At 39.8% G+C, this 72,089-nt stretch overlaps 1 pseudogene; it reads right to left on the bottom strand.

The window, feature by feature from the left end:
* Window positions 1–26,048: 26,048 nt before the first annotated feature.
* Window positions 26,049–70,064, bottom strand: LOC120854159 (annotated as a pseudogene).
* Window positions 70,065–72,089: the final 2,025 nt, after the last annotated feature.

Below are 72,089 nucleotides of genomic sequence, written 5' to 3'. Positions count from 1 at the left end.
GTTAATCACTTGAACAGTAAACCTCAACGTTCTAATAAGTGACATTTGTTTTTCTGTCATTCAGTTTATTATGGTATAGGCCAGGGTAAAGATGCTCTTTTTCTTACTGGTCAAATTCCCATTTGCCAGCAACATCACTCCTAAATAAGGGCTCACCATGTAGAGGAATGAAGCTGGGTTTGTGGGTGAGTACAAGATGGAGAGAGAACCTGTATCACCCCAAATTTGCCTTTCTGACTTTAAGGACACTGCTTGGTGCCATCTTTACCTCAGTTTACACATCTGTAGAATGGAATGAATGACCCTTGGCTCATTAACACAAATATCTTGACACCAAACATCCACCAAGAAATTGAGAACAGGGTGTTGCTCATTAACCAAGTATTAATTAGTTGAATCCCTACACAGTTATAAGGCTGAGTAGGAAAACATAAGTCACCAGAATATGAATGTATTCACTGAAGAACTGACTTCTTTGAAAAATACGTGCCCTTTCAACATTAGCCTAGAACTGCTCAAATTTTGAAGAAAAGCCATTCACAAATGACAGTTTGGCAAAGTTAGACCAGCTAAGACAACAGCAGACATTTCAAAAGACAATGATGTAAGTATCCAAGGATAAAATGAGGACATTGGGAAGTTGGATGAAACCCTAGACTATTTTTTTTGTAAACTAAACAATTTTGCATTTACACTGAAAAGGTCAAAATGCCATAAAGGACACTGAGTCATGTCTTTTACAGTAAGATCAGAAAAATTATACCAAAAAACTCCCCCAAACTAGCTATTGATTAATTGGTCCTTTGTTTTTAGAAGTGGCACATAGTTGCAAGCATGAGGTGGTCAAACTTAAGAGAAAACCATTTTGTATAACTTTTGTTTTATTTTTAAGCTAGAGTTTCCCATGTGTGTGTTACTTGCTCAGTAGTGTTCAACTCTTTGCAATCCCATGAACTGTAGCCTGCCAGGCTCTTCTTTCCATGGATTTCTCCAGGCAAGAGTACTGGAGTGGATTGCCATTCCCATCTTCAGAGGATCTTCTCAACCCAGGGATCAAACCTGGGTCCCCTACACTGCAGGCAGATTCTTTACTATCTGAGCTACCAGGGAAGCTCCAGAGATTCTCATATTTGATAAAATATTGTATAATTTGATTCCTCATTTTATGTAAATTTATTTCAAGTGCCCTTTTTCCATTAGCAGTTATCCTTAAATACCAAGAGCTTCCTGTATTTTTTTAAATTCAATTTCAGGGATCATCATTATTAATAAGAGTATTTCTTTTATAAGCTCCTAAGAACATGAATGAAATGAGATCCCTTGACTATATAGGTATAGGTCCTATAATATCACATGGAGATGACAGTAAGAATAAATACTAAATAGATACATAATGTCATAAATGAGAGGTGGCCTCCTAAATAGGAGTGGATGTCTGCCTGCCAATGAGGTATAATGTCAGGGCATTTGGATAGGTTTTTTTGTTCACCTCTCCAGGGGATATCCCAACCACATACTTGACTGTTCATCCTTTGACTTACCAAAACAGAGGTTTAGTCCCTAAGGAAATTGGAATTAATGTCGTATCAGTCATGACATAAATGGATTTATTGGATCCTTTCCTTGAACAAGATTCATGACTTTATAACCTAAAATACACTGAGTGCTTTGGGAAAGAAAAAGAAAATGGGTTTATGATGACAGAAAAGAGAACATAAAAAGGAGCCTTAAGACAAAAATTCCACTTTACAATTTTGGCAAGAAATATCCATGAGCTAGATGGCATTTGGGGAGGAAACACCAGTAAATCCTGACATTTCCCAACATCTCTCCAATCACTTGTCATTGTGCTTGAAGTTGCCATTTAAGATTCATCTCATTCTTTGACTCAGTAATTCCACTTTTATGAAATTATATTAAGGAATAATCGTGGGTATGACAAAGATTTAGCTCTTCGTGACAACATAGTTTATAATAACAAAACACTGAATGAAACTTGAATGCTCAAGAACTATAGTTTATACAGTGGAACACACTCTGTATAGCCACTAAAATATTGTAGAGGAATGTTTAATATGTGAAAATATGCCTGTGATATTTTGTTAATTGAAAACATCCATTTATGGTACAGTAACTTCCTGTGGTCCCATCTTACGGAGAAGAAGAAATAGACATATTGTGAAAGAGAAAAATAGACATCACTGAATGATTAACAGGATGAAACTAATACATCTCACAAAAGCCAAATCTGAACTGTTTGTAAACCAAGAGAGTGAGGAAGGAACACTGGGTCCTCTCTTTAGAGCCACAGAGGTGGGCAATGTGGCTCTCCTGATACTATCAATCAATTCTGAGACTAAATATTTGCTTCACAAAATAATGGTGCATCTGCTTTCCAAAAGGTACATGCCCAAGTGCATATTACCTCTGCAAGAGAGAGTTCTTTTGGCGGTGCTATAGTAGGTAACTTAGTGCTCAAAAATTACTTTTCTGGAATCTTATATCATTTCATTTATCCATTGATTAATCCACTGAAGTGTTATTAAGCACGAGTGTATATGAGATGCTCTACTAGGCCCTCCCATATTCACCTACCTTTTCCCATCTCCACTGGTGCCTCTTTCTCTCTCTCTTTTTCTCTTTCTCTTCCTCCTTCCCTCCCTCCTTGCTTCCTTTCTTTCTTTCTTCTTTCTTCTCTCTCTCTCTCTCTGCCTGCCTTCCTTCCTTTTCTTTATTTTTGGATCATTTACCTGGAAGAACTTATGGCAGCAGGTAGCAGTGTTTAAGGTATTCTTGTGGCAAGGGAAAGTGAAATGGTATGGATTCCAATGGAATTACAATGTATTAGAATTGATCTTTAACTTAATGTTGCCTGTAAGTAAACTAAAAAGTCTTCTCATCACTGTGTTTAGAGAAAATTTTATAATTACTTATAACACCAACAAAAGAAGATTCCAAGATCTAACGCTAGGAATATACTTATATATTCCAGAGCATAGAGAAAGAGAAAGTCAGTATAAAAGAAATTAATGGGATAAATTTGAAAAGACTTTAAGCCAAGAAGGGAAATACAGACTCCTCCTTAAAGACACTTTGTTATCCAGCAGTACCATATTGCTGACCGTCCCAATTTCTGCCTCATTTGAAATTGGCCAGAATTTCCATCCAGATGGATAGCATTGCTTGCTAACAGCTCCTGTGGTCATTCTTTTCCATTGCTCACTATATAGTTGATCTTGCTGCTTAATTGTATGTTTTAATCAAAGCATCTGTTTTCTAAATTGTCTCTTACTTTAAGAAGAAATATTCTATTTTTTCAAACACTGATGAACTACCAAATTACTCTCAAAGTTAAGTAGCAAAATAACTTATCAGATATGTATTAGATCTAATTATCCAGTCCAGCAAAGCTACCATCTCCAAATGAATGTCACTAGAGCTCTCTCTAAGAGTTGCCTTTTTAACTTCCAGACAGCTATCTGGTTCCTTCTTCCTGCTTCTCACAGTGTTTTACAGACCTGCAGTTTCCTCCACTTGTAGCAGCCCTGACACTATCATGAAAATCACTAGTGATATTCTGTAAATGCCAGCCAAAATCTATCTGCAAGAACATCTGCTCAACAGTGCAAAACTGATGTAATTACCAACCATCATCTTTTCTCCTCCTGCTGGGGTAACTGCTCTAAAGCATGACTTTTTGCCCTAAGCTAACAAGATCCAGAAACTCCCTGTTATGTACAAAACCTGCCACTAAAAACCCATGTAGCTTCAGCACAAATTATAACCCAGTCTCTCAATTACAAGAGTCAGCAACACCCTTGTGCCACAGGGTCTCGGAGAATCTTGCTCAATACACTGTGAGTCCAAGACCTCACTCTCCGCCTCCTACCTGTTTTTGTCTAATACAAACAGTCTTATAAAGGATGTGATAGGGGAAGAGAGGATACATCTACAGTTCCAGTAACATTGTTTTAAAAGTAAAACTACTGAGATGAACAATTAAATGTCAAATATCTGAATTGGAGTTTAGACAAAAGGAATTTTAAAAAAATCTTTATTGAGCATCTACTATTTTCAAAGTTCTATCTGGAATACTTTGTATATCATTTAATTGAGGTTTTAAAAATTCTAGTAATCAAGACATTCCCGGTTTGAATCCATCAAGTATAAGAAGCACTTAAGTTTAGCTCTGCATCCTGTGGGTATAGAGAAGTTTAACCAATGATGATGAAAAAGAATAAATTCTAAATATTTATTTCCAATTGTGTTAAGAGAATGAAGGTGAAGAGATCATGTAGTTCAGATTATGACCCCAACAAACTACAGAGTATCCAACAGGCTTCTTCATTTCAGTTTCAGTTTCCGCATTTACAAAATCAGGGAGTTGAATTAGATGACTTCTGAGGTATTAAGCAGTCCTGGAACATCATGATTCATTGATTCTACAAACCAAATTTCATTTCTAAATTTTTCTGAACTACACACTCATTTTTCTCATTTTTGGTTCCTCTTAAATTTGTGGTGAAGCTGAGAACAAACTAGACTGCTATCAGAAGACTAGGAATTAATAGTCTTAACAAATTATTTTGTTGGATTATATGATATTATATGATATTATTGTCTGTTAAGAAAAGATTGGTCATGTGAACTTCCAAAATAAATGTATTCAATCAGGCTAAAGTGAGATAGGAAATTACTCTTATTTCCCAGTGGAATTGTGACCACTGTACACACAAAATATTTATAGATGAAGAACAAAACCCGAAGAATACATCCTCTGATCATCTTAGAGTAAATTTTATTTCTACTTTGCTAAATGAAAATAACGTTAAACATATATGTGCATTAGGAATATAAGATATCAATAGAAGGAATGTTGCCTTTTCATTGTGAGTCATCATGAAAGAAATCTCTGTCACTCCACCTTAGATGTATGAGACCACTTTCCAGCTCTTAACCCAAGCAACAACAGCTTAGTTGCTCGGTCATGTCCAGACTTTGCAACCGCATGGACTATAGCCCACCAGGCTGATCTGTCCATGGGATTCTCCAGGCAAGAATACTGGAGTGGATTGCCATGCCCTCCTCCAGAGGATCTTCCCAACCCAGGGATTGAACCAAGTCTCCCAAGCAAGCCTCAAAAAAAAAAAAGAATCAATGAATAATTTATGAAATGTTTGCCAAGTTTACCCTTTGTGACCCATCACTGTGTCAGGCACTTGACTGACAAGCAAGACATCTCAAAGTGATGCAAACATTAACACACAAATGAAGCCTACTATGAGAATACAGAAGCAAACTAAATGTCGACAGAGCGGAAGGAGACACAGACGGGTCCAGGGCAGGCCATGCACCTCCGAAGCCGAATCTTCTGAAGATGCTAGCTGCTGCTGCTAAGTCACTTCAGTCGTGTCCGACTCTGTGCGACCCCATAGACGGGAGCCCACCAGGCTCCCATCCCTCGGATTCTCCAGGCAAGAACACTGGAGTGGGTTGCCATTTCCTTCTCCAATGCATGAAAGTGAAAAGTGAAAGTGAAGTCGCTCAGTCATGTTCGACTCTTCGCGACCCCATGGACTGCAGCCTACCAGGCTCCTCCGTCCATGGGATTTTCCAGGCAAGAGTCTAGGGAGAGGAGCAAAGGCCATATATAGATGATGTTTATGGTATTTCCACCCTAATGCACGAATAGTCGGAATCCCTAAATACATCAGGCACAGTAGATCTGCCACATTTGCAAATGTTCTCTAACACATGAAATGAGGTGTGTGGATTGTTTAGTAAATTCCACCTTTCTGTTATATGACTACTTTTAGTTCACTGGCCTCCATGGAGTTGTACTTTTCTAAAATAATAATAAGCTGATTTTAATTATTTATTTTTTATAACTATGTTAAATTCTAACATTTCCAATCACAGAAAGTCTCTATACACGAAACTTAAAATCATCCCCTATAGTAATGGTTCTAAATGATTATCAACCAGAAAAGGAAGAACACATACCCATAAGAAATACATTCCCAGGGTTCAAAGGAAAAGTTAGGTGAAAAATCAACAGCTGAGAACTATGGGGTTTCTTCAGAGCCTTGTACCTTCACTAAGTTCTAGTTATAACATTACCTGATATACCCTATTATACATTTAAAGCCTGAAGTGACCTTGACCCCAAGAGCAAAGGGGTCAAGGGCCTGAATATCATCCTCCCAAACAGAATGGGTACTTCAAGGACCCTCTTCTCCAGAATCCCTTTCTCCCTTTAATTGGACACCAGGACACTTCACAGTGTTTTATTAAGGTATTTATTCAGTTGCAGGCCAAGGAGTAGGAGATCGTGAACATCTTCCCTAACTCTTGTGATGATAAAGAAATCTCAAATACCCACTCTGTGCCAGGCAGTATGCCAGGTATCTCTTGAGTGCCTGGTAGAGCCTGAGATTCCTTCTCACAGCAACCAGGCTTGAGGATCACTGATGTAGAACAAAGATGACAACATAGTTGACTCCATGCCAAATTCTATTAACTACTAATAGCTTCTGAGAACCAGTATTAAGAAGGATTCTGAGATCATGACAGAACTCAGTAGGGTAAGTGTTAGAATCCGCTAATGGTGTCTGCTCTGGACCCAAGAAGAGACAGTTGCAGTCCACTTGCCTCACCTCTGCCTTCCCTAAGCTAGAGTAAGTTCGCACACAGCTACATGCAAAGCTAAGTCCTGAGAATGAATGGTTTGTAGGCAGAAAAATACTAAATGCATGTGGCTAGATTTAAGGATTCATATCATACAGTGCTTCTCACAGCAAAGACAGTGGACCATCTGCTGCACAACCCTAGGAGGTAGGGCCAGAAAGCTGCATTTTTAAAAGGCTCCCCAGATGATTTTTATGAGCATAAGTATTTAGAAAGAGCATAAATTTCCTTCAGAGTTTTGTATAGAAATATTGCTTGGCTTAAAGGTATGTCGTCTTCCAGGCCCAAGAGTTTGTCTTGAGGTCAGCATTTTCACTTTCATAAGTATTATTTTCTTACCTCTTTTTAGGTAAATCAGTCTGCAAGTGCTCAACACATGCGGATCTGGACCCTCCTCCTAACTCTAACCCTTCCCCTCTGAGTGCGCCCGCTCACCTGGAGTGCCTTACGCACAAAGCAGGTTTTTCTTCCACAGGTCAGCCACGTGTAGCTTCAACCAAAAATCGATAAGTTGGTTCCTAGCTTGTAACAAGTCTCTTATGAATGTATTTAGCATAAAGTCATGTAGTATACTCAGAATGAGAGCACAGGGAACTGAATGTCTTTGACAGATATTTCTACCATGTACCAAACCACATTACTCTACCCTAGACTCTAATAATGTATCAGATTAAGCATATATAATAACCTTGCAGAATCAGGACATCTGGGACAGAATTCACTGACCATCTTTTGTATGAAGTGCCTCTTTTCCAAGTTACCAATATGTCATGTGTTTGTCTCATGTTACACTGTGAGTGAATCTTATTTTATCTTTATTCAATTTTAGATTTGAATGTTTGGGAGTAATGCTCCAATCTTACCAGTAATGTATTTGCAAGTCTCCTAATAAGGTGGGTTGCTCCAGGATGATTTCTAAAAACTGCTAAACATAGTTTATGTGACTTTTTCATTCTAGTTATCATGATTCTTCATGATCTTACTTCCTAATTCTGAAAGTGCATCTTATTTAGGGTACAAATAAGACAACTAGAAATAATACCTAGTAATTAAATTTAAAAAGGATGAAATACTTACAGTTAATTTACCAAAGGCAATAAAGGAGTTATCTTAGAAAAGTGGCATAATAAAAATCATGCTTGAAGTTGAGATTGGGGTAAATACAGAGCTCTAGGGACCAGAAGCAGTTACCACTGACCAATCACCATTATAGTCATTTCTGGACAGGATAATCATGATGGGGAAAGTGAACAGGAAGGGCTGAATTAAAGAAATGAAATCTCAATAGGAATTAGAGATGGATTGATTGAAATTAGGAGCTAAAGGAAACAGAGTTGAAAATGACTCAAAATTCACTCTCAGAGAACAGCAGGTCTTGATGTCAGGAGAGAATTTGGGAAGCAGAGGTCTTCTATACACTTCAGAAGACACTTTTTCAATAAGTAACCTTTTGTTGAATTTTCCACGTTTTGTTTTTACTAAGGAATTAAAACTGAATACAACATTTCCGTAAAGGTCTGTCAGTATGGAAAGGAGGGGAGGAAACTAAAAGGAGAGGAAGATAAGAAGGAAAGGAGGAGAAACAGAAAAAAGGAGGCGGGAGGGACAAAAATGCAGAAGAAGCTTTCCCTCCCCCTCCTACTTCCTATCACTGACAAGTTACATATAATTAACTAGGAGAAAATCATGGCCTGACTAAATACACAAGTGAAAGTGAAACTCACTCAGCTGTGTCTGACTCTTTGTGACCCCATGGACTATACTGTACATAGGATTCTCCAGGCCAGGATATTGAAGCCATTCCCTTCTCCAGGGGATCTTCCCAACCCAGGGATCGAACCTAGGTCTCCCACATTGCAGGTGGATTCTTTACCAGCTAAGCCACAAAGGAAGCGACTATACACATTTACTCTGTAATTTATCCTGTCCTCCAGCTTCAGTTCCATCAACCCTGTTTGCCCTATTGTTGATGTCATCCTTTGGGGCAGCAACCACTTGGATTTATGCAACAGCAGAATGTCAAAAAAAAGAACAAAGCTGGGGTCTATTAGAGAGATAATCCAATAAAATAGGTTTCTAAAAGGAGAATTCTAAACCCAAAAGCTTCATATACATAATAACAATAGGGTCTGCTTAGCATTTGGGCTAATTTAGCTCACTCCGATTCCTAGAGCCGGCTCCTCCTATGAGGCTGTGCTGTGCCAGCATTCATTAGATAAAATATGCTGGCTAACGTCTTTGCAGTGCCTGGAAGACCTACTTAAGGGCTTCAGATTGAACATGCATAAGGAAGACTTTCCAAGAGGAAATGTTTCTTCCTGGAACTCTTAGTGGTTTGACCAAACGCTTTATGAAAAGGCAGCATCATTGCCTTACATTCTTCCTCACTGTCCATTGTCCGTTTCAGAGAGTCATTTTTACAACTCAGCTTCTCTGAGTAGGGTGAGCTGCATGAAGGAGGCCACATGTTTATCACCACGTTGAGGATTCTGCACTGCAGAGGCTGAGGTGGCGCAGGGTAAGAAAGGAGTTCAAAAGATGCTTAGCAAGAACCAAAGAACATCACTTTGGAAGACACTTTTCTACTGAGACACGTGTTATATCGCTCAGTCCTGTCTGACTCTTTGCAACCCCATGGACTGTAGCCTACCAGGATCCTCCATCTATGGGATTTTCCAGGCAAGAGTACTGGAGTGCGTTACCATTTCCTTCTCCAGGGGATCCTCTCGACCTAGGAATCGAACCCAGGTTTCCCATATTGTAGGCAGATGCTTTACTGTCTGAGACACCTGACACTTTATTAATAGTGACAGCCTCTTTATCTCATAATCTTTTTCTTTCTCAACTTCAGTTTGTGCATTGGCATTCAACGGCCTTTTTTTTTGTTTTTTTTGCTAACTTGAGCATAAGAGTCTTCCTGACAGAAGGCATGATTGCGTGGGACACACTGTTCAGGGTTTTTCAGTAACAGCAACAGAAACTTTCATCAATTCTAGATCACCACTATCTAATCCATGTACCAGCTGCCAAGTGACCTACATATGCAGAGTAATTCAAAGAGATTGGGTGGTGCTGACAAAATCGCCTCGAAATGACATAATAGTTCCTCTCATGTTTTCCACAGTACACTAAGTTTTTCCTCTTAAAAAAAACAGTATCTAATTCTCCTGCAGTTCTCTACTACTTGACTATTTATAAGCCAGAGGGGTTTGGTTAACAGTGAAAACCAACAATATGAGATATCTCAGAGATAGAAATTAAATGACACTATCCGTTTGGCAGAAGGGCTTCAAGCCAAAAACTTTGGATTTCCAAAACTCCTCGGCAGGGCCACCTCTATTGTAAGCTTTTGCATCAAATTTCATTAATCTGACACAGTTAAACATTTGATTCTTTGAACTCTTTGTTTTTCTTCAACACTCACTGAGTCAGCTTCTAATCACAATTTGATTGCCTAGAGGGAAAATGGAGTTTATCTCTGGACTGAGAATAGGTTCATTCCATGGACAGATACATTTTCACTATTAATAAAGCTGCTGCTGCTGCTAAGTCGCTTCAGTTGTGTCCAATTCTGTGCGACCCCATAGACGGCAGCCCACCAGGCTCCCCCGTCCCTGGGATTCTCCAGGCAAGAATACTGGAGTGGGTTGCCATTTCCTTCTCCAATGCATGAAAGTGAAAAGTGAAAGTGAAGTTGCTCAGTCGTGTCTGACTCTTAGCGACTCCATGGACTGTAGCCTACCAGGCTCCTCCATCCATGGGATTTTCCAGGCAAGAGTATTGGAGTGGGGTGCCATTGCCTTCTCCGATTAATAAAGGTAGTAAACTGTAAGTTATTGTTTTATACATCAGTCTCATGGACTTGGTTACCATGAAATCAGTCCTGAGAGATGAATTCACTCTTGATGAGCCAATAAAAATCCAATTTTAAGCTTGTAAAAGTGAGAAGCCATCCCTGGGACAGGCAAATCCACCAAGGTAATGAGTGCCATGCCGTGCTGTGTAAACAAACAAGCTAGCAATTTCCTATGCAGATGCATACTCTGCATGTATCATTTGTAGAGCTGCTAGGCCCTTTGCCCCTTTCAGTTCAGTTCAGTCGCTCAGTCATGTCCGACTCTTTGCAACCCCATGAATCACAGCATGCCAGGCCTCCCTGTCCATCACCCTTTTAAGTTGCTTCTTAAACTCAGTTGCTTTCTAAACCTCAGTTACCCATACAGGAACTTTGTACATTTGATATTCACATCTTTGCTGAATAAAATCTTTCCTGAAAGTACAGATCAATTACAGACAGGCATTCCTCAGCTATTATTGATTCAGCTTGGTTGTCCTAAGCATGTTTCACAACCCCAGACCAGTGACAGCGGTGTCCCAGTCTGCATTTGATCTGTGGCTCTCACAAATGACCGACTTCTGTCATACCTCCTCTTCTTCTAGTAAGCCACCATTAAATTCCTGATGCCACTACTTCAGTTCATTGACTAGGACAGGCTTGTCCATTTTTCAAAATAAATAATGTTGTGTATTTCTCAATACTGTGTATTTTTTGTCATGATGGAGAAAAAAGCCTGTAAAATTACTCCTAAGTGCTGCTACTGACACATGATTAACGATTTGACCAGTGACCCAACAGATCACATCTTGTGTGAAAACAGTACCTCTGACGGTCTCAAGATCACTCATGAAGCTCAAAGAATCCTCTCTACTAGAAAATATATTAGTCGGGATACTCTGAGCCAGCCATAGTCAATTTTGTCTGCTTCTGATAAGCATCATTTTCCTTCAAGGAGCTGAGGACAACAATACACTTTTATTTCCTGTCTTTTCATTTTTGAATCCCCCAGCCCTAGCAATGCCTGGCATTTAACAGGCATTTCACTCAATAAATACTTGTTGATTAAACTCACTGAATGATAAATCATTTTGAATTTATTTTTCTGTCTCCAATTTTATTTTTCTCCCTTATATTCATAATTCCTTTCCCTCTCTATCTTTAAAATGTTACCTTCATATCATATTTTTATGCTTTTCTCTTTCTCAAGAATGTATGATAGAAACAGTAAGAACCGGAAATGCATAAACCACCAAAACAATAAAAAGAATGAAAAGACCCCTTAGAGCCGTGAAGGATCAGTCTAAGATTCTAAATGGTGTGTGAGGACATTGGTTACAAAGTATTTTCTTTCTCATTCTAAAATATAGTAATATAAATAATTATGAATTTCTACAGTGCTGTATGGTTCATAAACACTCTAATAAATATTCTCTAATCTGGTGCTTTTAAGAACTGTATAGTTGTATTCATAGATACTGAACTTGGTTGTTGTAAAGATTCTGATGTTCTACAGCCTATTGTTTTATTCTTTAACCTATTTTGTCTGTCATTCCATGATCTCCACTTCAAATAACAAATCACAATTTCATCACTGCTTCTTCAGATACTACCGTCTTTCATTTCTTGGCTTTGAGGCCTCCATTTCTATAAGCCTCTATAATTGCAATTGTGTGATTGGTTTGTATTTATAGAATAAAGAACAAATGACTTAATAGGGAATAGAAATAGAGCTCGTCATGGTTTCATGTTATGAATAGATTTCAGAAGGTATATATGTCAATGTTTCATTACACTTAGGTATTCGCTTAAAATTACACATTTCCCAGCCCAACACTACACTAAACTATAGCTTTGCTGTATGCAGAGGTTATAAAATTCAGGGAAAATCCCGTTATTCTTAAACTTTATTTATTCTTATTGCTACTCTGAGTGACCTTATAAACTCATGTATATGAAAAGCATCAACTCCAAAGTCATTGTCTCTTGAAGGGGAACCAGAAAGGTTCTTGACATGGAATCCAGGGTTCTAGGATAAGTGGATCAAACCCAGTATTATTGTTTTCTAAAATCGTTGATATACATATACTGGGGGGGTGCTGGCTCTTCATGGCTCTGCGTGGGCTTTCTCTAGTTGCAGAGAGCTGGGGCTACTCTTTGTTGCAGTCCGGGCTTCTCAGTGTGGTGGCTTCTGTTGCTGCAAAGCATGGACTCTAAAGCACAGGCACAGTAGCTATGGCACATGGGCTTAGTTGCCCTGTGGCATGTGGAATCTTTCCTGGAACAGGAATCAATCCTGTGTCCCCTGCAGTGGCAGACAGCCTCTTAACCACTGGACCACCAGTAAAGTCCAAACCCAGTGTTATATTTGCAAACCAGTTGCATTAATATTCTGTACTTTCCCATCTGATTCCTCGGTTGAATAAAACTTCATTACCATTGTGCCCTGCACAAATTCTGTAGTTGGATAATTTCTCATCGCATGTATCTCTATATATCAGGCAACAAATTCTCTTCTCTGAGAACTAAAATTGGAATGTTTGAATGTTGGAAGGTGAAACATTTCTACCATTGAAATGGGGTTAAGATTGCAAGGCAAGTTCATCAAAGGCCTTTCCCTCCTTCCAGGCTCTGTGGCTACACCCAGCACACTGAGTTGGGTGGCTGGGTTAGAGTAGCACAGACGCCACCATGATGCTCACAGCTCTTCAGAAGGGCACATCTAGGTGCCACAGGATCCTCATCTGAGTGTTTTTTAAACAATGCTAGTTATTTATTTAGATAACTATACTAATATTTCTTAGTTTTGCTTCATTCCTGACAGAATACGGATTAAGAGAAAGTTTAACACCTAAATGCTAGTGCTCCACATCTGTAGATATGTTTATTTGCCCCTCTGAACTAAGGCCTCCTTCCTTCCTTTCAATTCTCTAATGCTGAGCTGTCTGTCTTACTTTCTAAAGCTTTTACATCAAACTTAATAGATGAAGAGAAGAAGACAGACTTGTCACAATTGTCCTGGTGGCTCCTTGGCTGTGTGGACAAGTTATCTGAAGGTCTCTGGCTCAGAGTCTCCATCTGTGACCATGACCTTAACAAGGGCCATAACTGCTTATTTGCAAAGAAAAATATACAAAGTTAAAATTCTGTTCTCTGTTCTTGGAAACATGTGCTCTAGGGGGGAAAAAAAGATGTTAAAATATTTTGGTTTATTTTATCCCACACCCAGAAACTAAAATATGTTGGTTTCAGAAATCCTACTAGATGACTACCTAACTAATTAGTAGAATAGTCCTTGCATTTGGTCATCAAATTGTCAATTCTCCTTCCTAAATGTCTCTCATTTAGTTGGAGCTTGCATTTTCTCTTACCCCGGCCTTCAGTAGATCCATATAACTGCTGTCCTTCACTGCAGTCTCCCAACAAAAGAATGTCTTTTCTAAGCCCCGGTTGTATCACTTCTTTGCTTGGAAACCTTTCATAGATTCTCAGACTATTAAATTCCAAACTGCTACAAGTGGCAAGCCAGTGTCTCAACAAATGTGGTTGAGCTCCCAATCTGTTCTGGTTTCCTGTCAACACTCTAAACTCTCCCCACACCAAATTGTTCCAACATCCTCCTCTCTAGGCTGTTGTATATGCTGCCTCCTCTGCCTAGAAAGTCCTCTCTCTCCTTCTCTGCCTGATCATTTCCTGCCTTCACTGAAGCACATTTTAATGTTTCTGAAGAAGGGGGAATCTTACAGTTGTGGTCAGAAGAAAACTGTTAGCTTCAAGGCAAGTAGTTTTGTTGCCTGAGTATATCTAAAAGTCAGGCTTGCTTAGGAAGTATCTGTTTTATCCTGATTATCATCTCAAATAAGTTATTTGCATTGGTAGCACCACGAGTAGATGGACTTTATTTAAAGGTATATACTTAATTGTCCTGAAAATACCTTCAGAAACATTACATTATGATGCAGCATTGAAAGAAAAAGTTATCAGAAACATAAAAGAATGCTTGTCATGTTCTTGGAACTAGAACCAAAGACAATAGAACTAGCAGATTACATTTTAGAATTACCAAAACTGAGAGAGACTGGTGTGATTGATTTGCACATCCTGAGGGATTATCTCTCAAGCATCTACATTTTAAGAAAAGCTATTTAACTTCTTTAGCTAAGGAGAAAAATGCCACACATTTAACCAAACAGGAAATGCAGGTGAAAATCTGGTTTTTCCCTATGCCGCAAAAGGTTTATTTTCAGTCTGAGAGATGCTAAAAAGATCAAGATCACAGGTGTCAGCTAAGGAAAGCCACATGTCACTGACTTGCTACATACACATAGCTGTTAATTACCCAAAGTGATTCAGCAGACTCTTTATCTCAATATGGAAAAAGCTAAACTGTAGACTTAGAGTATGATAACAAGAGAGTACATAAATATATATACTACCAACAGGTTTTATTTTAATGTTTGTGTTTAATCTAATGTTCTTTCTTCTCTCTCCAAAGTTCTTATTTGGCCAGTGGTGTAGTGTCCAGCTGATAACATCTTCAAGTCAAGGAAATCTAATATCTATGTCCTAGACATTCTCATACATCTCTCTTTTAATCGTTACAGCAGTTCTCTGACCTAGATACTGCATTTTACAGATAAGAAAACTGATTCAGGATGTTTAAGTCACCTGCCCAAAAGTATATAGCTAGGAGAATCACGAAGTGCTTGATCTTGATTCTAATTTGACAACTCCAATGCCAAGTTCTTGATCATTATGCTATATGTCTTCCCACTCTTTCCTACACAAAAGTTTCAGTGACTGTTGCACATGTGTTGGCTATGTTTTCTGGATGCTTAACTATTTGTTGTTGTTGTTCAGTTGCTAAGTCCTATTGGACTTTGCAACCCCATGGACTGCAGCACTCCAGACTTCCCTGTCCTTCACTGTCTCCCAGCGTTTGTTCAAACTCATGTCAGTTGAATCAGCGATGCCATCCCACCATCTCATCCTCTGTTGCCCATTTCTCCTCTTACCCTCAATATTTCTCAGCATCAGGGTCTTTTCCAGTGAGTTGGCTCTTCCCATCAGATGGCCAAAATATTGGAGCTTCAGCTTCAGCATCCATCCTTCCAGTGAATATTCCAGGTTGATTTCTTTTAGAGTTGACTGGTTTGATCTCCTTGCAGTCCAAAGGACTCTCAAGATCTTCTGTAGCACCGCAGTTAGAAACCATCAATTCTTTGGTGTGCAGTCTTCATGGACCAACTCTCACATCCGTACATGACTATTAGAAAAACTCTGGCTTTGATTTTATGGAGCTTTGTTGGCAAAGTGATATCTCTGCTTTTAATATGCTGTCTAGGTTTATCATGGCTTTTCTTCCAAGGAACAAGTATCTTTTAAGTTCATAGTTATAGTCACCATCTACAGTGATTTTGGAGCCCAAAGAAATAAAATCTGTCACTGTTTCCACTTTTTCCTATCTATTTGCCATGAAGTGATGGTACTGGATGCCATGATCTTAGTTTTTTGAATGTTGAGTTTTAAGCCAATTTTTCACTCTCCTCTTTCACCTTCATCAAGAGGCTCTTTAGTTCCTCTTTGCTTTGTGCCATTAGAGTGATATATCTACATATCTGAGATTGTTGATATTTCTCCTGGCAATCTAGATTCCAGGTTGTGAGTCACCCAGCCCCACATTTGACATTATGTACTCTGTGTATAAATTAAATAAGCAGGGTGACAATGTACAGCTTTGATGTACTCCTTTCTCAATTTTGAGCCAGTCCATTGTTCCATGTCTGGTTCTAACTGTTGCTTCTAGACCCACATACAGATTTCTCAGGAGACAGATAAAGATGGACTGGTATTCTCATCTCTTTAAGAATTTTGCCCAGTTTGTTGTGATCCACATAGTCAAAGGCTTTAGCATAGTCAGTGAAGCAGAAGCAGATGTTTTACTGGAATTCCTTTGCTTTTTCTGTGACCCAGCGGGTGTTAACAATTTGTCCTCTGGTTCCTCTGCCTTTTCTAAATCCAACTTGTACATCTGGAAGTTCTCAGTTCATGTACTGCTAAAATCTAGCTTGAAGGATTTTGATCATTATCTTGCTAGAATGTGAAATGAGCACAATTGTACACTAGTTTGAACATTCTTTGCCTTTCTTTAAAATAAAAATGAAAACTGACCTTTCCCAGTCCTGTGGTCACTGCTGAGTGTTCCAAATTTGCTGGCATATTGACTGCAGCACTTTAACAGCATCATCTTTTAGGATTTTAAATAGCTCAGCTGGAATTCCATCACCTCCACTAGCTTTGTTAGTAGTGATGCATTCTAAGGCCCACTTGACTTCACACACCAGGATGTTTGGCCCTAGGTGAGTGACCACACCATCATGGTTATCCAGGTCATTAAGACATTTTTTTGTATAGTTCTACTTTGTATTCTTGCCACTTCTTCTTAATCTCTTCTGCTTCTGTTAGGTACTTGCCACTTCTGTTCTTTATTGTGCCCATCTTTGCATGAAATGTTCCTCTGGTATCTCGAATTTTCTTGAAGAGATCTCTAGTCTTTCCCATTCTATTGTTTTCCTCTATTTGTTTGCGTTGTTCACTTAAGAAGGCTTTCTTATCTCTCCTTGTTTTTCTTTGGAACTCGGCATATTCAGTTGCATATATCTTTCCCTTTCTCCTTTGTCCTTCGCTTCTTTTCTTGGCTATTTGTAAGGCCTCCTCTCACAGTCACTTTGCCTTCTTGCATTTATTTTTCTTTGGAATGGTTTTGGTCACTGTTGCCTGTACATTGTTAATAAACATCTGTCCATAGTTCTTCAGGCACTCTGTCTACCAGATCTAGTCCCTTGAATCTATTTGTCACCTCCACTGTATATTCATAAGGGGTTTGATTTAGGTCATACTTGAATGGCCTTGAATGGCCTAGTGGTATTTCCTACTTTTTTCAATTTAAGTCTGAACTTTGCAATAGGAAGCTGATGATCTGAGCCACAATCAACTCCAGGTCTTATTTTTGATGACTGCATGGAGCTTCTCCATCTTCAGCTGCAAAGAATATAATCAGTCTGATTTTAGTGTTAACCGTCTGGTGATATCCATTGTCTACAGTTGCCTCTTGTGTTGCTGGAAGAGGGTATTTGCTATGACCAGTGTGTTCTCTTGGCAAAACTCTATTAGCCTTTGCCCTGCTTCATTTTCTACTCCAAGGTCAAACCTGCCTGTTATATACCAGGTATCTCTTGACTTCCTCCTTTTGCATTCTAATCCCCTATGTTGAAAAGGACATCTTTTTTGGTGTCAGTTCTAGAAGGTATGGTAAGTCTTCATAGACCCAGTCAACTTCAGCTTCTTTGGTATTAATTGAAAGTGTGAAAGTGTTCGTCACTCAGTGGTGTCTGACTCTTTGTGACCCCATGGACTATAGCTCATCAGGCTCCTCTGTCCACAGGATTCTCCAGGCAAAAATACTGGAATGGGTTGCCATTTCCTTATTCAGGGGATCTTCCTGATCCAGGGATCAAACCCAGATCTCCCTCATTGCAGGCAGATTCTTTACCATCTGAGCTACCCAGGGAAGCCCTTAGCATTAATGGTTGGGGCATAGATTTGAATCACTGTGATGGTGAATGGTTTGCCTTGGAATCAAACTGAGATCATTCTGTCATTTTCAAGATTGCATCCAAGTACTGCATTTTGGGCTGTTTTGTTGACTATGAGGGCTATTCCATTTCTTCTAAGAGATTCTTGCCCACAGTAGTAGATATAACGGTCATCTGAATTAAATTCACCCATTCCTGTCCATTTTAATTCACTGATTCCTAAAATGTTGATGTTCACTCTTGCCATCTCCTGCTTGACCATGTTCAATTTACCTTGATTCATAGACCTAACATTTCAGGTTACTAGGCAATAGTGTTCTTTACAGAATCAGACTCAACTTTGACCACCAGACACATCCACAATCCAGCGTCATTTCCCCTTTGGCCCTTCCTCTTCATTCTTTCTGGAGCTATTTCTCTGCTCTTTTCCAATAGCATAATAGACACCTACCAGCCTGTTGGGCTCATCTTCCAGTGTCGTATCTTTTTGCTTTTCATACTGTTCATGGGGTTCTTGAGGCAAGAATACTGAAGTGGTTTACCATCGCCATCTCCAGTGGACCACATTTTGTCAGAATTCTCCACCATGACCCATCTGTCTTGAATGGCGTGAGTCATAGCTTCACTGAGTTACACAAGGCTGTGATCCATGTGACCATTTTGGTTAGCTTTCTGTGATTGTGATTTTCATTCTGGTTGCTGAGGGACTGTAGTTCTTGCTTCTTCCATCTACCCTCTGATGGATGAGGATAAGAAGCTTGTGCAAGCTTCCTGATGGGAGGAACTGGATGTGGGGAAAACTGGGTCTTGCTCTGGTGGATAGGGCCATGCTCAGTAAATCTTTATCTGCTAATGGGTGGGGTTGTGCTCCCTCTCTGTTAGCTGTTTGGCCTGAGGCAACCCTGTATTGGAGTCTGAAGACTCCGTGGTAGGGCTTGTGGTGACCTCCAAGAGTCTTATGGCAGCAAGCACCTCCCAGGACTGCTGCTACCAGTGCCCTTGTCCCCAGGGCAGGCCACTACCAACCCACACCTCCACCGGAGACCCTCAAACACTCACAGGCAGGTCTGGCTCTGTTTCCTGTGGGGTCACTGCTCCTTTTCCCTGGGTCCTGGTGCACACAAGGTTTTGTTTATGCCCTCCCAGAGTCTCTGTTTCTCCTAGTCCTGTGGAAGTTCTGTAACCAGATCCCACTGGCCTTCAAAGTCAAGTTCCCTATGGAGTCCCAGTCCCTTTGCCAGATCCTCAGGTTGGAAAGTCTGATGTGGGGCCTAAAACTATCTGTACTATTGGCTTCATAATCAGTAGAAAAGGTTCAGTGACCCTATAAACACATAGGTGTCATTAACTGAATGAGTTCCTATGGCAATGTCAGCTTCAAAATAAGGATGCAATCATCCAGTCTCATTTTCCCCTGTGCCTTAAGGTCCCCAAATAAACTGACTCCTTACATGCAGGAAACCATGGCTTTTGCCTCTTTGTCTCCCTTGCACATAGCTGGGCACATAGTAAGTAATCAATATATTGTTGCCATTGTTTAGTCACTAAGTCGTGTCTGACTCTTTGCGACTCCAGGGACTGCAGCATGCCAGCTTCCCCTGTCCTTCCCTGTTCCCCAGAGTTTGCTCAAATTCATAATCAATGTGTACTAATTAATAAATTGTGCATGCATGCATGCTAAGTTGCTTCAGTTGTGTCCAACTCTTTGCGACCCTATGGACTGTAGCCTGCCTGGCTAACAGGCTGCTCCATCCATGGGGATTCTCCAGGCAAGAATACAGGAGTGGGTAGCTATGCCCTCCCCCAGAGGATCTTCCCAACCCAGGCACCAAACCCACATCTCTTACATCTCCTGCACTGGCAGGCAGGTTCTTTACCACTAGGGCCACCAATTGATCTTATCCTAACGAAACAGCATTATAATTTATTTCCAGAAAACAAAAATAAAAACAAAGAAGTCCGGACTTGTTTATCTACTCTGCTCTGTTCAGTGTATTTTTGGTTTAGAATCAACAGTGAAGAGTTTATCTTTGGGTCTGTATAAAACTTCTTTTATTTTTTCTTGCACTCATTTTTTCTCTCAACAATGAAAGTCATCATATTAACTCAATAAATTACAATATTCCTATTTTACCTCTGGCACATTCGTGACACCCACTGATCTCCTAGGGCCTAGCAGTAGGCACTAGGAACTCCAAGAAGAATACTCATCCATCCCTTCCCATGAACTGCCCATCTCCCTACCAGATGAGTGCTCCTTCCCCAGTCATCTCCCAAAGAAGCCTGGTAGGCATTGTCATTGATCTCTGGAGGCACTCAAAGTCCATTCATGAAAGGCAGAAAGTGGCCAAAGTGTAGTCGCTCAGTCATGTCTGACTATTTGCAACCCCGTGAGCCGTAGCCCACCAGGCTCCTCTGTCCATGGAGGCAAGAGTACTAGAGTAGATTTCCATTCCCTTCTACAGACGATCTTCCCAACCCAGGGATCAAACGTGGGTCTCCCACATTGCAGGCAGATTCTTTACCATCAGAGACACCAAGGAAGCCCAGGAAGTGGCACAGACAGACAAAAACTATTTTAATAGACTGAACTTTTAAAGTGGAACTGTTTTGAACTGAATTCCAAACTTCAACAAAATATGATGTAACTTTGGTTTGTTGTCACATTCTAAGGCACAAATGTGACAGTTTTGGTCTTTATCTCCATGAGGGTCTTTCTTCTTGGATTGAAACTGGCAAAAATTATCCATGAAATTTCATGTCTGTTTGAGTGTTAGAAAGAATGAATGCAGTAAATATAACCCACTTTTGCAGTCAAAGAGCTCTGACCTTTATTGACTTCTGAAATTGAAAGCTACTTAATATCCCAAAGTCTTTGCTTTTCTATTGATAGCATTTATATTTCACAGTGGGTGTTAGAATATAGCACTCCTTTAGAAATCCCTCGAATCCACCTCCCATGAAAATCTGAAAAGACCTAGAACATGTTCTAAAATTATATTTCAAAATTTGATTTGTCTAAATTTTTAACACCTAGATTTAACCTCATAAGCTCTTATTTTGAGCTTTAACGACTATTTGGAATTTATGGAAAACAGCTCTAAGTTAATGAAAGAGAATATATACTATTAAAAATCTATATGCCGATTAGATTTATAGAGCATAATTCAATAATTTTTTATAAAGCAATAAAAACACTTGCCAACTCTCATGAAAAACAACCATATGTTTTGGTTTTAATAATGAAAATGTTTTATAAATAAGCTCCAATTATGGTACATATTATTTAAAAAACATTGAATCTTTTCCTCTTCCATATGTATTTTTCTCTATTTTTGAGGCAACTTTATATGTAAATTTATAGTATTTCCAGATGTATTCATTTGTTTTTATACCACAAAAGAAACATTCAATTTTTTCTTTTAGTTTCCAGTACGTACTAAAAGAACATTTATCAAGTTAGATGACTAATGTTTCGATTATGAAAACATTTTATCTTTATAAGAACTACTTTTTTCCATGGATTGCAAGCAAATTAAATCATAAGTATAGATTCTTCTATCAAATTTAAGAACAGATTCATTCATTCATTAACATGCCCACTTAGATTATATAAAAATAAAATGTTTAATGTCTTTAATATATCCCCATATCACTTATGTGTAGGTATAAAATATTGTCTGATTCTTTTTGGAAAGCAGTTTGGCAATATGTATTAAGAGCCTTAAAAAGTTCTTATCCTTTGACCCAGAGTCTGCCATAATCGCCAAGGCTTACCACAATTTTTATATAACAGAATTTATTACAGTGCTATTTACAGTAGTGACAAATTGGAAATATGATCAATGTCCAACAGTTGGTCTGGCTAAGTGATTTATGGTCAATCTATTTGATGGAAACTATATAACTATTAAATTTTAAGGTTTTAAGGAATATTTAATGATATGGAGAAATGCTTATGATAAAATATAAAGTTAAAAAAGGCAAACTACCTCTGCTAGTTTTTAATAGATTTTCCAAAATTAGAATTTTAGTCTACATATTGCAAATGTACAAACACACAGAATGGAAAAAAACACGAACAAAAATATTAATTTTTATTTTCTTTGAGTGATAGGATAATGAGTGATTTAAACTTTTCTCTGTATTTTTATATTTTCTACAACAAATGTCTATTTTTATAATCAGAAATAAATGTTATGATTGAAAATATTACAAAAAAATAACAAAAAGGTGCTAGTTAAATAAATAATATTGAAGAGAATGATTTATTGATATAATAAGTTGTTTATATATGTGAAAAAGCATCTCAAGCATTTTGCATAAGATTGCATGTGATTATATAATGATTACATTAATATTAATAATATGTGTTCTAATATACTGTAGCCTATGTACATTGTAAATTATACATTAAAAGGAAAATAGTAAGAGGATGAAATTTAAAATGCAAATAGAAATTTTTATAAAGCTTATAAAACTATATAGATTTAACTATTCCTCCTGTTTGCTCCCCAGAGGAAATCATGATCTGGAAGATATAATATTGCCCTTATAACCTTATCATTTTACTTTGCAACATATATATTTACCCATAACAGAAGTATCTAGTGAATTTTTAAAATTATTAATAGTTTCAAAGTGTATATATTCTGTATATATCCATGCAAATTGCTTTTTTCAATTAACTATATGTTTTTGAGATGTATCCGTGTAGGTACAGGTAGATCTAATTCATTTGCTTTAACCATTATATAGTATAAATTCCATTTTATGATTTTATAAGAATTTCTCTTTTTTTAGCTATTCTTTAATTTTTTATACTATTTTAAAAGTTACTTTCCATTTACAGTTATTTCAAAATATTGGATATATCCCACTGTAGTATAATACATCCTTGATCCTATCTTACATACAACAATTTCTCTGTCCCACCCCCTGCCCTTATATTGCCCTTCCTCCTTCCCTACTGGTAACCACTAGTTTGTTCTCTAAATCTGTGAGTCTGCTTTTTGTTACATTCATCAATTTGTTATGTTTAGATTCCACATGAAAATATTATCATACAGCATTTGCCTTTCTCTGTCTGACTTTCTTTGTCTGACTTTCTTCACTTAGCTTCAGTTCAGTTCAGTTCAGTCGCTCAGTTGTGTCCATGTCCGACTCTTTGCGACCCCATGAATCGCAGCACACCAGGCCTCCCTGTCCATCACCAACTCCCGGAGTTCACTCAGACTCACGTCCATCGAGTCGGTGATGCCATCCAGCCATCTCATCCTCTGTCGTCCCCTTTTCCTCCTGCCCCCAATCCCTCCCAGCATCAGAGTCTTTTCCAATGAGTCAACTCTTCGCATGAGGTGGCCAAAGTATTGGAGTTTCAGCTTTAGCATCATTCCTTCCAAAGAACACTTAGCTTAATGCTCTCCAAATCCATCCATGTTGCTGCAAACGGAAAATATTTCATTCTATTTTGTGGCTGAGTAGTATTTCATTGTTTATATATACCATATCTTCTTTATCCATTTGTCTGTTGATGGACACTTAGGTTGCTTCTATATCTTGGCTATTGTAATTAATGCTGCTATGAACATTGGGGTGCATGTATCTTTTGGAATTCGTGTTTTTGTTTCTTTCAGATATATACCCAGGAGTGGAATTACTGGGTCATATGATAGTTCTGTTTTTAGTTTTTAGAGGAACCTCCATACTGATTTCCACAGTAGCTGCACCAGTCTACATTCCCACCAACAGTGTAGTTGCCAACATTTGTATAACAATTTTTTTCTGTTTCATACTTGATAAACATTTACATTGTTTCTGATTCTTTGTCATGTCAATACTGCATTGAATAGTCTTACATGTGACTCCTTATACACATCAGCAAATTTTCTTTACAGTATACACTAGACTGGAAATTGCTGTGTGATAGAGTATACTCAACTTTAACCACATTGGATATTGCCAAATTCTATCCAAAGGGACTGGACAATTTATACTCCCAGAACTCATGAATAAATAAGTGTGCCTACACACACATGCACACACACATGCACACACAGCATCTACTCTTTTATCAGTTATATATATTGCAAATATCTTCTAGTCTGCAGCTTCTCAGTGTAACTTCAGTTAACCTACTTGATCAATCTCTTCCTATGGTTTGTGCATTTTATTTAACAAATCTTTATCCCATTTTATATAGATATTTTCCATATTTAATAGTAAAAGTTTAAATGTTTCCCTTTTCTCTTCTGAAATGCATTTTCACATATGATATGATATAAGAAATCTACATTTTTACCTCTTTATCCATTTGTGCAAGCATCATTTTAAAAAAGTTGATGTCACTGAGATCTCATGCTATCTCTAGAACTGCTCAATGCCCATATGTCTATTTTGGGACTTTGCGGTCTCTTTCATGGGTCTACTTGTCTTGCAACCAAGAGCCCAATGTCTTCATTACTGTAACTTTACAAGAAGCTTTGATATCTTCTAGGATGAATTCTCACTTCCTGTTTTCTTCAAATGTACCTTGACGATTTTTGATTCTTTATCTTTCATGCAAGCTTTAGGATCAGCTTATCCCCTTCCAGCCACTCTCTTTCCTCAACCTGCGGTTTACCCACTGAAAATGAGTCCACTAGTATGCCATTGCTGCAGTGCCTTTCCTGGAGTCTTACTACTCAGTAGCGAGTTCAATCAGCTAAATCTTAGAGAGATGCCAATCTTATTTCACTCAAACTTCTCTTTATTAAAATGTCTTCTTGAAACCGTGGCTAATCGCTAGTCAAAATCCATTTAACCTGCCTTCACTTACCAAGGTTGTTTTCATTGTCAATACAAAAGAGTTGCATGCCCTCCAAATGGCACAGAGCCTAAACAAAAAGATGTTTGCCCAAGTTGTTTTCCAAGAACTTTGAGTCAGCTGTGCCCGGTTCCTGCTGAGTTGATTAAGACTGGATAGGACAATGGACCATGCAACTGGGCGTGCACAAGTGTCCACTCAGTAACCTTTTGACATCAGAGGGGTGAAAACTCCACCCTCAGCTCATGCTAAGAACATGCAGAGGCTTATAGCTCAGTTACACCCGTGCAGTGATGACTACTGCACCTTTATCCAATCACCTTTCCCTGCACTCCCATGCCCCCCACGCCCGAGACTGCCCTGCTTCTTTATAGTCATCCTATAAAACCCCAGCCCCTTGCCCTCAGGGACGCAGCTCTGAAGCTTGTTCTGTCTCCACTCTTTGCGGCAGCCTTTGGTGTCTCAGCATTTTGACTTACTGAGCAACAGGCAAACCAAACCTGGCTCAGTGCCTAAAGCTAAGTTTCTCTGCTGAGTTTATGATTAACTTCTCTTTCCAAAACTTTATTCTCTTTCTTGTCTCACGTCTCTTCCTCTCAAGATTAAGGAGAATTTTAGAATAGTGAGGAGTGAGATGTAGGGAGGGAATAGGGTTCAAAAACAAGCAGGGCTCTGTGGGGGTGCTCCTGGGTAGTAGAAAAACCTTCCTGTGATTCCTGTCCCTTGTTTGCAGGAAAACAGGCGTCTGGCTCCTTGACTGTCCTTGGGTTCCAAAGGGTAGATTCAAACATTCCTGACTAGGGAAGTGAGGGAATGTAGAAATAAAGGAAATATAGTCAAGAAAGAAGAGTGCAGAGATAAAGCAGAGTCCTGGTTCCTGAAAATTGCCAAGGAGTAATGTCTGGACCAAAAATACTATGCAAGGGAACAACAAGTTCCAAGAGAAAGGCAGTTTGATTGCCAGTTTCATTAAAATAGGATACTTACAGCTGATTCACGTTGTTGTACCTCAGAAACCAACACAACATTATAAAGCAATTATTTTCCAATTAAAAATAAATTTTAACAACGTAAAATGTTCTCTAGGTTTTCAGGGTGAACAAACTTATGCCTGTAGAGCCTTTAGCTACAAGGCACCAAGGTTGTCGTCCAGGATGGCGCTTGTAAGAACTTCGGTCTTTCTGACTTTTCGTTGGCCTTGCTGTTTACTTTGGGGACATATATCGCTTGGACTATTGCGGACAGGAGACTCGTTCCATGTGTCCCCTAATCTCTTGAATGTGGCGGAATACCTCTGGACGCTGAAACCCATGGTGGGAGGAACCCAGTCAACTGAAAGATTAAGGAGAAATAAGAGGGAAATCAGGCTCGCAATGCAGGAAGGGGGAGGGTTCTTGACTCTTAAAGTGATTCTGGAACTCCTGGTTTTTTCTTGGGTAGGGCCCTGGGGGAAGAGCTGGGCCAGCTCAAGGCCAGGGCCACGGCACCTTAGCTGAGGGATCTTGTGCCTGGGGTTCACAGCTGCAAGAAAAATGGGTCCTATCAGACCGGTGCCGGGCAAGTTTGAGCGCCTGTTAATCTTTCCAGGCAAAGGGGCCAAGACTAGGCGAGTCGGATGGGGGCAGGGCAGAGAGGGCGACAAGCCGAAATGGACTCCTGTGTATAAAGCTGTACAAGTCCTGTTGTTTACTCACTTCAGCGCCCTAGCAGGATGTTTCTCTGTCAACATTAGCACCAAACACTTGAGCACAAATAAAAACTGGCTTTATGGAAAGTGTTTAAATAAGGGCTAAAATGGATTCCTAGAAATCCAACTATCCAGGCCCAGGTGGAAGCTTGTCTGGGAAGTGGGGTCTGCATGCCAGGGACTCCTAGATTATCAAAAAATATCCAAACACTCTTATTTAACATTTAAATAAGTAAGAGGACCAATAAAGACTTCTCTTGCTTAAAAGTACCAGCATTTTATAACTGTAAAAGGCTCCACCATAGTCTATATGAAGCCCCGATTGCACATGAAACGTCCAGTTAAGCTTGGGGTTTGGCCCACACTGTAATCTCACTACAGTACAGGCTACATATTATGGAATTCGGCTTTCAGAATTTCAGACTAATTAGAGAGGCACCCAGTAGCACTATTCGGGTTCTGTCAGCATTTCCACTATAAAACCCCCTTTTCTGGGGTTTATAACTTGGCCAATAAAAGATAGCCCCAGGCTGGAATGTGCCATGCAAAAAGGTTCAGCACAGGAACGAGATTTTTTTTTTTTTAAACTAAATTTCATTAAAAATCAGTTCTTGTAAGAAAAGAGCAGTAAAAATATGCCGCTTTCATTATTTCTGATGTTTTCTGCTCCTTTGTTTAAAAATAAAAAGGAGAAAAAATAAATGTACTTTCCAGGCTGCAAGTAAGTCCAGGGTTTTGTGTATTTTAATGAAAATATTTGAGTTATTGGGACTTAGGAAAAACAATTGCTTGTCACACACCAGTTTTGTTTCCGTGTGGGTCTAGGATTTAGTGGGGTTCAAATCGATTTGGAAATACTATACAGTGCTTTCAATCATAGGGGCATTAATAATGGTTTTTCATGATTAGCGCATGTTAACCATCATATTGTGGAATAAAATCCTAAACATTAGCAGGGCCTATTGAGAGGGAAGCTTTTCGACAATACCAGTGTTTTCAAATTATCCATTAATGCTTACAAATGGCCATTTCATTTGCTACATCTTTGCAAGAGGAAATAGGAAATGCACAAACTTCATGTACTTAACTACAGCACACCCCATATACAAATAAAATTAAATATCTCCTTGAGTTTTATGTTTTAACCTTTCTAATATACTGTTGTCTCATTTGTAGGCATTTTATCTTAAAAGGTTAAAAGAGCATGAGTAGTTGAATTTAGCCAAAAAACAAAAGAAAGTAAAACTACAGGGAAATCAATAGGTCTAGAGCAGCAGCTCTTTGTGCCTGCTGTTTTAGGTGCTTTATATATGTGTTTTCTATAAAATTTCACAGCAATCCCATGAAAATAAGGCTCCAGGAGGTTTAGCCAGAGTCACAAAGTTAAATGGCAAAGCAGATATTCAAATGCAGTGTGTCAGACCTCAGATCCTTCTCTGCTTGCTGTAATTTATGGTGTAGTCAATTCTTTCCCCTCCGTCACTCACTGGACTACAGAAAGTTTGCTTCATACTTTTCTCTGTTTCTACCCACAATAACTCTCAAATTAGCCTGGCTTGTTGTTGGAAGAACTTTCTAATCCTAAAAAAAATGGTGAGAATGGAGCTTAATATCCAAAACATTCAATTCCCAGTATGCCCAAACCTCATGGCAACCCTAACAGTATGACGTATCAGAAAGGTTCTACCAGAGAAAGGCAAGGGGCCCATTCCAAAAGAACTGTCTAGACAGATTTACACAATTGAGAATTAAATGCAAGTTTCTGGATCCTCTTCAGAAGAGGTTCATCCCCAAAACCACATGAGTGTTTTTACAGAGAGCAGAAACAGGTCTCCGTTTCCTGAGGTGCACTGCACCTGCGCTGTCTGTTTAACCTCAGAGGCTCTGTCCTGAGATTAATTCATCCTTCTTTACAATCTGCCACTAAGCTATGCCTATCTATTACACAATCTGTATCTGCTTCTTTGGAGACCAATGCACTGTGAGAACTCCTTCTGTCTGTTCCTACTGCATATACTGGGAAGAATGGGAAGGAACTGGGAAGCCAGTAAACTGGCACTAAGCGCTTCTGGGAAGAGACTGTGGGGCAGGACCAAGAGATCCAAGAGGCTCCTCTCTTGCCACTAACCTTTTCCATTTCAACATACACCATTCTTCTATCCCGGCCACAGTCCTCACCACAGGGATGGTATTTATGCCATCCACACTTAAATGAAAGAAGAGGCACCTCTATTAGCAACATCATTGCCTCTATTTAAATTAAAGCCTTAAGGGAAAAACCACATGCTTTTAATGGCCTTTAATTGGTTAAAGAGAACAGTAAGTTCCCTCCCAGAAGCTTGGGAACAGAGCTCCTTTCCTTCCGGATTTGTTTCTTGGTTAACCAGTCTAGGGAACAAAAGAGTTGTAAAATATTTGTTAGGCTGCAAAGCTTAACAAAGAAATGTTAAACAACACTGATGATGATATCGATTTATTTCTCTTGGTTCCTGCTTGCTCTCTGCTGCTGACTCAGATGGACTGTCCTTGGCTTGTGGTGTTGGATGCATAAAGTCCAGGAGCAAGGGGTCCCACTGATCACAGGCTGCAGAATCACTTCTCCCTAAATATTCCCAGGCAGGATCTCCCTGCATTTCCTGCCTCGTTGGTTACTCAGACTCACTGAGAAGCTTTATACGTACATGCACACACGTCTGTTGATCAGGAAAACCCAACTTACCAAAACTCAGACCTAGAGGACAAAAAACATCTAGTGATTTATCTGTGTTAAAAAGGTTTTCCTCTGTTTAGTAAAAAGAATCATAGCAGGATTTCTTTAAATGTGTGTTTCAAATGATACCATTATATAGCCACCACTTCAACAACATGTCTATAATGTAAAACAAGGAAATGAAGTCTAAATATAGATGTTACATCTCTTTAATTGATTACAGTTTTTCTGAAACATATTCCATCTTATGTTCTTGAAGGAGAAAAATAAAATTATAAAGTTTGAAAGCTGAATTTCTTTAACATTCTTGAAAATTACCTGCAATATCTAATAGTGCTTTTTACACAATGAGTGTTCAGGAAGAATGACAAGGCTTGCATCCTGTGGCTCAGTGTCCATTAGGGTTATAAATTACTTGAGTAACACTGATTGTTTTTTGCTGCCAGTACTCATGATTTGTGTTTGACTTTTCTATTTTAAATGTATTCCTTTGCATATTTTTAGAGTTTCCAACAGTGGGCATAGGATCAAGGGCAGAGACCTTCCTTGTCTTGTTTTTCATTGTTTCTTCTATACCTGGCTTAATGAGGAATACACAGTAGACAATAAACATCTATTAAGTGAATAATTGAAAGGGTCTGCCTTTACTAAAGCAGTATTACTTTTATGTATATTCTGTGGCAGTGCTTTGAAACTCTTTTCCCCGAAAAAACAATGAGTCACAGAGAACTGACTGGGGATTCTTAAAAAATAAATGAGTTTATAGGGACATGATTAATTCCTGCCTACTGCATAGCTATCAGATCTTATATTGTTTGCATTTCAGGAAGAAGACCCTTGTAAAAGAGCTCTCCAGGTTCAGAAAGTTTTTAAAAAGCATAGTTAGATCAAGTTAATACTGAGTGCTAATTTACCTTATTCTGAATGATTAAATGTTATCATAAATTAAGTGCCAACCAAAGAACAATTTTACACAACCAGGTTAAGAGGAAGTTAAATCCTCTTGCTCCCTATTTTGATTCTCACTATTTTGATTTGTACCCTGTATCAATTTCCAGCACTGCTACCCCAATACCTGTGACTCCTAGAAAACTAACTTCCACTGCTTTCACCCACTCACTCTCCTTTCCCCACAACTTTGAAACTTCCAATCAAGAACACAGGCTAACTATGTAAAGTCAAGGCCACCCTATGGAGTGCAAGCTCCTAGTTAGAGGAGAAAAATAAATGTCATTAGACTCCCAAAGCATGTGGTCTCATATCTAACAGAAGTCATTTATGTTTTCAGATCACTCTTTTCATCCACAAGTCATTGGGCCACAGTCTATATTAGCCACTTTCTTCTGTGGCTGTCAGTGTTACTTCTCTCTCTTATGTAAATAAGTAGTTAAACAATGGAAAATATCTGGAATTTTGCTTTAGAGCAGAGATAACATCGGAATACTAAATAGTTTTTAGAAGACTTTTTTATGTCCCAGTTTTTTCTTTTTTCTTTTTTTCTCCTTCCTCCCAGTTCCTGCGAATCATTTTGTAGTTCCGCTTTGCTGCTGGCTCTGCCCTAAGCTCTCCATTCCTAGCATCAGTGACAATTACAACCCACATTCACTGCAATAAAAGCAAACAAGGAAGAAGCTTTACTACGTCATCCCAGCCATACACATGTAGTGAAAGTGAGAGAGACCATAATATTTGTCCTAGCAACACAAAAGCACACCCTCCTTTTAGCATACATATTTACCCAATTTCTTCTGTAAGTCTCGTGAGCTTCAATTGCTCATTTACTCTTCAACCTTGGATAAAGAGACGAGGAGATAAGGGAGGGGGAGGGACAGACAGACCTATAGATGACAGATCTGTAGACAATGTTGTTAGCATGCCAGATCTTATTACAGAACCATGGGAGGTCATGTACGCACATCCCGACTCCATGGGGACCACCACATTTAAAACAAGATGAAAAAAATGTGATGTGGGGAGGGTGGAAACCCTCCTGGGCAGCCTTCAAAGGGAGAGACAGGTTGTGACTGGATTAACATTTATTGACTGTTTAAGCCTGCTTTTTTGCTTCAGGACAGAGATACACGAGTTTAATTGCAGAGGCTGTTCTGCCAACTGATCACCAGAGTGGCAACCAAAGCTTAACTAATCGGTCCTTCATTAGTGAAAAGTCTCTATTACGAAACAAATTAAGCATGCTCTGATCCTAACCTACAGGTCCAATGGCATTACGGCAAAGTTTAAGCTGTTAGAGCACTGAAAAACTTATTAAGGGTTAGCGCTGAAATAGCACTTTGCTATTGATTTTACAATACACAGGTATTATGATTTATGGAGTGCTGGTGTCACTCTAACAAGCTGAAGGACACACAATATCATCTCCAGCATCATTAAAATTCAGAAGCCTCTAGAACCAACTCATCAACCACTGCGCATTGTCACAGTCTATGGAGCTGGGCTCCACTTTCAAAATGTCCTAAGCTTTGGGACAGTTGTCTCTCTCTGCAGAGTTGTCTCATGTCTGCAATTGGAGATATAGGGCTACCCCCTCAAAATGCTTTCAGTGCCTTCAGTTAATTATCAGAACCTGTTTTCACAATGAGTTGTCAAAGCATTTTGTTATTTAATCTTGCCTTTTAACATCCAGAAGTATTTTGTACACATCTATGGCACACCTGCTTAGGAAAGAAAAACACCAGGGCAGTATATAATTCAAGCAAGCAGGGCTCTAACTAAACCACACCCCCATAAAATTACTGCCTTTATTATTTAAGATAGATAATCTGGCAACCTTAGCTGTGATAATCAATAGATAGTCAATGAGCACCAATTATTCAAGTAATAGTAATAAGAGCTAATCATTATTGAGCATTTACTATATCCCAGAATTATTCTCAGTGCTTTCATTTATATTAGTACATTTAATCCTCACAAAATCTTTTGAGATAGCAGCCACTTTTTATGTTGATCTTACTGAAAAAAATATAGAGGCCCAGAGAAGCTAAGTAACCTTGCTCAGAGAAGTTAAGTACTTAACCACCAAGTAGAATAGCCATAGTTCAGCAAGGCAGTCTGACATCCAGCCTTTATCCTGGGCCAGTTTCTACATCTAATAATCATTTCTATTAGCAAAACAGCATTCTTTCAACTAACTTCAATAACTGTAATCCTGTAATTTGAGGATGTTTCAAGTTAAATCAGGTGAAGACTTAAAACTGATCACTAGTTTTCTCAAAAGTCTTCCTTCAGAGTGCTACTGGGACACCCTTCATTTCTCTTTCATCTGAATTACATACTCAGTGAGTATAAGGTTCCTTCAGAGGACCTATTTTCTGTGCCTTTAAAAATTTCTAATACTTTCATTTGTTTACATCTTTTTGTTTTGTGTAGAATAACCTAATTCTTATTTTACACCATTTTCCAGCTCCACCTTCATCCCAAACTAAATACTATGTTAAATTTTATAAGAGCATCTGTGATATTTACAATCAATGTTTGGCTTAAATGAATTGAACTGCAAACTTATAACTTGGCTTGATATCCATGTTATATTGGTGTTTACCAGAAAATGGACATTGTAAGTGCTATGCCCATCATATGTCTTAAGTTAAAGGATCTGAAACTGGTGAGGCAGAAGCATCTTCTTTCAAAGCTCTCTCACCTTTTAAGAGACCCCAAAGCATGACCTGTAGTGTTATAACTGTATTATTGATTCACGTCCAACTTTATACCCTATCTTTTCCTGTCCAATGTGCATAGTGACTCATTTTCTAAATTTCATTTGCGGCTTCTTTCCCCATGTACATTACATATATTGTATTCCAATAAAGAGTTGTCTCAATTATCACTAGCCATTTTTACAACTTGAAAGGTTAGTAGATTTCAAATTGTCTGTCACTTTATCTCATCATCTTGGTGCCATTCCATTATCTAAGTTCCCAAGAATTTCAGAGAGATTGCACATCAATAGCTGGCACCTAAGGAACACCATCTGCCTAGCTAATAGCAAGTTAGAAGAATCTCCCCTTTTGGTTTTTATTCACCCAGGTAGGTTTCCTCTGTTTCTGAAATGTAACCTGTCAATTCCAAGAAGTCTCAGTGGTTCCGACTGTCTTCTGACATACCAGTCCTTTAACTCAAGGTGCCTTTCTGTCCACTCTCATCCTATAAAAATCAGAATTCACTATTAGTAATTGGGCCCAGTTGTCATCTCTTCTGGGAAGCCTTCCATGGTTCCTCAAATTACAATTAATCACTCAGTCCTCTCATTTTCTTCCTTATGTTAGCCACTCAATTTTAACTGAATCAAAAGAAGAGTCACTGAAAGGAAGCTATATATGAAATCAGTTTTGCCCAAGTATGGTTTTGCTGCACGAGTTCAGTTGATCCCAGGAAACTTAGAAGCTGCTGTAATATTCATTTCTAATATCCTAGTCTCATTTTTCAGATCTTACAGTATTGTTTTCTGAACTTGAGCTCTTTGGCCTTCATTTCGTCAAGTTATTCCTTGGTAGCATTTATCTTTCTCACATTAACAATGAGATAGTTTTCTGTGTCCTTACTGGTATTTCCTTTAAAATATGCAGCTCTTCTGAACCCCATTGTCTCTTGGGATAATGCCTTACTGGGTCTTCAGTCTTACTTTGATCCCCAGGATCCTTAAGAGCTGGTGAGGACCTCAGCTATAAGCTGATACATCTTATTTTACAGAAAATGATCTATTAATTTAAGTTGAATAGAAATTATTTTATAGAAAATTAATTTTAAGAAATTAATCTGGAGAAGACTAAAGAGACTACCTCCTAACTAATTAACCCAGCTAGTTAGGGTGGCATAAATGGGTTGTAACCAGTACTCTGTCCCCAAACCTGGCCATAGTTAAATGTGGAAAAGTGAAACAGGTGGTGTGTGACATGGGGTTTTATTAAATCAGCCTTTACACAGCTATGTACTTCTTTCCAGTGGGGTTGTTTTTGACAATCCCCTAAGTTTCCTGACTCTGATTCTGGGAAATTAATATCCTATATTTACCTGGTTTTCTTTCCATTCCATCAAAACCTTGAATTCTGAATTCAATTCACCTTCACCAAAGCTGTCTTTATCCTTTATAATTTCACCTATCTTCCCTTATCTGGAAGAGGAAGCCAACACATCTCTTACTGTTTACTCCGTTTCTATGCTCACTTGTCATTCCATGAATAGCCTCCAAGTCTTTGCACATGAAATTATCTTCTCTCCCGCACTGGCCACCACAGTCCTAAACTTCATCCACAACTTATCTCAAAGGCCATCTTATTTTTTAACCCCCTCTCTCAGAATTAACCATTTAATCCTCTTTTCTCTCTCACAGTCTTACTTTTGCCTCAATGCTAGCTCCTTCCTCAGTCTGTTTTTCTATTAGGAGTTCTTTTTTATTTATCATTTACTAGACAGCACTCCCTAAAGGGAGAGATTTTCCTTTAGACACTGAGTGACTTCACAACGCACAGCCTAAACAAATGTTTGTTAAATGAACGAATGAGGAAAGCGTTTTGAATACCTGTTGCCTTCTACACAAACAGATCTAATCCCCAAACTGCAGAAATATCTTAATTTGTTGGTAAGAGAGTTTTAAAAACTAAAATTTCACAGAATGGATGGCACAAAGGAATTCCGTGATGCATAAAAAGAAAATATGTTATGACACGCTTTATATATCATGAACCTATATTGCTACTCCTAAATATGACCTAAATGTTAACATTCAATTATAGTAAATCATAATTGACCTTTCTGAATTTTCTTACTTTAATTATCAATAATAAAGGAGCAGAAAGACAAGTTTAAACACTGACAATCTCCTAAAATATGAATAACTTTATAAAACGTTATTAGGAACTAATTTCAGGGTTGAGATTTAGACAGGCAATTCATTCCCAAGACACTCAAATGAGAAAAGAGACATTCACTCATTCTTTTGGATGTTTCATCTAAACAAAGACACATACTTAGATTGGCCATACCAGCAGAGCTGCCTGGCTATTCTTTCCTCCGTTTGAGGAACAGTCAGATTGTGTCTGCACTGTTAGGTTGAAGGTGTTCTCACACCAAACCTAGACATGTCTTTGCTTCTCCTCATTACTTGTGACGTCATCCTTTCACTCCTTGAATAAATCAGTATCAGCCCCAGCCCATATAAATCTGTTCTGCCCCCGTGCCTCTGTCTGCATGTACAGCATACTGTAAATAATCATAATGGAGCCGTTATAAAAACAGTTCTGTGGTACACCGGAGACCCCTATTGGTGGGACGCAGGCAGTGACTGCCTAGCCCCACGCCCCACAGCAGAAACTGAGTGAGCTTCTATTCAGCTCCTTTCGGTTCCAGTAGAGCTGAAAGCAGTGCCATGGACAGTTTTTGCATACTGATCAATCCATATGTGAAAATAAATGTGTGTGTGTTTACCAAACTTTGCATTTGTATGAAGACATCATGAAATAAGAAGGCAGTACAAATGACTAGAAAAACGCTGTGTGACCTCCTGCAATTTTCGGGCGATTCATTTTTAGTAGATGATAGACAACAGGGATAAATGCAGCATTGCTGTTATATAAGTACATATTGATCAAATATGGCAGAGCATCCACAAAGGTCCAACCTCTCTGAGAGTTAGATAGTAACTTACATACTTCATATACCCAGCTTTAGAAACAGTATTGTATCGTCTTTAAGTATTCCTGTGATAAGAATTTAAGAAATAACTAGGCTTTTCCAGAGCCCTTAGATACATTGCATAATTTAAAAGGTACTAGTTTAGAACCTCTGAATGCTTAAAGTAAAATTTGTATTTCAAACCATAAAGGACAAATTAATTTATAATGAAAAATGATTACCTCTCAAACATCTAGACTAATTCTTCAATGTGTAATTGAAATTAGTTTGACAGCTTAAAATAGGCAACAGATAGAGTTTTCACATCTACAGAATTTCTCCTATAATGTAAAAGGTGTTGAATGATGCCAAATGCACCATAAATCTTCATTCATTTGGGATGGAGGATTGTCTGAGAATGTTAGTTTGTGAGTGGGTTGGTGTTTTTTTCCTCTTTATTTTTACATCTACATTTAAAATTTTTTAGAGAATAATGGTAACATGAGTATGATAGCTATTTATTTCAAATACCTGCCTTAAAAAGATTAAAAACTCATATGCTGTCCACACTGCTCTGAAAAAGCAAAATCTGTCATTTATCAGGTAAAAAATGCCTTTGTGCTGAGACTTGAAATATCCCTTAACTGGCATATTAACAATACATCTTATTAAACAAAAATACTGGGGGAAACAAACTTCAAAAAAATTTACAAACACATTCAGTTCTTGATTCATCTTTGTTGTTGGTTTTGTTAACATTTTCATACTTGTTTCCTTCCCCATGATTTTTCTTTGTAAGCTAAATTGCTATTTATCCTGCTTTTCCTTTCCTCTTCTCCCCCTGCCCAAAACATACACACACACACACACACAGCCTTCTCTTGAGAACACAATACTTTCCTTGCCTTTGGCTGAAGCTCCAAGCATAGGAGAGAGCCTGGGTCTGGAGCATAAAAATCCAGTCCCTGTGAGTTCCATATAAAATACAAATTCCTTTTCTCACACTGTGATCATTGATGATCATTTATTTCTTTGTCACGTGTACCAACCTGACCCACATGCATGTGCAATTTAACTGGAAGGAAATACTTTAACTCCGCTACATGGATCTGCCGCTGCAACAGCTCGGCACAGTTTAGTGACAAGCTCAGACTCAGTCCTGCAAGCTGAAGCTGGAGAGGGGGTGTTGGAGAAAAGAGCTCTCCTTCAGGGGAAACACACTCCTCTTCCTGCCTCCAAAGTTCCCAGTAAATGCAGCCTGATAGAACCAGCACCGAAACGGTGCATTTCTGGCCTTGAGCTCTGTGTGTGACTGGGGTGGGGAGGGGAGTGGGATGTTGGAATTTTTAAAAGGTCAGAAAACTACGGACCTAGTGATGTAGACATCAGAGAAGGGAAACCCTGAGTTCTGATCCCAGTGCTATTGTCTGTCACCACCTTTCCTGAATTTTTTTAAAGATGATTTTCTGAGAATTTATGTACTGCCTAAACTATCTGGAATTAATAACTTTTTCAGATGTATAACTCTTATTTAAGTTTATTTGACATAAATATTATGTTAGTGTTGTGTGTACGACTAGTGACTCGAATTGTATTCATTGGAAAAGGTCACCACAAGTAGTCAGGGTCACCACACAAAGTTAATGCAGTTTTCTTTACTGTATTCTCCATGCTGCACATTACACCCTCAGGACTTATTTTGTAACCCGAAGTTTGTACCTCTTAAACTGTGATTTGTAGATACAGCGTGAATGAAGCTTCACTGTGGTACCTTTGTGGGCTGCTGGGCAAAGCCCCACAAAATACAGTTCTAGAATGCACACTTGGAGCCATATAATGATCCTACAAAGAACAGACCTGCAATAACACATTTCTGTACCCACTCTCTTGGCGCTTGACAACTGTTTTCTCAAAGTCTAAGATGCAGGAAGAGTGTGCTATACAGGCAGTATTTCTGCAACCTTTAATGATTAAAAGAAAAATTATTATAAAGAATAGAATTGATTTATTCAGAGGAATGAAAAGAGGGCAAAAATCAGAAAGTTCAAAGACCAAAATGTCCCCAGCTGTCCTATAAGCTAAATCTACAACCTTTTTCCTTGTTTTTTTTTTTTTCCCCTCGTCTATCGAATGGGCATTATAAACCCTATTCTCCCTGTGTCATATGTAAGGATCAAGGAGGGTGATGTAGGTAAAAGTGCTATGAAATGTTCTAAGTCCTCTCTCTATGAATGGGGTTATTATTATACTGACTATTGTCAAAAAATGCCAATGCTGTTCATTGTTTTTGCTATTAGCAAAATCCAATTCCTTTTGTTTGAATTTTGCCTATAGAAAGCAATAAAGTGGAATAAATATCCATTAGTCAGTAGTCAACATATATTGGAACAGCTGAAACACCAAATCTTTTTCCTCCAAAAGCAGAATCCTAAACTAATGTTATTTCAGGAGTTAGGAGGCGGGCACGGGGTGGGGGGGGGCGGTCATTGCTGAGTTGAGGTGGGGGTAGGCTGGGGAGATGCAGCTGAGATGGGGCAAAAAAATAATAATAATAAAAACCTCTTTCTTTCTCCAGAGAAAACCTCCCCACTAAATTCCACTCAATCTAATCACGCCTAAGATAAAAGTCAGAAGGAAGGGTCAGCTTGAATGGAGGCCAGTTATTGGTCAACATTAAGACAATATTGATAGAAAATGTAATGCAATACATTTTCCTCTGCCACACATTTCTGAATAATAGCAATTTGCCAACTAGCTAACCACCTCAGCATAAACAGTGGAACGCTCCTGCTGAGTCTCAGAAAGCCTGCTTGTCTGCAAGTGCACAATACACAAGGAAATTCACCATAAAGCTCTGTGCCACCATTCAATGCAAACAGTCCTCAGGTCCTGCTGTGACTTGGCACACCCCGCTGGACAGCTGGAGACTGGAGAAATGGGGCTGCTGCCAATAATACATTACAAGGGATTTTCAAGCAATTTTCTGGAAACCAATAGTCCTGTGCTCGATTATTTCATGGGCAGATATTGCTATGAGCTACACATAGTTATATTATGGTGCAAGGCACTGTCTATTTATACCTGATATGATATACAATAAAACACCCCAACACTTTCCAATCCCATTTGTGAGCTCGAGCAAGGAAAAATAGGGAGACAATTTGCTACAGCTTTATGTTATGCCTAATATAATTTTGGAAATCAGCTATTGCCCTAAACAGCATTTTATTACATGCATCAAAAAGATTTAACTTGCTAAGGGTCACATAAGTGTACTCAGAATATGCTTCAAAGACAAGAGACACTGCAGATAGATGGTTTATTGTACATCCCCTTCCTTCTCCCACCCTCAAGATCGCTTGCAATGAAGTGCTACCAGAGTTCATTAAAAAAAAGATTGCTCATTTTATGTAGCTTGAATGTATAAAATGGCAGTTATCTAAATTCCAGTGGCAAGAATGTTTAGAAGACAATGCTGAGAGATAAACCAAAATGAGTTAAATCAGGAAGACAGGCTCTGAAGCAATTAGTCTAATGTAATATCATTTTTAATGTAAAGAAGCTACATTTTCTAATTTTCACTAAAAGCCCTAGGTGCTGAATGGGTTATAATAAATGCATGCAATAAAAAACAGGTACACTCATCTTATAAAGCAGCCTATTAGCCAGACTGCTAGTGCTGCAAAATCCAGTACACAGTAAACAATACTTTTTCTGTTAGAATAATGATGCATAGTTTATTCCTTTATACCAGGCAGCACTTGGGGACCACATCCATTTACCAAAATAATACCAAATTAGTACTGTAAATATTGAAATCAGACCTTTCAGGCTAACCAGTGGCCTAATTTTCTCTTCAATCTACTCTTAATCTCAATTCATCAATAACACTACCTTATTATCAGACTTTGACAGCAAGCTAAGGCTTTTGATAAATTATACATCTCAAGCCAGATTTAAAATTTGAAGCTCAAGTGCTAATTATCTGTACAGGCCTAGTTAATAACGAGATTTCTTGTTAAGTATCTGATCACAGCATGGGTATCATTTGTCAAGATCCTCAAGTCTACCTTAGAGACCAGCTCTTCGGATCCTCCCTTGCCTACCATATGTAAAATTGGGATCTTTGTTTCTATAATAACCTTTTATTAGGAAGCTGACATAATGATTAAGTTCACTGTAGACACACACAATGAATTAGACAATTACCCTTGCTGCTTTAAACCACTCAGACTCCTAGCAAGACAAAATAATTAATATTGAATTTTAATTTGATGTGTTCCACATTTAAACCCCAATTTGCAAAGTACACCTGGAAAGCTGCCGCTGTTTCCTTGCAGTTTGTGCTGATGAAATAAAGGCCCCTGCAGTTTGAATGTAAAAGCACAGAAGGCACGATGCACCACGATCACTTCTCAGTGGAGCACAGAATTTTCTAGCATTAATGGGAAAGGTAATTACCTAGGTCTAACTTTATAGCCTTTTCTCTAATGAAACCATAATCTCCCAGGCCTATCCACTTAAAGCATTTGCATGATTTTAATGATTTCAGTGCCATAACTGTTGGTATACCCAGTCATTTTGAAATGAAATGTCTAAAACACAGCAACGTTAATTATATTTCCAAGCTATTCTTACTGGCATAAAGTAAGGCTGAGTCACAGAGAAGCATCATCATAAAAACAACCAAAGATAGCATTTCTCACATAGTCTCCCAAAAAAGATGAGCCCCAAGTGTATAAATCCATTTCCTTCACTTATCCTGCCCTCACATTTCACCTGTACTACACGGAAATAGGGCATGAGAGCTCAGGTCCTTTTGCCATCACTCCCATACCTAATATTTTCCAGGAAAGGTTTAGAATGGGTGTAGCATGATATGATCATGAAATATTTTCACTGTAACCAAATTTCCCTTTTCTTGTTCAGTCATTCAGTTATGTCCGACTGCAACCTCATAGACTACAGCACGCCAGTCTTCCTTGTCCTTCACCCTCTCCCAGAACTTGCTCAAACTCATGTCCATTGAGTTGATGATGCCACCCAACCATCTGGTCCTCTATTGTCCCCTTCTCCTGCTGCATTCTGTCTTTCCCAGCATCAGGATCTTTTCTAATGAGTCAGCTCTTTGCATCAGATGGCCAAAGTATTGGCAATTCAGCTTAAGCGTCAGTCCTTCCAATGAATATTCAGGGTTGATTTCCTTTAGGATTGACTGGTTAGATCTCCTTGCAATCCAAGGGACTCTCAAGAATCTTCTCCAACACCACAGTTCAAAAGCATCAGTTCTTCGAGACTCAGCTTTCTTTATGGTCCAACTCTCACATACATACCTGACTACTGGAAAAACCGTAGCTTTGACTATACGTACCTTTGTTGGTAAAGTAATGTCTCTGCTTTTTGATATGCTGTCTAGGTTTGTCATAGCTTTTCTTCCAAGGAGCAAGTGTCTTTTAATTTCATGGCTGCAGTCACCATTTGCAGTCATTTTGGAGCCCAAGGAAATAAAGTCTTTTACTGCTTCCATTGTTTCCCCATCTATTTGCCATGAAGTGATGGGACTAGATGATCTTTGTTTTTTGAATTTTGAGTTTCAAGCCAGCTTTTTCACTCTCCTCTTTCACCTTCATCAAGAGGCTCTTTAGTTCCTCTTCACTTTCTGCCATAAGAGTGGTATCATCTGCATATCTGAGGTTCTTGATATTTCTCCCCCCAACCTTGATTCCATCTTCTGCTTCATCCAGCCCAGCATTTCGCATGATATGCTCTGTATAGAAGTTAAATAAGCAGGGTGACAATATACAGGCTTGACTTACTCCTTTCCCAGTTTAGAACCAGTCCATTATTCCACGTCTGGTTCTAACTGTTGTTTCTCGACCTGCATACGGGTTTCTGAGGAGGCACGTAAGGTGGTCTGGTATTCCCATCTCTTTAAGAATTGTCCACAGTTTGTTGTGATCTATACAAGACTTTAGCATAGTTAATGCAGCAGAAGTAGATGTTTTACTGGAATTCTCTTGCTTTTTCTATGATCTAATGGATGTTGACATTTTGATCTCTGGTTCCTCTGCCTTTTCGAAGTCCAACTTGTACATCTGGAAGTTCTTGGGTCACATACCGTTGAAGCCTAGCTTGGAGAATTTTGAGCATGACATGAAATGAGTACAACTGTGTGGTAGTTGAACATTCTTTGGCATTGCCCTTCTTTGGGACTGGAATGAAAAAAATGACCTTTTCCAATCCTGTGACCACTGCTGAGTGTTCCAAATTTGCTGGCTTTTTGAGTGCAGCACTTTAACAGCATCGTCTTTTAGGATTTTCAATAGCTCAGCTGGAATTCCATCACCTCAACTAGCTTTGTTCATAGTGACGTTACCTAAGGCCCTCTTGACTTCACACTCCATATGTCTGGCTCTAAGTGAGTGATCACACTATCATGGTTATCTGTATCATTACGATCTTTTTTCATACAGTTCTTCTGTGTATTCTTGCCACCTCTTCTTAATATTTTCTGCTTGTTAGAGCCATACTGTTTCTGTCCTTTATTGAGCCCATCTTTACATGAAATGTTCCCTTGGTATCTCTAATTTTCTTAAAAAGATCTCTAGTCTTTCCCATTCTATTGTGTTCTTTTATTTCTTTGCATTGTCCACTTAGGAAGGCTTTCTTATCTGTCCTTGCCATTCTTTGAACTCTGCAATCTGATGGGAATACCTTTCCTTTTCTCTTTCCTTTACATAGTGATTAGCTTTCCTGGTTGGAGGCCTTGTGGGAGGGGCTGGTATTGGTGCAATTTTTCTTTCCATGAAAATGCTGGAGTTTGGGAGAGGAGAGATAACTTTCTCCTGTATGGCAGCACACAGTGCTAAGATTGAAATATCAGATTAAACTGAGTTATCTGTTTTATGACCTATTAAGGCAACTCATGTCATTACAGGAAAGGAATAAAGATTCACAATCCATTTATTGTGAACTCTAAAAGCCCTTATTCGTCCAGATTGAGGAGCTTCCATACTCATGAGTGAGGTGTCCAAGTCCAAAAACAATGGATTCCCTTCTCTCCTTGGGTTTCCCTTTTACCTACCTCCTATTCCAGCAACTCACTGCCTCCTCGATCCCTCCCTACCTGGGTGGCAACCAGAGGAAGATATAATACTGCTGATATGGAGAAGTGTCAAGGAGAGGTTCTTAAAATTCTAGCAGCCATTTGGTTTGCCAGGTCTACCAGGGGCAGGGAAAGGTTGTGTAAGTCTCTCAACAAGGCACAATGTATCCAAAGATGCTCAGATTTTGTTCTAGCAATAGTGCTAGGGACTACCCTGGTAGTCCAGTGGCTAAGACTCTGTGCTCCCGAGGGAGGGGACCCAGGTTCAAATCCCTGGTAGGGGAACTAGCTTCTGCATGCAGGACAGAGTGCAGCCAAACTAAAAAAAAAGAAAGAAAAAAAAGTGCCAAAATGAAGACACTTTTTTCTGAGCACATCCCCTCCCACCAGATGCCTGCAATACCCAGATGACACAGTCATGGGAAATAGTTTCTGAGCTTAAGTTTGACCCTTTGTTAAGTTAGAGATGAAGACCAGCTTTACTGAGACTTTATCCTATAGATAAAACAGTCATTTACACATGTCTCAAAATTTAGAACTTTTCCTGAGACTATAAATCAGGTCTATATAAGGAGAATGGAATGATGATTACTTTCTGAGCTAAATATCCTGATAAAACAGAAAAACACCAGGGCTCTCAAATCTATTGATGAAATTAGCAACAACTCCACATCTTCTTAAACATTTCTTCTTTTGATTACTCCCATTAAGCTATTAAGCCGAAGTATTGAATAATACTTTTTCCCTAGGCCATCTATTTTAAAACTAGAATCTAGGCTCTGCAAGTTACAAACTCTGTAACCTTGGGAAAGTTAGATAAACTCTCTGAACTTCAGTTTTATCAGGAGTAAAATTTAGAATAAGAAGGGTCTATTTCTGAAGTTGTTAAGGGGATTAAATAATATATATCATACTCTCCAAAGAGTTGTTGACACTAGCCAATGCTTAATACACTGGTTGCTACTAATAGTGTTGTTAAGTGTTATTGTTATTTAGAAAGATGTTCGTTTTTAGTCACTACATTGTGTCCAACTCTTTTGTGACCTCATGGACTCTAGCCCACCTGGTTCCTCTGTTCCTGGGATTTCCCAGGCGAGAATAATGGAGTGGGTTGCCATTTCCTTCTCCAGGGGATCTTCCTCACCCAGGAATCGAGCACCCATGTCTTCTGCACTGGCAGGTGGATTCTTTACCACTAAACCACCAAGGAAGCCCTATTTAGAAAGATGCTGCAGACTATTACTTAGTACTTCTTAAATAAAGCATTTACACAATTTAATGAGGATCATGAGAACCTCAGTTCTAGGAATAACAAATCAAGGGTCAAAATTATGGTATTTCTTCAGGCAGGATTTGCAAATTCTGTTTGCACAATTTGACTAATTTAGATACCTGATACAAGTAGAATTATCAGTATTTATCCTTTTGTGCCTCGTTTCTTTAACTTAGCCTAATGTCCCCAAAGTTCATACAGGTTGCAATATATGACACGATCTCCTTCATTTTTAAGGCTAAATAGTGTTTCATTGTATATGCATTTATATTAATACCACATTTGCTTTATCTGTTCATCTTAACCACATTGACATTTGTTAATGTCATATTAACAATAACATAACATAACATAACAAAGGGGACATTTAGGTGGCTTCCGCTTCTTGGCTAATTATGAATAATGCTGCAGTGAACATGGGTATGCAACTACTTCTTGAAAATTCTATTTCCAATTTCTTTATATATATATATATATATATCTGAAGTAGAACTGCTGGATCGTATGGTAATTCTATTTTTAAATTTTCGAGGAAACTCCATACTGTTTTCCATAGTGGTTATACCAATTTACATTTCCACTAACAGTGCATAAAAGTGCCTATTTCTCCACATTCTTAACAATGTGAAGAAAAAAAACAATTTTTTTTTTTTTAAAAATAGCGGCCACCCTAATGGATGCAAGATGGTGTTTTATTGTAGTTTTGATTTGCATTTTCTTGATAATTAGGGACGTTAAGCCTCTTTCATATGCTTGTTGACCATTTGTATATCTTCTTTGGAGAAATGGTGTTTGGTGGGTCAGTATCATTTGTCTATTTTTGCATTTGTTGCCTGTGCTTTTAAAATGCCATGTCCAGGAAATCACTGTCAAGACCAACGTCATGAAGCTTTGCCTCTGTTTTCTTTAGGAGTTTTAGAAGTTTCAGGCCTTACATTTAGGTCCATTTGGGATTAGCTTTTGTATATGGTATGAGGTAAAAGTTCAACTTCATTCTTTTGTGTGTGGCTATCCAGTTTTCCCACCTCTATTTGTTGGAGAGAACATCCATTCCCCATTGTATAAGTTTGACACACAATTATTTGAAGATCATTTGACCACTTAGGTGAGGGTTTATTTCTGTGTTAACTATTCCATTTGTCTATGTTTGTCTTTATGCCAGTGCAAAGGTGTTTTGATTACTATAGCTTTGTAATGTGTTTTGTAATCAAGAAGTATGAGGCCTCCAACTTGGTTTTTCTTTCTCAAAATTGTTTTGGGGAAATATATTACATTTTAATGTTATTGTTATCAATGTTGTTGTCTTTGGTTGAGACTATGAGGGACCAATCTGAATCTTGCAAACAGTATTTAATAAGTTGCTGCTGCTGCTGCTAAGTTGCTTCAGTCATGTCTGACTCTGTGCGACCCCATAGATGGCAGCCCACCAGGCTCCACCGTCCCTGGGATTCTCCAGGCAAGGACACTGGAGTGGGTTGCCATTTCCTCCTCCAAAGCATGAAAGTGGAAAGTGAAAATTGAAAGTGAAGTTGCTCAGTTGTGTCCGACTCTTAGCAACCCCATGGACTGCAGGGCAACTGTATTTAATTACAAAAAGGTATAACATGGTATAACTGGGAAGAGTATGAAATATTTTCATTTCACACCTGTATAACCTGGACTCCAAGTCTCTATTTCTGCTAATGATAGAAAGTTTAACCCTGCTAATTTCAGACTACAGTTGGTGCAATATAATGATTTTTCAGCTATAAATGGTGTCATTATCCCAGTTTCAGTACAGTGCTTTACACCATCTCCAGTCAGTCTGTCATTGGATTATGGCCTAATCTAATGATGATGGTGTCCTTATAAGAGGAGGGAAATTTGAACTTGTACACACAGAGAGGAGAATGCCATGTAACAACAGAAGTAAATGTTGGAGTGATGTATTAACAAACCAAAGATTCCTGGCAATCACTAGAAGCTAGGAAAAAGGCACAGAATAGATCCTCCCTCAGAGCCCGGGAAAGAACTGACTTTGCCAGCTCCCTAATTGCACACTTCTAGCCTTCTTTACCGGAGAAGGCGATGGCACCCCACTCCAGTACTCTTCCCTGGAAAATCCCATGAGCGGAGGAGCCTGGTGGGCTGCAGTCCATGGGGTCGCAAAGAGTCAGACACGACTAAGCGACTTTACTTTCACTTTTCACTTTCATGCATTGGAGAAGGAAATGGCAACCCACTCCAGTGTTCTTGCCTGGAGAATCCCAGGGACAGGGGAGCCTGGGGGGCTGCCATCTTGGGGTTGCACAGAGTCAGACACAACTGAAGCAGCTTAGCAGCAGCAGCAGCAGCAGCCTTCTTTACTTTGAGAGAATAAATTTCTGTTGTTTTAAGCCACCAAGTTGTAGTACTTTTGTTACAACACCTCTAAGAAGTCAAAATACCATCCATCCTCGATTTCTTTTGCTGGTACAGATTGAGTAGTACCCTTGTCCCTGCTCATCTGTTTTGTCCCTAGGATTGCTACCTTCAATTAATCATCTACAACTCTGCAGATTAGCAAGCCTACTCCCCTCTGCACTTGCTACTCATTATGATAATGTGTCCACCTGGCTGCTGAAGGTTAATCACTGCCACCTGGTCTATTGTTTCGTGGTCTGGGACTTTGCAATCAAGTGCCTTGATCTGTGGCAGCATCTCCTACCACCAGCCCAGGCCCACAGAGGAGAGCCGTCATGAGACTTCTTGGCGCTGGGTATGCCCTTCTCACCACTGAATCTTGTGTATCCTTGGTAGATAGTGTATCCTGTGAGCCTTTCCATGGAACATAACCATTGGGTGAGTTTTTTGGCTTTCCGCAGTATATCCACTCTAGCTTGCTGACTTCTCTGAGCCTTTGAGCCCTTACTTCTGTCCTCTGTTGTGGCAATTCTGACACTGTGGCCTCACTTAGCATAGGCCATCACTTTTTCCAGGCTTCTAGGAACCATCCTAGAAGCAAGTTTGCACCATCTCCTGGAGTCCTTGTCTAAATATTAATATTCTGTATTCCTGGAGGGTACTCTCAAATTAGTAACTCTCCCTTATTCAGCCTTATGTTCTTGAATCAAGCAGTGGCGGTGGGGACAGCAGGACTCCCTGGCCTCGGGATCACAAGCCAAGTGCTAGGAACCATCCAAGCTCTTTGTGTCTTTTCTCCAACTCTTCTAGTAATTGCCTGGATTAAAACCCCTTTCTCCTAAATTAGTTGAGTGCTTCCTGAGGGCTGCTCTGATACATAAGTTTTATTTTATTTTATGTTGGAGGTTTTTTTTAGTTATCTTTTTTTTGGACTAATACACTTTAACAAAATTACATTTTTTTAAAAAGAAGAGAAAGACAATAGCTGGGGACAGGCAATGTCAAGGAAGGATGGAGAGTGAAGATGTACTTGAACACTTAACTAGTGTGTAAGGACCTCCAGCCAGTCAGAACAGGAGTGGCTAACCCTTTGATACCAGGCCACAGGAGATCCATGCATCTCCACTGGGAGAAGAGGCACTTGGGTGCTTGTAACTGGTGTTTCCCAATTGGTACTAAACTCATATTTTAACTGCGAGACCAGTATACTAGAAGCTCCCAGAAGGGAAAATATTTGAGAACCAATATAGCATCAGGGGTAAAAATCACCCAATGGGGTGACTTGTTGAAAATGAAAATTCCTATACCCTTCCTCAAAGATTCTGATCCTAAGATCTGGGGTGAAACTCGGGAATCTCTTTTCACAAGTGTTCCAGGAGATTCTGATGGAGAACATCAACAGAATGTGATCTGAGAAAGAATATTTAGCAGACAGAGAAGGGACAGAGGAAAGGAAAGGTTGTTGATGGAGTGGAAGCGGGGGTGCTGAAGTTGGAGAGTGGAATCTGTGTGGTTCTTTGAGTCTCTCTCCATGACAACTCAGCAGAAGAAGCCAGGCATGTCAACAGTCTCATGAATCCAGGCTCAAGGGAGATCTTTCTAGCATAGTGCTCTGGAACACAGGTAAAGAGAAAAGTGCTAGGTTTTCAGTCACCTGGAGTGTCCAGGCTGAGTAGGAAGGAAGAGACATGAGAAGAGGGTTGAAAGATTAGAAGAAATTGAGGATTCAAGCAACCATGTCTCTGAGGTCAAAATGCAGATTGCACAGGAGATAGGGGTGTGGCCGAGAAGGAAGGAGACTGTGGTTAGTTCTCTAACACAGAACAGTTCTGGGGTGTGACAGTCCTCGGAGTATGTTGTCCAAGAAGTAGGTGGCTGAACTGGAACAGTTCATGGAGGGGCATGGAGAGGACAACTTCCAAAAGTGCCACATTAGTGCAGCAGTCTGAAATAGGGTCCCCAAAAGACATCCACCACCTAATCCCTGGAACCTATGAATGTCACCTTATGTGGCAAAAAAAAAAAAAAAAAAAGATAGGGAGTAGGGTCCTTAAAATGTGATTAAGTTAAGGATCTTGAGATGAAGAGATCTTCCTGGGTTATGTGAGCGGGCCCTAAATGCTATCAGATTTTACACACTCGAGAAGAAGGCAGTATGACCACAAAGGCAGTTGGAATGACACAGCCAGAAGCCAAGAAATGCTGGCAGCCACTAGAAGCTAAAAGAAGACAGAAATAGATGTTCCCGTAAAGGAACATAAAGGTATGCATTCCCCACATGTTCCTCCAGAGGAAGTGTGGCCCTACCAATACCTTGATTTCAGTCCAGTGACACTGATTTCAGATTTCTGGCCTCAGAACTGTGGAAGAATAAATTTCTGTTATTTTAAGCCATTAAGTGGGTGGTGAGCAGCCACTTTAACAATACAGCTAGGCTGTTGAGTGTGTTTATATGGATGTTGAAATATTCTAGGTTTACAGTAAGTTGGCCAGAGTCTTTGACTGAAAGTGTAAGCAGAGAGCTCAGTAGTTTTCACTCAGGAAGTGCTAGGCAGTATGAACCTCAGAAAGGGAGGAGCTTTCACAAAAAGGTGGACAGGTAATTGTATAGGAAAGGTCATGAGAGAGCAAGATAAACGCCACCTCCTGGCTTCAGGGATGTGATGGATCTAAAACTTTAACAAGTGAGCTATGGAATCAGTTTTTTATTTTAAGATGTTAGGGATGTGGAGGTATGGAGATTACTTTCTTTGATTCCAGTCAAATTCTTTAGAATGTCAAATGCACTAAAAGCTGTTTAACCAATGATATAATATGCAGAATACTGTAAAGCCAGGTGTAAGTGTGATGAGTACACATCTTCCTGTGTTGCACACAGGGCAAAATTTGTGGGGCCTGAAGTTTATACAAGTCGACGGGCCTTCTTCAAGAAAGAAAAACAAAGTCATCGGCACAAGTGAAGTACAAACATGGATTTTTATGTGGAATGAAAAAAAGTTAAAATGTTTAAAAGCTAACTAATTCCACAGACATCATAAAGTCCAGAAAAATACATATATATTTATAATTAATTTTGTGATACACAAAATTTTTTCTGTTTTTTCAATATTTTTAGTGGCATATTCTGAAAATTATATGACATTCACCTTATGGCTTACATAAGAACAGTTAAAATGTAATTTTTTAATTGCCACTACCTTGTATTGAAGTATAACAGGGTAACTCAGATTTTATGCTTCTACAACACACGTTGACTTGAACATGTAGAGCTTTGTTTCTTGATTTTTCTGCCTGTTTATTGAATCAGGGACAATTTTCTCTGCCTTTTTCTGGAACCACCAGATTTTAGTAGTGCAATCTACACCGGTATTTTAAGAGCCAGTATTTAAAGGTACATGCAGCCTCACCTAGGGATGAATTCATTGGTAGTGGTATACTACAGATTCTTCCCTACCCTCAGGAATACTAATAAATTTGAAGTCTCATAAAAAGAGAAATTGTAGTGCAGTTATAATTATGCACTACATAATCAAGAAGATCCCTGACAGGAAGAACTTCTATTTTGACTAAGCTTTAATGAAAACCAACTCTCCCTTCAAATATTTTCACATCTGGTTTTTCTAAGGCACTTCTAATCATGCCTCTCCACCACCACCTACCTAGCATTTGTGTCTAGCACTATAGTATGTTCATATCATGATCCAACTTCTGGCCCTGTACATCAGTTTCAAAGTTGGATATGTCAGCCTAGTGGGCAGCAGAAGTATCCCTAGAAGTCATTCCATCACCAGAATGACTAAAAATAACTATACACAGAAGTGACTGCAAACCACATCAATGTATCTCTCTAAACCCAAAATAAATGCATCCCCAACTTTATTCAACTTCTCTTTACCAGAACCCCAAATCTCTGTAGTCATCCCAACACTACCCAATTCAAGGACAAGTGCAATGGGAAGAAAGTCAGAGGGGAAACAGATTTATTTTTATTTATTCATTTATTCAAAAATTTCAGAAGCACAACCATGTGACCACACTGCTAAAGTTTACTTGGCTTCACAGTAAATCTGCCTCTGGTTGCAGGGCTCAACACAAGCTTAAAGAGCCACCTTCTTGCCAAAATGAAAGGTTATTTGCAGATACCTAAAGTCATTCAAATCTGAGGTCTGACCTACTATAATAGCCCCTAAAATATTCTGGTTAGTCACGTCCCACTTCAACAAACTTCATGGGACATCCACCTTCATTTGCTGTCCTGAAATTTGATAATGTGGGATATTACCGAGGTACATAAATGCATCCTTAGATGAAGTTTCAAAATGTTTGTGATTGTCAAGTTCTTTTCATTGGAAACACAATCTGATGTGCATTGTCCCTCCAAGCTCCTTTTGCATCTATATCTGGAGTCAGTAAGCCATGAAAATAGAACATGGATCCTGAGCAGAGTGAGCATCCATCTTTTCTTTGCATAGGGTCCTTAAAATAGTCAGTGTTTGTCAACAGAAATAAAATGCATTGTATGAGAATCCTGCACGTGCAAGCCAGACAGAGTGCTGACAATTGGTAAGAAAAGACCATAAAGGCTTCAAAAACCATCCAGCTTTCATCCATTTTGTTTCGTTGTTGTAAATAAAAAGTTGACAGGTCCTTTTGAAAGAACTCCACTGCTGGGAAAGCAGCGGAACCCAGAATTACGCTTCATAAGCCCACAGGAGCTTTCTGGGGTGAATTAAAATAGCATGCACACCATATTAGCTTAAAAGACAGGTTTCCAGTGTTACGTGTGTCTCCTGCTTCAAAGTAAATGAAAATACTCTGAGTTCAAAGCGAGAGAAATGTCAGGAGACCCCGGTATAGCAACATATCACCTTCCTGACAGCAAGAGCCTCCACGCTCACCATCATTCTCCTGCAGGCGAGAAAGTGGAGGCAAGCACCACTGTCCCCATTTCTAACTATGGTTTGTCCACACCCATGCACCAACCAGAGTCTGGGCGGGGAGAATGCTAGGGTGTGAAGATCCCCTGAGGCCTCATCCCTGGTCAGAGTCCTGCTCAGGGCTTTCAGATACAACCCTGTAAAAGAGCAGACTCATGTTCCCACTCTTCAGGTAAGAAACCAGTCAGCCTGGTAGCATTTGGTGCAGTAATTAATCTCCCAGAGGCTAAAAGACATGGCATTAAATCTGTGTTGAGGTTATAGAGCTACAATCATGTAGAAAAGTTCAGTGTCTTTATCTTAACAGTTACTCTAAGAGCTATCCTGATACATCAAAAGATTTAATTAATTTTGATCTCTTACTAGCTAAAGGGAAAAAATGAAGACAAAACAGAGACATGGTTAAAAAAGGAAAAAAGTTCCGATTCCAGTACATTATTCAAATTATCCATATCCCATGAGAACATTGGAAGGATAACCTCCATCAGGGCGACAGCCATTTAAAGTGTTGTTATAAATTGTTCAAATTTAAGAGATCAGATCTGTTTGGAAGCTTTCAAGTAACCTCTATTCATGCATATTCTTGGTAATCAGAGGTAGCTTTACATGTAGGAAGAATGGTGGCCACATCTGACATGTGATTTCAGGAAAGAGAATCAGTATCCACTGGGCCCTTTGCATATTTTATCTGACTCCTCTTAACACTTAACAAGGAAGCTGAAATTCTTGGCATTTTATTAATACACACAAGGAAGGTGAGACCCCACCCCCCAGATTTAAGCACCTTGCCTAAGGTCATAAAGCTAGTAAGTTAGTAAGCCAGAACTCAGATCCATGTCCATCTGTCTAGAGTATCTGTCTAGTACCTGTTATTTCCTTGGCGCACCCAGCAGCCCCCAGCAGCCCACCTCAGCTGCTGTAACAGAGTGAAGTGAAGTCGCTCAGTTGTGCCCAACTCTTTGCGACCCCACAGACAGAAGCCTGCACCAAGCTCCTCCATCCATGGGATTTTCTAGGCAAGAGTACTGGGTTGCTGTTTCCTTCTCCAGGGAATCTTCCCGACCCAGGGATCGGACCCAGGGATCGAACCGAGGTCTCCCGCACTGTAGACAGACGCTTTACCGTCTGAGCCAGAAACCCATGATTATAATGCCTTAAGTGAGAAAGACATTAATTTGTCGTGTGACATGTAATAGTTCAGGATTAGCTGTCCAGTGTGGGTATGGTGTTTCCATAGCGCTGGGCCCACAGGTTCCTTCTGTATTGTTGCCCCACCATCTCAAGGACCTCGTGGTCCAAAGTGTCTCATCCACATAGTTCAAGGTGGGCCATCACTATCATCACTGCATCCTAGTCAACAGGAAGGACCAGCCCCTCCCCTCTCAGGGTATGACGCTAAAGTGGTACACATGACTTTTGCTCACCTTCATTTACCAGCACATAAGACCACAGCTGGCTGCAAAGAAGGATAAGAAATAGAGTCTTTATTCTCGGAAATCATGTACCCAGCTAAAAATCAGGACCTCTGTTGTTATAAAAGGACTAACAAGGGGCCAATTATCAATCTCTGCCACACTGATTCCTTAATACACTAAATTTCACCTTAACTCTTGTGATTCTCTAATTAAAGCATGATTGGGTCATTTTTGGAGAGAAGCAGAAAGCCTCACTGTTTCCAACAATAAAATAAAATACTTGCTCAATGCTGAGTTTAAAATTTTCTTGTCATTTTATCTGGGACTCTTGTTTCCCATAGTACCATGGTCTTTCCGATACTTCTCTTATTCTGTTCTCTTCTCTCTTGTGTCATGGTCCCCGCGTATTTTGTGCTATGGATCATGCTAAGTGGATTGAGTTCTCACAGAGACTAAGGGCCCAACCTGGAAATGACCTCCTTGCTCCCTGAGGAAGCCCAGGGTTGTGACTCCACCCAGAGAGCCCTCTTCTGGACTTGAGCACAAGAATGAAACTGGAGACATGTAGCCCTCCACCTGGCTAACTTCGATCTGATCCATATGATGGGGTCATGAATGACTTTTTTGAGTCCAAGTCCAAATCCCCCATCTCCTCAGTGGCTTTCCAAGGACCCCAGGGTGTGGAGCCAAGACTAGGGAACTGCTGACCCCAAGGAAGGATCGCCTATGCCTGGAGAAGTGTCACCCTTATCCTCCCATGTTCTGCCATTAAAATTTCAACTATAATTTCACTAATTTGCTTCTAATTTTTCTTAGTGATCTTGGACACATGATATACCAAATCAGTATTCGGTTGAAAGGAAATATCCTTATATGTATTCTCAAGACCTTACTTTGGTCCTCAGCCTCAAGAAGTTCACACAGATGGAGACTGTGCTGGCGAAAGGATACCAAAGGATAACACCCACAGCAGTAGTAGAAGTAGTTGTTGTTGCTGTGGAGCTGCTCAGTCATGTCCAACTCTTGGTGACCCCATGGACTGCAGCACGCCAGACTTCCCTGTCCTTCACTATCTCCCAGAGTTTGCTCAAACTCAAGTCCATCGAGTCAGTGATGCCATCCCACCATCTCATCCTCTGTTGTCCCCTTCTCCTCCTGCCCTCCATCTTTCCCAGCATCAGGGTCTTTTCCAATGAGTCCGCTCCTCGCATCTGGTGGCCAAAGTATTGGAGGTTCAGCTTCAGCATCAGTCCTTCCAATGAATATTCAAGGTTGATTTCCTTTAGGATTAACTGGTTTGATCTCCTTGCTGTCCAAGGGCCTCTCAAGAGTCTTCTCCAGCACCACAGTTTGAAAGCATCAGTTCTTTGGTGCTCAGCCTTCCTTACGGCAGTACTTAACAATAATTGAGATTGCAAACAACCTCAATGTGGAAAATAATTATTTAGTAAGTAAATATGAAAACAATTCTTTAAAAGTCATGGCACAGCCACATGGTAAACCATTATATAGTCATTTAGATTAGGTTTATGAGCTGTTTTAATAGCAAAGGGCTTACAATTTAATATAAAGTTAAAAATACCAAAATTATATTTGCAACATGGTCACAACTGTCAGAAAAAAATAGGGAAAAACATGACGAAAGTTGGTTGTCTTTGGGTAATGATATTATAAGTGACATACCTTTTTATTTTTCTATATTTTAATAATTGTTATTTTTGTAATATTAGCTCCTAAGGAGACGCTATTTGGGACATTTAACATATTTTAACTCATTTAATCTCTCAAGAAGCCTGTGAAATAGGGTAACTAGGAACATGTGCTTTTCAAAGTATCTTTGTGACCCTGATGTGGCCACAGTGCTGGCCAATGGTGTGTCACGGTCAGCAGCAGCATTGGCAGACATCAATGACAAAGCATGCTGTGATAGGCAGAAACGGGACGAGTTTGGGATCTGAAGGCAGACTTGAGTTTGAATTCAGGCTCTACCACTAACAAGCAATGTGACTTGGATAAACTCACTTAAGGTTTCTAAACCTCAGTTTCTCCCAAATGTTAAACGGCTTTAACAATGCCACAGTAACAAAACTTAATGATTGCAAAGTCCCTGGCATGGAGTGTAAGAGCAAATAAATAGTAGGTATATAGGAGGTGTGTGTGTGAGTGAGATACAAGGCCGTCAGTAGAGGGATGACAGCTATAACAACGTCCCTACCAGGAAGGACATTGAACGTTTAGGATCTCCTCTCTCACAGAAATCACATTATCAAAAACTATTTTGGAGGCTGATTTTGCTGCCGCTGCCACGACTAGACTACAAGTACAGGACAGGCAAGAGACACGGGTTCATTCCCTGGGGCGGGAGATCCCCTGCAGGAGGAAATGGAGCTCCAGTATTCTTGCCTGAGAATTCCATCGACAGAGGAACCTGGCGGGCTACAGTCCATACACAGACACACTCACTGATGGCCACTACTAGAAATAGCCACGAGAGGGAGCTATTTTGCCCCATCTGATATTTTGAATCCAACCACATTTGGGGTTCTCTCACCCCTTCTTTCAAGAAAAAGAACATGAGTCAGGCCCAGTGGTCTGATCCCCGTAAAGCTTCTAGATGCAGACTAGACACAGGGCAGGCTCAACACCTGCTGAGTACAAAGGAGGCCCCATTGAGGGCAGGTGGCCTCCCGCGCTCTATTCACCCCAGGGCAGGACTCCCTGGCTTTCCAGGTCCTCACAATACCCAGAACCTCAGTCACCCCTCCCTCTGGCCGGCCCACCCGTGATAGCCCCACTACCAGACCCTGTCTGATTGTAGGTGTAGGAGGCTGGCTTTGAGTCTTCTGCCCATGAAACAGCCCTGGGCTTGTCACTGAGCCTCTGGCTCCTGATTTGTAGAGCATCAGTTTCATCAGTTATAATGAAGACTGATGAGATAATAACCATGAAAGTACTTGTAATGGAAAGTGCGTGTAGAACATTCATATCATGTGGCAGCAGGAGGCCTCGAACCCATCACATTAGTGCATACCCCTCTTTCCATGAATTATAGCCCCTGCTTCTTGTGCCCACAGTGGACAGGGAAGAAACAGTCAGTTTGTTCTGCTCAGTTTAATTCACTTACCCAAGTTCGAGGGAAGGATATCTGTAAAAATGCTCAGAGCCCACTTCCTCACACCTGTCCCAATAGTCTGGCGAGTCCTCACACATCCAGGGTGAATTGGGACACTGGATTTCACTGTAAGAAGGCTCACAAAGAACGAGAACACTTGAGTTAGGAAGGTGACCCCTGAAGACCCTATTCAGAGTTTCCCAGAGGCCTTGGAGGTTAAAGGGAAAATATTTTGGTTCTGGGCCAATGAGAAAAGATCCCAACCAATAGTCAGAAGCTTTTACTTTCTAGCTGCCACCACTAGGGTTAGGGAGAATCAAACAGCATGTGCCTCACTTTTCCTATCTGGAAAATAGAGATAATAACAACTTGTGTGTGTTTGTGTCCTCAGTCATTTCTGACCCTTTGCTGCCTCTTGGACTATAGCCTGCCAGATTCCTCTGTCCATGGGATTTTCTAGGCAAGAATACTGGAGTGGGTTGCCATTCCTGCCTCAAGGGATCGTCCCAACCCAGGGACTGAACCTTCCTCTCTTGCGTCTCCTGCATTGGCAGACGAATTCTTTACCACTGTGTCACCTGGGAAGCCCCCCAAATAATGTTTAGCACTAACAATCTATCAGACACTGTTTTCAGTGTTTTACACTTAACCCTCAGAACAATCCCATGTATAGGTACTATTATCTCCATTTTAAAGATGAACCAAGCATAAGGGAACAAGAGCTTTAAAAAGTGCTTAGCAATGATTATGATGCGTGAATATAGATGTCCAAGGTCTTTATGCTTCTGTGTGATTGCTGCACCTATGGAGGATTGACTTCTACTAATCAGATGATAAAGACAGTCAAGTAAGATGGATTTTCCTGGACTCTCCTTAGGGTGGGGCCCTTCACAGGAGCACTTCTAACAGACAAAGGGGACCCTCTGTGTGGTTCAAATGAACTGGGTCCTTGGAGAATCCTGTTACAAGAAGAAACATGATTTGTACATCAATAATACCTTTCATGGTACTGATTCCCTACCTTTCCTTATCATCCCAATCCTTTTCCTGAATTTTCTTCCCGTTCTTCTACAACCCACTCCCAACTCCAGACCCCAAAGCTGGTGGCTCTGTGATTCTGTGTCATTCTCCATTATTTGTGCAACAGTCAAGCAGTCCTCATGCTTCCATTGGAGTGGAGTGCTCTCTCTAGGGACCAGCAGCAGAATCTAAAACAGAATCAAGGGGTCCTGTGAGTGCTGGAACCTGGAGCAGGGATCCTATGGGCCAGCAGTACCAATCTATAGATTTCCAGACTTGAAGGTTTCAGAAGTGAACCACTTACTTGTGACTTTGAGAATTTTCAGTAATTATCATGAAGGCAAACAGGTTTTGATTCATATATGTCAGGCACTGGTGCTAGGCACTTAACGTGCATTCTTGTTTTTTTAAACAATCCTTTGAGATTGACATTTCACATTTAAGGCTTAAAAAGCAGATGGCTCAAGAGTAGTGGTCAGCAAGCTATAGCCCATGTGCCAGGCATCTGTTTTTGTAACTAAAGTTTTATAGAATATAGCCATACCCATTCGTAAGTATTGCTAATGGCTGCTTTTGTGCTACAGTGGCAGAGCTGAGTCATTGCAACAGATACCACATAAGGTCTGGAAGCCTTATTATGAGGTTCCTTAAGATGTCCCTTCTTTGGAACCAAACTGCCTGCCTTTCAATTCTGTCTCTGCCTCTTATCAGCTATCTGAACTTGAACAAGTTTTTTCACTTCTCTGGACTCAGGCTTCCTCATCTGTAAACTGGGAATAATAATAGAATCTGTATCATAAGATATAGCACACAAGTACAGCCTGAAAACTTGTTAGAAACGCAAATCCTGCTCCATCCCAGACCTACTAAATCAGAAACTCTGGGAGGCAGGCCCTAGAATATGTGCTTTAATAAGTTCCCCAGGTCATTCTGACACCACTGAAGTCTGAGAACCGCTGACACTTGTTTTTAAAGTAGTTGCCCAGAGTCAGTGCTAGATAAAGTTTCGCTAAGATTATCACTAAGAAGAATGTTTATGCAATCTCTATTCTGTGGGCTTGTCTTGAAAATCAGCCATAAATTCATAAGCTCTTGGTAGGAAGAGTAATATTTGACATTGCTTTTATATCCATCACGTGCCAAGCACAAGTTAGGTGCTCCTTCAGCATTATTTGACCGGCCGAACAATTTCTAAAAATGGGGCTGTTTTCCTGGGATCTGTGAAGCCACTCCCAGTGGCTCGGAGTATGTAGGTGGGCCACAATGAATACTTGAGTCCTTGAAATTAGGTGCAAATGTTTGTATTTTCGGCTATGTATCTTTCTCTGTAGATGCTCTAATATTTTCACTACATTCTCAAAGACTCCCCAGATTCAGACACCACTGCTCCAGAGCTCAGGCACCCATGGGTTAAGGTGAAGGATGGCAAGTGCCATCACCCAGAGTGGGGCCAGATGGGTGGGTCCCCACCCACTGGTGGTGCAGGGCAGGAGCCCGGACAGAAAGATGGCCTCCTCTGTTTCCCCTCCTCTGCCCCGGCCATCTCCTCCCCGATTCTCCTTCTCCCAGAAAAACTGCTTCTCTTCTTCCAGCTGCTGAAGAAAGTGGGGTCGACAACCCTGCATCACATCATGGAGATGGCTGTTTAATCTGAGATGAGTGTTACATTACTCATTGCTCGGCCCCTCTTTGATCCACCAGCATTTGCTTCTTTTATCCCCATGTAGTGCACACATTAGTGCCCTGAACGCCCCGCGGTCTTGTTGTCTTTTAGATGTTGCCAGAGACTATTTACTTGGGAAAGCAGATGGATATCTTGTTTAATGTCAGAATAATTACTGTTTGGTTGGCCTGATAGCTTATTTACGCTTTCAATGTTTTTATGTTTACATCAAAAGAGCATTGCCAAAATTATATTTTATCTGCTAAAGTAAACAGGATATGACAACCTTTTTTTGAACCTGATTTTTCTGTTTGAGGAGTTGGGTTATTAAAATGGTTAAAAGATAACTGGAACCAAGTGGGAATGATCACTCCAGTTGCAACGCAAATGCCCATCTGCCTGCTTTTTATTTGTAAAAAAGCTGGGAAAAGGCCGTAAACAATGCTTTAAATGCGGGGCCGTATAATGCAGTGGTTGAGAACAGACTTCAACTCCAGTTTCAAATCCCAGCTCTGCTGACGACGATTTGTATGAACTTTAGTTTTTCAACCAATCTGTGTGCCTCAGTTTCCCCATCAGCAAAAGAGATGTAGTGATGGTTGTGAAAGTTAAAGGAGTTCATGTACATAATTTCCAGGCATATATAAAATGCTGTTTAAATATTGGCTATTACTTAATAAACATAAGTTGTAAAGTAGTTCTATGAGTTTGAGGTGGAGAGAGGAAGCAAGCTGTATAACCCTATGAGAGATTAAAGTGAAGTCGCTCAGTCGCATCCAACTCTTTGTGACCCCATGGACTGTAGCATATCAGGCTTCTCCATCCATGGGATTTTTCAGGCAAGAGTGCTGGAGTGGGTTGCCATTTCCTTCTCCAGAGGATCTTCCTGACCCAGGGATTGAACCCAGGTCTCCCGCATTGCAGGCAGATGCTTTAACCTCTGAGCCACCAGGGAAGCCCCGATGAGAGATTAAAAGACCTTGAATGAGTCTCCGTGAGTTACCACCTTCCCGCTCCTCAGACTGGTGATTGCCTTGTCTCCATATTGTGAAGCAGGGAGCCTTCTAAGTTCTGAAGGCTGTCCTGATCCTGGATGAACGTTCCTAGTTCTTAACTGAGCTGAGCTAGAAAGGTGTTAAAAAGTGAGGCTACTTGGAGAAAATGTGCCCTCTGTTTCTCTTTTCAATGAATCACTGTAAGATAGTTCATCTACTTCTAAGAGTTTTTCCAGCCACACCATTTTACTCATTTTCACTGCTGCTGCTGCTGCTGCTAAGTCACTTCAGTCGTGTCCGACTCTGTGCGACCCCATAGATGGCAGCCCACCAGGCTCCCCCGTCCCTGGGGTTCTCCAGGTAAGAACACTGGAGTGGGTTGCCGTTTCCTTCTCCAATGCATGAAAGTGAAAAGTGAAAGTGAAGTTGCTCAGTCGTGTCTGACTCTTCGCGATCCCATGGACTGCAGCCTACCAGGCTCCTCCGTCCATGGAATTTTCCAGGCAAGAGTACTGGAGTGGGGTGCCATAATTAGTCAGTCCAAACAGATTGTTTCTAGTTGCAAAACAGGAGTTTGCTCGCTGTTTGTAAAATAAATGTGTTGGTTTAACCTCAGGTCTGGTTTGTCAAGTTCGCCATCTTTTCTCACATTTGTTATGGTTCATTAAAGGCTTGTCTTTCTTTCGGATGTCACTTCACAGAGCACCAGCCTCCCATCCTGGGAGGAATGAGTTCAGAAATCGTTGCATTCGTGTGGTAAGTTAGTAGGTTTGGGGTCTGTTCCAAGTCTGTAAAACCCTTGAAATCCCCTTTTTGTCCTGTAGTGATGGGTAAGATCACTAGATTCAGGGCCAGAAGAGCAGGCTGCCAGAGCCCACTATATTCCCAGAAAGTAAAGAAAATGTGGCTGCTCCTTAACTCCCCCTGAGTCCTCTCACAACAGCCCAGGGACCCCATGAAAAATATGTTTTGTCTTGCACTAGATGGTGTACCTATTTCTTGGCCCATGTGGCAGGGGTTCTTCATACTTACTGTACTGTAAATTCCCTGAGTGTACCTGGCCTTAAAATTTGGCAATGATAATTTCTTACTTTTGTAACAGCAGGAATTTCAAGAATATCAGCACTGAGAAGTCTGAGATGGGCACAGTACTAGGCAACAATATAAGTTAATCACTAATAAAACAGCAATTTCATCAAGAAGAGTCATAGTGGGATATAATTCTGTGTTGGGAATAAATAATTTTTAGACCTAAAAGAGGGGTTTCCCTGATAGCTCAGTTGGTAAAGAATCTGCCTGCAATGCAGGAGACCCCGATTCAATTCCTGGGTCAGGAAGATCTGCTGGAGAAGGGATAGGCTACCCACTCCAGTATTGTTGGGCTTCCCTTGTGGCTCAGCTGGTAAAGAAGCCACCTGCAATGTGGGAGACCTGGATTCGATCCCTGGGTTGGGAAGATCCCCTGGAGAAGGGAAAGGCTACCTACTCCAGTATTCTGGCCTGGAGAATTCCATGAGCTGTATAATCCATGGGGTCGCAAAGAAGCGGACACAACTGAGCAACTTTTAGTTTCACTTTCAGACCTAAAAGGACCTTGAGAGGCCATTCAGGCATCTTATGATATTAAAAATTTCAGAAAACTACATCAATTGACAGAAAAAGTTTAAAAGTAGGGGATGTAACAAAATGGAAATGGGCTGCTGTTTAAGAGTAAAAGGCAGCTGAAACATTTTGGAGAGCAATTTGGCAATATCTAGAAAGCTCAGAATTTACATACCTTATGATTCACATATTACACTACTAACAGATACAACTTAGGAAAGAATCTTACATAAATGCCCAAGAAGACATGCAGAAATATGTTCACTGTGGATTGGCTTTAACAGCCAGATACTGGAAACAACCTAATTCATCAATAGGGAGATGGACAAATAAGTCATGATATATTCATACAATATACTATACAGCAGTTTAAATAAATTGAGCTGTATATTTCAACATGAATAAATGTTGAGAACAATGCTGAGTAAAAAAAAAGGGGGGGGCAAGTTTCTGAGGGTGTGTGTACAGCATGATATCATTTATGTGGAAGTGAAGACTCTCTCCAGGTATGTGCACACCCAATAAGAGGACAAAAACACAGGAAGGAAGAATGGACACTGATTTCACAAGAATGGTATCTCTGTATAGGGGAACCTAATCAAAAAGGACCAGAAAGAGGTTTTAACTATCTGTATGACTTAAAAAAGAGATCTGAAACAAATATAGGAAATATTACCACGAAAGGCACATGGATACAGGATTTTTTTAATCACCTGGACATTTTGTGCATTTGAATTTTTTTAATTCCTTGGATTTGGGGCACATATGCTCTCTTTTATGGCTCTCATAACTTAGCTTGCAGGCAGGTCAGCTGGCCTTTTCCTCGAATTATGCTGCCATATAAACTTCTTTATGACCATTGATACCTTTCATTATCCAATCCGGGAGTAGCTTGGTTTTCAGGAAAAGCATTCCCCCAATCCTGGAGTAGCTTGGTTTTCAGGAAAAGCATTTCCCCCCTCCTCCGCCCAGGAAGTTCTTTCTGACCTCAGATCCACTTGTTCATAGAACTGAAACTTTTTTTCCAAGTTAAATTAAATCATCAATGTCCAGACAGAATCACTCCTCTGCCAACAGATCTCATTCCTTCCAGGTATTTCCTCTCTCCCCAGGGATGTCCCAACACCTCTGCATCTAACTTCATTGGTGATTTCCCTAAGGGACTATTTGTTCTTCCACTCAGATCACTGTTAACTCTATCATGCCTTTCCATCTCTTGCTTCCTACTTAAGCTCAAGGAAAGAACTCCCTCTCTGTAGAGACAACAAAGTTGCCAAAATAGTTCTGCAGGATTGTCCACTGTCTCAATCTCTCTGTGCTCTCTCAAGGTTAAAATGGGAACTTGAAGAATATATTGCATAATGAAAACCCAATGTACTACCCTGACTTACCTCAACTATACACTCACATCTTCTCTGTAGGCAGCCCCAACTCCAAAAACTTTATTCCTAATTCAAAACATCAGATCAAGGTTAGCTAGATAGAAAACCAGCTTTCAAACGTTCTTTATAAAACCTCCAAGGACACTAAATGGGAAATAAAGGAAATAGATAAATTGCTCCAGGGCTGCTAAAGAGAAATGAGAAAATTTATTGCTTGAGATGTTGACAAGTCTCTGTCCTCTTCTATTTTCCAGTCCCTCCAAGAAGAATTAATGAGAACATTGAAAGGTGTGGGTGGGGGAAATCTGAAATATAATGAATAATCTTAAAGATAAAAGCATAGGTCAGTTAAAAGAGGGTAAGGTCAACATTTGTGAATTAGGAAAAAGAAGCCAATTTCTGTCATATGCCTCCATAATTTTATAAGCATGCTCATCCATGATAAATTATTATTATTGTAGAACAGATGATGAATCTCAATCATTATACAATAATGGAAGATTAAACATTTTCTTAACTTCTATTCATCAAATTAAGTCTTTATACTCACAAGGAAGGACAATGCATCAATGTTATCATTAGGGCTTTTTTTTTAGTATAACTTTAGCGTGAAATATAAGAAGACATGATTAATGTACTGACAGAAGTAAATACTAAACAACCCACATTTGTCTAGATTGGAGTCGCTTTTTCAGTTCTCTTATTCTGTGGCTTCTTAGCTCCTTGTGAACTTTGTCAAAGAGAAACAACCATCAAAATCATTTGATCTTTTAGCTTGTAGGTGTTCCTTTTCAGCTACATCTTTACTTGTAAAATGTTACCTACTCCCTAAAGTGTGTGGTTTCTTTTCTTGGAGGGGAAGGAAGATTGTATCTGTTCAGCCCCCATTGAGGAAACAGATTTCTCACTGGCTGAGTTTTGTGTCACATTTAACAGGTTGTAATATTTGGAAAGGACAGAGATAAATATCGTGATCCTCAGCCCCTCCTGTCCACCACACCCCAACATGAGTCCAGACCTCAAACTAGTCCTGCTCTAAAAAAGATACCCAGTCTTTACAACCTGTGGAAGGCAGTTTCACAATCACCCTCAAGGACATATTTCAACACTTTTCATCATTACCAAGCACTCATTTGTAGCCACAGACTTAGAGAACTGACAACAGCGAATCACTGCATATTGGGGCAAAGAGCCCTGACCTTGGAGGCAGAGGAGCCAAGGTCAAGCCCCTCGTCTAGACCTTGCACATGTTCTTTTTCTTTTACTTATAACATTTATTGCCTTCTCTGGCCAACTGCACATATATCAGTTTACTCATTGGGAAACCCCCAATACTTAGGTCTAATCTTCTCCCTGTTGTTATCTTTATTAATTTATAAAGAATCAGAATGCGATAAAATAGGAAGACTCCAAGAAAAAATTGTAAGACTAGTTAACAGGCTTCATACATAGTTAAAAAAAAAGATCAGTAGTTATATCTTTGAAAATATAATAAAGAGTATCAACTGTCAATTACTGTGCATAAGCACACCATTTATTAAGCCTGATAATCCTCAGGTAGTATATGTGCTACGACTTTTAACGTGAAAAAAATTTTCCATAGCACATTTTTCCCATCAACAACAAATTTTAGAGATAATTTTTCCACCAATAAAGCCTAACAAAGCAGGGTTCTATGTTCCAGGAAGAAAGACAGTGTATAAAGTAGAATATCAGAAAGACCAGTGGTGATGCTACCTTGCCTTCACCTTCCAGAGAGAAACTTGTCCCATACAACAAGACTTAGCTCAACCTTTCAGAGACTGGTAAAAGAAAGTAGTGGGATGTTGTTGTTTATGGGAATTATTCTTACCCCTACTTTCAAATAATGCTGATATAGATGAATCTCTTTTAGGTAACAATCCAGAGGTAATAATGTCAGATCTTGGGTGGGGGCACTAAGTCATCATTTCTCATATTAATTGCCACTGAACAGAATTGTAATTTCAGAAACCATACAGAGAGAGGCAGAATCCTAATACCAGACCACACATTTGTCATTTATCCCCATCTTGTTAACACGCAGTACATGCACACGCATGTGTGTGTGCGTGTACACAATTTGGACTTCAGATAAAGAATTTATGATATTTAATGTAATTCTAAATTCTTGTTTAAATCCCACGGCCTTTCACGTTTATACTTCGAAGAAGAAATGAAACCTTTTACTCAGAGATAAGATGCTATTGTGAAAAGAACATAGACAGATTCTACCACTACAAGGAAGAAAGCGAGCTTGGAGGCAGGCCTAGCAGAGGAGGAGATGTCACAGACATTGGTGGGGGAACCAGCAAGCAAATTTGTTGTTGAAGAAATATGGAAATTGTTTTGTAACCAGCTCCTTTCAGTTAACAATGTATACAATATTATCTCCTTCTGTTAAAGTACATATGTATATGTAAATACATACACTGCCCTGGAAGTATTAATATGTGGATTGAGGTGGAAATGGGATAATCTCTGGTTAGTGAAAACATAATGTTTCCATTTTCTTAATCTGTGTTTTCTAATTGTCTTCAATATTGCATATAACACTAATTGTATAATAACTAACAGTTATGGTAAAGTGATTATTACTTACAATGGATTACTTTCTCTACGTATTTCATCATATTGTTTCCCTGTCCCATATTATGTCTTTTCATCATAGTCTCAACTATGATGAAAACTAACATTTTCCCTGCAGTTTGGGCTATTGAAAAAAGAAATCATTATTGAAGAGTGCTGGAAGGGACTGTGATTCCTCTGTCCCTTCCTTGGCCCCCAACAGCACACATATATACATACACACTTTTAACTCAGACCTGTGATTGACTCTGTTTAAGTATTAGCTCTATGGCCCAGACAAATAAATTAACCTCTCTCAGCCCGATTCTTCAGCTGTTAAATATGGCTAATAATACTTATCTTAAGGTGTGCTGAGTGAATTAAGTGAGAAAATACAAGTTAAAGCATGGCATAAACTTATAAATGGAGAAATACTATATTGCTTATGTAATTCCATTTTTAGCAGACACTTTAAACTATATTATTGAAGCACTTATGTGGCAATTATGTAGGAAGCTATTGCCCGTGGCTGCTGATAGGGTGAACTGAGAGTCTCCAGGACTTACAGATCTGAAGCCTCAGTATAATTTCTCACCTACAAAAACCACTGAAGCAGTTTTTTGGTGTTGTTTTTTTTTTTTAAGGCAACTGCCATTATGCACTTATTGTCAGGAAACAGGAAATTGTTTCCTGATAATCTGAAAAGAGTTCTTCCCTGGTGGCTTAACATTGACATTGACATTGAAGTCGCTCAGTCGTGTCCGACTCTTTGTGACCCCATGGACTGTAGTCTTCCAGGCTCCTCCATCCATGGAATTTTCCAGGCAAGAGTACTGGAGTGGGTTGCCATTTCCTTCTCCAAGAGATCTTCCCAACCCAGGGATCGAACACGGGTTTCCCACATAGTTGGCAGACGCTTTACCTCTTAGACAGTAAAAAAAATCTGCCTGCAGTGCAGGAGACACAGGTTCAATCCCTGGGTCGGGAAGATCCTCTGAAGAAGGAAATGGCTACTCACTCAAGTATTCTTGCCTGGAGAATCCCCGGACAGAGGCACCTAGTGAGCTACAGTCCATGGGTTTACAAAGAGTCAGACACAACTAGCGACTAACACAGTCTGAAAAGAATGGCGATCAGAGAGATAAGACTGAAGTGCTATTATCTCGGTTCACAGCTGGAGAGAAAAACTCACAAAGGTCTTGATGTGACCCTGTAAATCTACTTACATATATAAAAGAAGTTAGAGGAGGTGATTGATCTCATGTCAGGAACCTACTTCTGTCATCACTGCCCCAACCCTCCTCTGTCCACCTCCAGAGGTGTCCACCGGTATCTATGGTAGACTTGCTAAGACTCTAACTTGCATCTAGAAAGTAAAGGAGAAGTCAGTTTTATGCCCCGTGGCCAAGTGAAAGACCTAGGGAAAGAGAAAAGTGTAAAGCAGCTTTGTTCTAATGAAGTGCTCTAGTGTCTGCCATGTAAGTCACATCTTCAGTCTCTCCTATGAAACCATCAGTAAAATCTTCATTGTTCATGAATGCTTTATTGCAAATAAATTTTTTTACAGTGATTTCAAGGAAAAACTGAGTCCTGCCTCAACTTGACACAGGGTAGTTATGGAGACTGCGCTTGGGGCCCTCCATCATATGGGTCATTTCACTCTAGATGAGTTTAAGGTTCTTGAGTGTCTCAGTCACACTAGCCTTAGCATATCCACGTTGTTAACAGTGCAGTGCAAACACTTTCATCCCATGACTTTCATCATTGATTCAGGTGGGCAAGGTAATGCCTTCAGTAATGTTACATGGAATCTATCCAACTTAGCAACCCTCACTACCGAGCACCCTATTGATATTCTCCAAACCACATTCCTTGAGCCTCAGCCAAGGGTTCCACTCTTGCTCTCCTGCACCTGGTCTATTCTTATCTCCAGAACATACCTTTTCTGAGGGGCCCTGCGAGAATTTTATTAATCAATATGGCCTAATCATTTGGAAATTAATTCTCCCATCACCTTTTCTTTACATTTCAAGATCACGGAATGCTTCTTGGGTTTCAACAAACCTCCATCTTTTTTCACGTAAATTCTGAGTTTGCATGCTTCTTTAGGACTGAATTAACTTCCCTAAGGAAACTGCTACTATAAGGGTTGGAATTTGGTACAACAGACAAGCTGCTGCAAGTTTTTCAGTCAGTGAGAGATTTAATACAATCTCTCAAGGGACAAGGGAATTGGGTTGTTTTAAACAATGGAAAGGTTCAGGGAGTAAAAGTCAGGAGGCTGCTGCTAGACTAGACACAGGTCCTAATGCTATCACTGGAATTTGAAGATGTCCCAGCTTCCACCACTGCCCCTGCTGCCAGCTCTCCTCTCCCAAGAAGATGGTGTCCCCACAGTGGAGCACGCAATCTAACAACTGCCAGCACTTGCATCTGGCAGAACTTGCTTCCTCCACAGTAGGAAGGAGACAGCTGCCACCTAAAGCCTAACTTCCAAATGCCATGGAAGTGCACTTTAAAGGTAGAGTGGAATTCACATCCAGAATCCTAGCTGCAAAGCAGCCTAAGAAATATACAGCTTTTAGCTTTCCAACTTCTTCAAATAGAAAGAGGATAACTAGTTCGAACATGGCTTTCAATAAGATTCAGTGTAACAAGCAGAAACTGCTCTGTTTTTCAATCCATAAGAGGTTTCATATAGGGAATTGGATTCTTTTGAACAATGCAGTGTAAAGTATACAAGCAGACCTTTGAGATATTGAGAGTTTGGTTCCAGACCAGTGTAATAGAGCAAATGTTGCAATAAAGTGAATCACACGACTTTTTGGTTTCCCAATGCATATAAAAGTTATGTTTCCACTAGACTGTAGGCTGTTAAATGGCAATAGCATTATGTCTGAAAACACAATGTACATACCTTAATTTAAAAATACTTTATCACTAAAAAATGCTTACCATCATCTGAAAGTTCAGTGAGTTATAATCCTTTTGCTGGTGGAGGGTCTTGCCTTGATGTTGGTGGCTGCTGACTGATCAGGATGGTGGTTGCTGAAGGTGGGAATGGCTATGGCCATTTCTTAAAATGAAGACAACAGTGAAGTTTGTGAATCAATTAATTCTTCCTTTCACAAATGATTTTCCTATAGCATACAATGTTGTTGGATATCATTTTACCCAGAGTAGAAATTCTTTCAGAATTGGAGCCAATCGTCTCAAACCCTGCTTTATCACCGAAGTTTATGTAATATTAGAAATTGTGTGCTATCATCTCAACAACCTTCACAGCACCTTCACCAGGAGTTGACTCAATCTCAAGAAACCATTTTCTTTGCTCATCCATAAAAAGTAACTTCTCATCCATTAAAGTTTTATCATGGGATTGCAGCAGTTCACTCACGTCTTGAGATTTCACTTCTAACTCTGGTTCTTTTGCTACTTCTATTACATCTGCAATTACTTCTTCCACTGAAGTCTTGAGCCCTTCAAAGTCAGCCATGAAGATCGTAGCCAGCTTCATGTTACTATTTATTTTGGCCTCTTCCCACGAATTCTGATAGTTCTTAATGGCGTCTAGAATGGTGACTCTTTTCCATAAGATTTTCAGTTGACTTTGCCCAGGTCTAACAAAGGAATTTCTAAGGCATCTATAGCCTTACAAAATATAGGTTTTAAATAATAAAACTGGAAAGTCAAAACTACTCTTTTATCCATGGATTCAAAATGGATGTTGTATTAGCAGGCATAAAAATAACATTAATCTCATTGTACATCTCCATCAGGGCTCTTTGAACAGGTGCATCGTCAATGAGAAGTAATATTTTGAAAGGCATCTTTTTTTCTGAGCAGTAGGTCTCAATCGTAGGCTTAAAATATTCAGTAAACTATGTTGTAAACTGATGTGATATGATCCAAGTTTTGTTGTTCCATTTACAAAGTACAGGCAGAGTAGGTCTAGCATAGTTCTTAAGGGCCTAAGATTTTCAGAATGGTAAATGAGCTTTGGCTTTGACTTTTAAAGTTACCATCTGCATTAACCCCTAACAAGAGAGTCGGTCTGTCCTTTGAAGCTTTGAAGCCAGGCAATGACTTCTCCTCTCTGAGTGTCCTAGATGGCATCTTTTTCCAAGGCTGTTTTGTCTAAGCCAAGCCACCTTCATTAGTTATCTCAGCCAGATCTTCTGGATAACTTGCTGAAGCTTCTACATCAGCACTGGCTGCTTCACCTTGCACTTTGATGTTATAGAGATGACTTCTTTCCTTAAACCTCGTGAACCAACCTCTGGTAGCTTCAGACTTCTCTTCTGCAGCTTCCTCACCTCTCTCAGCCTTCATAGAAGAGAAGAGAATTAGGGCCTTGCTCTGGATCAGGCTTTGGCTTAAGGTAAGTTGTGGCTGATCTAGTCAGGCTTTTAGCCTAAATAAGGCTGTTTCACTTATTCATGTGTTCACTGGAGTAGCATTTTTAATTTCCTTCCAGAACTTTTCTTTTTTTGCATTCAGAACTTGGCTAACTGGCACAAGAGGTCTAGCTTTTGGCCTGTCTCACCTTTTGACATGCCTTCCTCACTAAGCTTAATCATTTCTAACTTTTGATCAGAAGTAAAAAACTTGCAGCTCTTCCTTTCACTTAAACACTTAGAAGCCATTGTAGAATTATTAATTGGCCTAATTTCAATATTGTTGTACCTCAGGGAATAGAGGAGCCAGAGGAGAGGGAGAGAGATGAGGAACAGCTGGTTGCAGGAGCAGTCACATCACACACTATTCATCTTACACAGGCGTGGCTCGTGATGCCCCAAAACATATAATAGTTACAGTAAGGATCACTGATCACAGATCATCGTAACAAATATGATAATAACTAAAAACTTTGCAAGAATTACCAAAATGTGACATGGAAACAGGAAATAAGCAAATGCTTTTGGAAAAAATGGTGCTGATAGACTTGCTCAACACAGGATTACCACAAAGCTTCAATTTGTAAAAATGCAGTATACACGAAACACAATAAAGCAAAGTGCAATAAAATAAGGTGTGCCTATATTCCATTCCCCCACATATAAAATACTAACAATTATTAAAGCTGGGTTATGAGGGGATTGGGAGCTATGTTCTATTTTATGCTTTCACGTGTGTTTGAAGTTGGTTTTCCTCTTTGCATGTCATTCTTCATTTACCCCGCCTCAAATCCCCTCTCTCCCCTGCTCACCCAGTTCTGTGGGAAGCTGGCTTCCTGGACTGTATCACTCTGGTTTCCCGGCTAGTTGTCTTCTGGTTGGTTGTGGCCAATCAGCGGCTCCTGCAGCAGGTTAGAGGGCGTATCTCCTCCCATCTCCCTCCCTACTCTGAGCCGCTCTAGTCGACAGTGGCTGCGCCCTCCAGTATCGTAGCTCCTGCCGAGTGGCCTCTTACTCTCGTGGCTCCATGTCCTCTCTGCTGTGACAGGAGACGATGACTTCCTTCTATTGCTGGTGTCTGCGGGCATGGGCATCCTTTATTGCTTCCCCTTTTGCCATCCCTGTCTCTGTAAGTAGCCCTTTCATTAAAAACCTTTTGAACCATGCAACTGAAGTTCCATTTCCTGCCGGTCTCCCAGCTCCCCTTTATGATCCTCTTCTCAGATGCAGTTCACTACACTCACCAACCTTGGCACACCCCACAGGGCCCCTACACCCTCCTACCCCTAATTTTCCTCTCCCCTGCCTGAACTCACACTACCAAGCCTTTGCGCCTTCCACGCAGGCTTTTGCATTATGCAAAATAATTTATAAATGAATTGTTAGACTTAAGGGATTTTTTGCAGATAAGCTTTCTCAATTTTAAGGGGAGATACAAGGTACAATAAAGTGGAAATATCAATATTCTGATAAACATTTCAAGCAGAAGTAGGGAGCTTATTTAGAGGAGCTAGACCTATCAAGCCTGGAATCTATGAAAAGAGGAATGAATATCTATATGTCTGAAGATGGTTCTAAGAGGTGAAATTTGACTCAGTGTTAGAAAAACAGAAAGTAAGGCTCTTGAGGACTGAAGTTTTGTCTCGTTGTCAGTTCTTTCCCCAGCACCTGGCGTAGTATCTGATACATAGTAAGAACTCCATACACTTTTAAGTGACGGAATGAGTGAGCAAACACGGCAGGAGGCTGCTTGGTCCTTTGTCTCTCAGCTGTCCACACTTGTCACTTTGTGGGATACCACGTTTTCATAGTTGGTTAACACAAAATCCACATATGGCCCTTAGAATTCTCACTGTGATGTTGGATGAGTCTCTGGGTCTGAGCACCCTCCTTGGCAGAGAGGCTAGGGTCAGAGACTGTCAACATTTACGACTACAGCAATATTAAAAATGCTTTCAACCTCATTTTTTGTTTGGCAGGTGTTCTTGCTTTGTTGGATTTTATCTGGTTGATTGCTTTGGTAAACTGTGTGTTTGTTTTTGGCATAAATGTGGCATTTTGAGATAGCATATGTTCCGAAGATATTTCTCACTTGTGTTGACATTAACCATTTTATAGGAATTGCCTGAGGCACCCTGCCCGTACACAAGTTTATCTTTCAGAAAAGTTTACAAAATATGTTAATAAGAGTAGAGGAAGAGAAGGATAGTCTAAATTGAAAGTCATCTATTTAAAAAGTGGGAAGATAAAGGGCCTAACTGACAAACAGTCTAA

Source organism: Oryx dammah, unplaced genomic scaffold (genome assembly GCF_014754425.2).
Source record: "Oryx dammah isolate SB20612 unplaced genomic scaffold, SCBI_Odam_1.1 HiC_scaffold_27, whole genome shotgun sequence".
NCBI lineage: Eukaryota > Metazoa > Chordata > Mammalia > Artiodactyla > Bovidae > Oryx > Oryx dammah.
Note: the sequence above shows the minus strand (reverse complement) of the source record. Positions and strands in the feature narration are given on the sequence as shown.